The 69,513-nt window shown below is 48.6% G+C and overlaps 5 protein-coding genes across 5 annotated transcripts; 3 read left to right on the forward strand and 2 right to left on the reverse strand.

Annotated features, from left to right (window-relative positions):
- The first annotated feature begins 1,388 nt into the window (after positions 1–1,388).
- Positions 1,389–13,774, forward strand: Xylt2 (xylosyltransferase 2). Its single transcript, XM_038328490.2, has 11 exons — positions 1,389–1,591; positions 6,680–7,172; positions 7,405–7,580; positions 7,774–7,976; positions 8,390–8,470; positions 8,645–8,861; positions 8,949–9,125; positions 9,349–9,611; positions 9,886–10,081; positions 10,644–10,977; positions 12,663–13,774. Exons 1-11 carry the CDS (start codon positions 1,457–1,459, stop codon positions 12,983–12,985), a joined length of 2,598 nt encoding a protein of 865 aa, XP_038184418.1. The 5' UTR covers positions 1,389–1,456; the 3' UTR covers positions 12,986–13,774.
- A 3,491-nt stretch (positions 13,775–17,265) lies between these two features.
- On the reverse strand, positions 17,266–23,169 carry Mrpl27 (mitochondrial ribosomal protein L27). Its single transcript, XM_038327593.2, has 4 exons — positions 23,091–23,169; positions 20,041–20,166; positions 19,496–19,563; positions 17,266–17,622 (listed from the first exon to the last, which is right to left on the reverse strand). Exons 1-4 carry the CDS (start codon positions 23,128–23,130, stop codon positions 17,416–17,418), a joined length of 441 nt encoding a protein of 146 aa, XP_038183521.1. The 5' UTR covers positions 23,131–23,169; the 3' UTR covers positions 17,266–17,415.
- A 39-nt stretch (positions 23,170–23,208) lies between these two features.
- Eme1 (essential meiotic structure-specific endonuclease 1) lies at positions 23,209–31,882 on the forward strand. Its single transcript, XM_038328567.1, has 9 exons — positions 23,209–23,237; positions 25,597–26,392; positions 26,479–26,606; positions 28,806–28,892; positions 28,986–29,104; positions 29,285–29,405; positions 29,727–29,842; positions 31,324–31,513; positions 31,706–31,882. The coding sequence occupies exons 2-9, from the start codon at positions 25,621–25,623 to the stop codon at positions 31,880–31,882; spliced, it is 1,710 nt and encodes a 569-aa protein (XP_038184495.1). The 5' UTR covers positions 23,209–23,237; positions 25,597–25,620.
- Positions 31,883–32,086: 204 nt separating this feature from the next.
- On the reverse strand, positions 32,087–48,833 carry Lrrc59 (leucine rich repeat containing 59). Its single transcript, XM_038328334.1, has 7 exons — positions 48,490–48,833; positions 46,606–46,665; positions 43,819–43,977; positions 43,502–43,606; positions 38,896–38,968; positions 35,389–35,562; positions 32,087–33,996 (listed from the first exon to the last, which is right to left on the reverse strand). Exons 1-7 carry the CDS (start codon positions 48,592–48,594, stop codon positions 33,749–33,751), a joined length of 924 nt encoding a protein of 307 aa, XP_038184262.1. The 5' UTR covers positions 48,595–48,833; the 3' UTR covers positions 32,087–33,748.
- Positions 48,834–60,953: 12,120 nt separating this feature from the next.
- On the forward strand, positions 60,954–61,193 carry LOC119811115 (transmembrane protein 258-like). Its single transcript, XM_038324688.1, has one exon. The coding sequence runs from the start codon at positions 60,954–60,956 to the stop codon at positions 61,191–61,193; it is 240 nt and encodes a 79-aa protein (XP_038180616.1).
- Positions 61,194–69,513: the final 8,320 nt, after the last annotated feature.

Consider the following 69,513-nt stretch of genomic DNA (forward strand, 5'->3'; position numbering starts at 1 on the left):
TTGTTTACTTAGTGAAGCATTTCCTCCGTGGGTTTTGCTGCCCTAGTCACCTTGCTCAGGCGGGCAGTGCTTTACCTTCCACCTACCAACACGGTCTGCTGGGTTCTGGGTTCAGGTGAGGCTCTTGGTGTGATTAGTCCTTATAGGATGCTGCTCCACCCCACCCCTCCATACAGGGTTTCAGTGTAACAGCCCTAGTTGTCCTGGAACTCACTCTGTACACTCTGTAGACCAGGCTAGCCTCGAACTCACAGACCTCTGCCTGCCTCTGCTTTCCAAGTGCTGGGATTAAAAGTGTGAGTCACCACAGCAGGCCTCTGCCTCCCTCCCTCCCTCCCTCCCTCCCTCCCTCCCTCCCTCCCTCTCTCTGTCTCTCTCTCTCTCTCTCTCTCTCTCTCTCTCTCTCTCTCTCTCTCTCTCTCTCTCTTCTTTCCCTTCCCCTCCCTCCTCCCCTTTCTTTCTTTTTTTGTTAGATGCTGCTCTTGAATAAGCCAGAAAGGAGTATGGTCAAATGGGTGGGCTTTCTCAGCTCCCTCCTAACATTTCCTGAGCTTTGAAGCAGGGGAGAGGGGTCAGGCATGCACCCAATCTTCAAAGGCAGGATCACAGAGAAATCACCACCAGATGCTTAACAACTGGTGGAGGGGGAAAGCACTAAGGAAGAGGCCATTGGTGGGGTGGGGGCGGGGGGGGGAGGAGCAAAAGGCATGGCTGTCAAGGAGAGAGAACAACATATGCCAAGGTCTGGTGGGTCTCCAGGTGTGGTTCCAGGGGAGCAGCAGCAGCAGCAGCAGAAGAAGAAGAACTTGTTGAAGAATCTAATTCTCAGGTGTTCAAAACTCCAGGCGTGGGAACTACAGCTCTGTTTTTATCATCTTTCAGGAGATTCTGGCTAGAAGCTAGAAGTTGAGAATCACGCCTCCAGCAGAGGCCTGAGGATGCTTTGGACTAGAGGGGCACGGTGGCAAGTCAGCTTTGTGAAGAGCCTCGGAGCCAGTCAAGGGGGCTACACGCTTTGTCCCGAGGAGCGGCCTTCAGGTTTTAGGCAGGGTGGGTGGTACTCACACGCCTGAGAGTGCCAGCATTTCCCAGGGCTGCGGACCGCTGAGTCCCTCCCCCGCATCCCCACTCACACCATGCCCTGCGACATCAGCGCTGTCAGGCCGCCGACTCTCCGCACCCCAGGACAATGCTTTTGCTGCCAGGAGGTGGTGATCCCACACGCAGACACGCTTGGAGACGTGGAAGGGACCCAGAGCGCCTAGAACCCTCCTACGAGATAGGAGCGGAAGACCGGCTCACTGCCTCCTGCCCAGCCCGCGAGAGGGTGGAGCATAGGACTCCGCCCCCGCTCCGCCTATGTGGGCGGGGCGTGGGGCTCTCGTTCCCGCGCCCATGCGCACGCCCGCGGCCGGTTTGCAGGGCCGGACGCGCGCCCAGCGTCCCGGGCAGGAAGATGGTGGCGAGCGCGCGGGTGCAGAAGCTGGTGCGGCGCTACAAGCTGGCGATCGCCACGGCACTGGCCATCCTGCTGCTGCAGGGCCTGGTGGTGTGGAGCTTCAGCGGCCTGGAGGAGGACGAGCCGGGAGAGGTGCTCCGACGGCCGTGCGGGCGGGCAGGCCGGGCGCGGGGGCGCGCGGGGTCCTGGCGGGGCTGCGGGCGGCCCCGGCCAGGCAAGTGGGACACGGGCCGCGTGCGTACAGGGCGCAGGCAGCTTCCTGGAGCCCTACCTCCGTCCCCCAACACTCCCTTCCCAGGCCGGCCTGGCGGGCTGCGTGTGGGAGCGGTGTGTGACCCGGAGGCCGGGGCAGCTGGAGGAATGGGGGCCGCGGAGGGAAGAGCGGGTCATGGTGGGGTGGTCTCCGTCCCGGAGAGCGATGAAGGTCAGGCACGGGGATCGGGGCTAGGAGGAGCGACTGGGCCCTAACCTACTTGAAGGTGGGAAGCCTCAGGCCAAACTTTCTGAAGTTGGGAGGGGGCGGGGGGGTGAACGCGCCGTGGGCGGAGGAGTGGGGGCCGAGGGACCCCGAGCATCTGTGTTCAGCTGCGCCTGAGAAGCAGCGTTTGTCGGTGAAGTGGAACTTAGGGGGTGGATTTATGGCCTGTGACAAAGTGTATACCCCGGAATAGAGTGCAGGAGTGACCCCAAGGGAACAAAAAAACTGAAATGTCCTCAAGGCGTGGCTTTCTCAACCAGGGAAGAACCCGGGTGAATCTTAAGGAGGGGATGGGAATGGAAGGTGAGCCATTGAGTTAGCCTCAGGACTTCAAAGGAGGGAGCCTGCCATCTCTTGCTCTGGGGTAATAGGAATAGCAGCTGCAGATCAGAGCCCCAGCCCCTGATCCTAGCGTTGTTTTTACTTTTGACTGGTGTCTTTTTAGTTGCAGGCTCAGACACACCCTCCTGTAGTGTAGGTTAGGCGTCCGTTCTGGAAAAGTGGAGAGGGTTTGCCTAATCAAAACCCTAAGCTGTGGCCAGAGGTCAGGAGTTCTTGTTCCTGTGTCTCCAGGGTTCTGGGAGAGAGGCTCTGTTGTCATATCCTTTTGGGTTTTACCTGACAGGGTGAAGGCATAGAGCCTGAACACCTTCCCCTTCTGGTCAGTTCCAAAGACCTGGTGTGGAGACTGGGAGAAGAGCTGCCCTTCCAGTTTCAGGCTGGTGAGGGGACCAGGAACAGAGAGACTTGGGACCATGACCCCAATAGGAGCTGAGGACAGTCGTGGGGAAGCTGGCTTGTGTAGGGAGTGAGCTTGTTCTTTGAGCATAAAGACCAGTAGAAAGTTTCAATCAGATGATGAAGTTTCTTTGGGCAACTGGGACACCTCCGATGGAGTGGGCCACAGAGGTGGGGAGAGGTGAGGAGCCTGGTGTGTGAGCCAGGATGCTGGTGAGGACCGGGAGAAGAGCAGAAGTGCACATCAGGGCATCTGAGCCTTCTCAGAGTGGGTGGCTCAGCGGCTGGTTGTCGGAGTCAGTGCATGAGCTGAGGCCCTGCTGCTCGGCCCAGAGCTGGGGATGGGGAATTGAAGACAGGTGAGAGAATCGGGGTCTCTCCCACCAAACACACACACACACACACACACTCACACACTCACACCCCTGGCTAAAGCCAAGAAAGGAACCCTAGACTGGAATGGAGAAAGGTCCCCAGTGGCCCAAAAACTGGAGCCCTGGCAGCCACCTCACCAGACTGGGGTTGTGAAGGAGCATGGTGTAGCATTTGAGGTCAGCACGCAGAAGAGCCTGCTCTCTTCATGGCCTTGTCCTGGCTCCGCTGTCAGGCGGACCACCTCCATCCACTTCTCCTTCTTTTGGGGGTAACAGTGGCACCGATTTTGTTGGGTGATGAAAACCAGGAAGTCAAGCTGTCCCTGTGAATGCTTGGGGGAATTCTCAGCACCTGCCAGGCTGTCGGAACATAACACATGGTCTCAGCATTGCACCCTGGGACATACGTTCATTCATTCATTCAGCCTGTCAGCACATACTAAGTTCTCTCCTATCAGGCACTGTGCTCATATGGGGAATACAGAAATAAAGAATAGGTGAAGTCCTGGCCTGCAGGGCAGACGGTCTACAGGGAGAGGCAGACGGAGCAGGGAAGCTAGAATAATCAGGGGCTGGATCAGCTCGGGAGGCTGGGAACGGCTTCCTCCAGGAAGAGGTGGGCAGGAGAGTTTGAGCAGAGGGGTCTCAGGAGAGTGGGCTAAGCTGGGGATCCTTGGGGAATGAATGGGTAGAGGGTGGGGCACTTTCCCCAAAGATGGTTCCATCCTGTATGGCCGAAGAGACCACAGAAAGGGACTTGAGTGGGTTTTATTGTAAGTGCTGCGGAAAGCTCCACAGCAGGAGCCAATGAGCATTTAAGGAAAGCACTCTGCTGCCCGCGGAGGGGTGAGAGTGGTTACCTGGGATGATCACGAGCCCCCAAAGAGCCACGTGACGGCATTCAAAGCTTTCACTGACGTCCGTTCAGCACTTGTTTTAAATGCAGCCTGAGAAGTCCGGGGTGGGAGCATGTGGGGCGGGGGTGGGCATTTCTGTGTGAGCTTTCTTCGTGGCTTAGGGAGGATTCTAGGATTTTCAGAGTCAGGAAGTGGCAGAGGACTTTATATACCTCCTTGGCAGGGGGGCGTCTCTCAGGCCAGAATGCACCCAGCCAGGGGACCACCCTGATCTATATACCATCCTGCTATTGACCGCAGTCTGTTAAGAGACATAGCTTGAGGTGAGGCTGGGACCTACCAGAGAGAGTTCAGGAGTCGGGGCTGGCTATCCACCAGGGCCTTTCTGTTTGCTTATTGCTGCCTTCTGGTCCCTAGCCTCCTCTGGGATTGTCCTTCTCAGGGTCAGCCAGCTCCCTGCTGCAGTGCGGGGCACCAACCTGCCTATTTCCTCCCACATCCTGTCTCCCACCACAGCCAGCCTGGCTCTGTGCCCTTTTGCACTACCCTCTTCACCAGCCTCCTGATGCACTGATATAGGCTTTGACCCCTAGATCACTCCTCTTTGCCATCACTACCCACCTAATCTTGGGGATGTCTTCCTGTGCTTGCTGTGTGGCTGGGTCAGACGCCACTACTCTGTAGGTTGGCCAGCCCAGGGTGCCCTCCTCAACGTGAGCTTGGAACAGGGTCTCCTGACTGCTCTAATGTCTCAGACATTAAGACATAAGTACACTCAGAGGTAACTTATTGGGCACCTCTGAAGACATCGCTGATCCATCTAGGTGCTGAACAGGGGGCCTGGGTACTGTGGAGAACCTGAAGGCAGCTCCCAGGCTCCTCCTTGTTCCTATGAAAAAGAGCAGGGGAAGCTCACACTGTATGCCACCCTGAGTCCACCATGTGTGACAGCCTAAGCCTTGGCCTCACGTTGACTATTGCTGTCTCAGTGCCCAGTAATAATGAAAAGGACAGCAACCTTTGTGAACACAATACCCACACCAAGACCTTTACAGCCATTCATCTGAGCATGACTTAACTGTTTATGATTGTGACACACTCTTCTGGACTCTGAATATGCCACTGGAGAAACAAGCTGAACACCCCCTGGCAGCGTTTACAGCCATGTGAGTGACAGACAGAAGGGCACGAAATAAATAAGTTCATGTTAGGATGGTTGAAGAGGTCAGCGTGTTTCTTAGGAAAATGTATTACTGTTGCATATGTGTGTATATGTGGGTGGGTGGGTGGGTGAACTTGTGCCTTGGCACGCACGTGGAGCTCAAAGGGCAATCTGTGGGAGTCATTTCTCTCTTTCTGCCACGTGAGTCCCAGAGATCCAGCTCAGGTTGTCAGACTTGTTAGCAAGGGCCTTTATCTGCCAAGCCGTTTTGTTGGTCCACGATCATCAGATTTCTGTGGGAACAGTAAAATGGGATGAGGGAGGCTAGAGCTTTCGGTCCAGGGAGGCCTTGTTGAGAAACACAGTCTGAGCAGAGACTTGAGGAGGCAAGGGTTTGAGCAGTGGGGCATCCACGGAGGGCACCCAGACTGAAGGCACAGCCAATACAGAACTTGAGCCAGCAATGCCGGTTGGGGTGAAGGGACGCGACCTGGGCCCAGGAAGGAGGTGGGAATGAAGCAGAGAGTTCCATAGACATGTGGAGAGAAGAGGTGTCTCATTTGATCCCCACTTTCCCAGCTGAGGGACTGTGATCAGAGAAGCTCGGTGGCTGGTGGTGTGGTAACAGCAGGCCAGAGCACTCACGGGACTCCCCTTGCCCCTTCCCACTCACAGGCATTAGCCAAATGTCCTTCATGTGCCAGCTATTCTATCAGCCCCTGGGGAGATGGTCTGACATGGCTTCTCAGTTTACAGTCTGCTAGAGGAACATCTCGGGTCTTTGAGCTCAGTGTGCCCCCGCTCTGGGGCAGATGAGGTGCTGTCCACCTGAGAAATCCTGTCACAAATACAGAGGTTGGCTACCTCCAGCTGTGGGCCTTCAGCTGGCTGGACCTCAGGTTTCCAGCCAGGGACAGATTGCCTTGCTGGCCACAGGGCTGCCTTTGGTGGCTATGGAGCTTCCTGCCCCTCTTTGGGCTTGCCTGACAGACTTGCTTTGTGCCTGAAGCCTTCCTCTGCCTGCTCTACTTGGGTCCCCCTGTTATTCACAGGGTACCTTCAGCTTCCTGGGAGATCCATCCAATAGTAGAGTCTCAGGCTTCATGACTACTCCCTCCTCCCTCCTGAGCTACTCCCCTGTTGCAGCCTCAGTCTTCCCATGTGAAGAGCTTTAGTGCAACCAATGCTTTGGATGCAAGTGGCGGTTAAGGCTGTCTTCCCAGACAGCCCCCGGTAGGAGGCATGGATTTCAGCGGGGGCACTCCTGGGTCCCCTGCAGGGTTTCTTGGAGAAGGCATGAACATGTATTTTAAAATATACTGAAAGAGAAAGTGGCGTGAGCCCAGAGCAGGCGAAGGAAGTACCGTGCTATACAATATGTAATCTGGAGACCATGTGAGGGGCGATCGCTGAGGTAGGAGGAGTACGGAAGCCACCTGAGCCAGCTGCCCCTGGAGTGTCGCTGTCTGTACAGAGTTATTGAGTGAGCAGGACTCTTCTAGGTATATGATGGTGAAGAGCTTCTACAATTCAAAGTGACCTCGGCCAAGATGGAACTTGCGGCCGGGGGAAAAGGTGAATGACTAACTATGATCTGCATGTCTTTTACAGAAAGGAAGGCAGAGGAAGCCACGACCACTAGACCCTGGTGAGGGCTCTAAGGACACAGACAGCTCTGCAGGGCGCAGGAGCAGTGCTGGTAAAAGGCATGGGCGCTGGCGGGGCCGTGCTGAGGGCCCAGGCGTGCCTGTGGCCAAGGTGGTGCGGGCAGTAACCAGCCGCCAAAGAGCTAGCCGCCGGGTCCCGCCTGCCCCACCTCCAGAGGCACCAGGCCGCCAGAACCTGAGTGGAGCAGCAGCTGGAGAGGCACTGATGGGAGCTGCTGGCTTCCCACCACATGGAGACACAGGGAGCGTGGAGGGGGCCCCCCAGCCCACGGACAACAGCTTCACTCCTAAGTGCGAGATTGTGGGCAAGGATGCACTGTCAGCACTGGCCCGGGCCAGCACCAAGCAATGCCAACAGGAGATCGCCAACGTAGTGTGCCTGCACCAAGCTGGGAGCCTCATGCCCAAGGCTGTGCCCCGGCACTGCCAGCTGCCTGGTGAGGGACTAGGGTACTCTGGTCCTTCCCAGGAACTGACGGGAGGTGATGTGGCCCAGGTCTTCTTGCTCATATCCCAGATGGCCCTCCTTGTCTAAAGTCATGTTAAATGAACGTACCAGTTGGCAGAGAGGGAGCTGAGACCAGGTCTCCCAGTCTAGGCTTCTCCTATTGGGAGGCAGGCAGGTAGCCTTTCCCCCATCTCACCAGTGTCCCTGTCTACTCCACTCAGGCAAGATGAGCCCTGGCATCCAGTGGGAAGAGACTCGGGCCCAGCAGCCTGTTGGTGGCCCTCCAGTCCGCATCGCCTACATGCTGGTGGTTCATGGCCGTGCCATCCGCCAGCTCAAGCGTCTTCTCAAGGCTGTCTACCATGAGCAGCACTTCTTTTATATCCACGTGGATAAGGTACTGTGGGCCGGGGAGACCCAGAGGACCTGGGTGAGCAGAGCAGAGACTGGAGGTTGTAGACAGGTCGGCTCAGATAACTACAGTTGAGGTCCACACTGGTCGAGGATAAGATGGCGGATCCCAGATGGGTGGGGGCTCCAGCTCTGGTGCCCAGCTCCATCTCCTGACCATCCATCCCTTTCTTCCTCAGCGGTCCAACTACCTGTACCGGGAGGTGGTGGAGCTGGCCCAGCACTATGATAATGTGCGGGTGACTCCTTGGCGCATGGTCACCATCTGGGGCGGGGCCAGCCTTCTGAGGATGTACCTGCGGAGCATGAAGGACCTGCTGGAAATCCCTGGCTGGGCCTGGGACTTCTTCATCAACCTGAGTGCCACTGACTATCCAACCAGGTGTGAGGATGGGTGGGCGTGGAGCCCCATCGGTGGCATCAGGGTCGCAGGATCCATTTTGTTTGCTTGCCATTGCATTCTGAGGTCCCCACATCCCAGACCTGGTCCCTTGACCCTAGGCGAGAACTGGGGTGTGGGGCTAGTGAGAGGTGTCCTGACGATCGGGGATAATGAGAAATGAGGAGGAAGAGCCCGAGGCTTGGACCCGGAGCGCCGGGTCAGATAGCAAAGGTGGAGGAGGGATGGCGTATTCTCTGGGTTCCTCAGGTATCATCACCCCAGACAAGGGGCAGGCACATGATGTAGTAGCTCCTGTGGGAAAGGAAGGGAAGAGGTAAAGGTCATTCGGGCTAGAGGCGTCTGTTCTGGGACAGGGACTGAGCCCCAGCTACACAAATTCCTTCCCTCACCAGGACAAATGAGGAGCTGGTGGCATTCTTATCCAAGAACCGGGACAAGAATTTCCTCAAGTCACATGGGCGAGACAATTCCAGGTGAGATAGGTGGTGGGGAAGGAGGCCCTGATGTCTTGCACAGTGCCTCTCACCCAAGGGCACCCAATGGCCTCAGCCCTGGGTTGTAAAGCCCCTAACCCAGTCATAGGTGAAGGCATGCTGGTTGCCAGGTAGAAAGAAGGCTTAGGCTCCTTTCTGTGGGACCTCCCTCAGGTTCATCAAGAAGCAAGGCCTGGACCGGCTTTTCCATGAGTGTGATTCCCACATGTGGCGCCTGGGTGAACGGCAGATCCCAGCGGGCATCGTGGTGGATGGCGGCTCTGACTGGTTTGTGCTGACGCGTAGCTTTGTGGAATACGTGGTGTATACAGACGATCCCCTCGTGGCCCAGCTTCGCCAGTTCTATACCTACACATTGCTTCCCGCCGAGGTGGGTGACCAAGTAGGCGCCAAAGCCAGGGTGGGCACTGGTTGAATGGCCCTTGGTTCACCCGTCCCCCTCTCCTGCCACCTGCAGTCCTTCTTCCACACAGTGCTGGAGAATAGCCCGGCCTGTGAGAGCCTTGTGGACAACAACTTGCGTGTCACCAACTGGAACCGTAAGCTGGGCTGCAAATGCCAGTACAAGCACATCGTGGACTGGTGTGGCTGCTCTCCCAACGACTTCAAGCCGCAGGACTTCCTGCGGCTTCAGGTACACTCCCTCGGACCCAGAAGCCTGCGACCCAGCTTTTTCCCCCATAAGCATTCTGGGTCAGAAGGACAGGGTGGGCTTCCACCTGGAGCAGCTAGCTCCGTGGAGCTGGGCTGCAGCAGCAGGTGGAAAAGTCAAAGAGACCGAGCTGGAAAGAGCCCCTGCTCCCTGCTGTGTTCTGGGGCCCCAGAGCCCTTCATCTTCTTTGTCTCTTCCTCTCCAGCAAGTCTCCAGACCCACCTTCTTTGCCCGGAAGTTTGAGTCAACTGTGAATCAGGAAGTCCTGGAAATTTTGGACTTCCACCTGTATGGCAGCTACCCACCCAGCACCCCAGCCCTCAAGGCCTACTGGGAGAACACCTATGACATGGCTGATGGCCCTGGTGGACTCAGCGATGTCTTACTCACTGCTTACACAGCCTTTGCCCGTCTCAGCCTGCGTCATGCTGCCACTGCTGTACCCCCACAGGCCACTGCACTCTGCAGGTAAGACCCCCACTTCTGACATAGAGCAGGCCCTTAGAGTATGGTGCCTTAAGGGGGGACACAAATCAGAGACAGCTCCTGTCCATAGTAAGCCCCGGCAGGGAAAAAAAAAAAATTTAAGCTGGGTAAAAAAGAGCTAGGATCATATGGGGTGTGAGATTTGGAACCAAAGAAAGTCCTGGGGCCAGGGCTCCCCAGTGTCCCTCCCTGGGACTCAAGGTGGTGTCAGGTGTGCTGATGGCATCTCCCTTTCTCCCTGCTGAAACCTTCCTAGGTTTGAGCCCAGGGGGTTGCCGTCCAGCGTGCACCTGTATTTCTATGACGACCATTTCCAGGGCTACCTGGTGACGCAGGCGGTGCAGCCCTCAGCCCAGGGGCCAGCAGAGACGCTTGAGATGTGGCTGATGCCCCAGGGGTCGCTGAAACTGTTGGGGCGCAGTGACCAGGCCAGCCGGCTCCAGAGTCTGGAGGTGGGACAGGTCCTCCCCCTTGCTTTCTCCTGACCCCCAGCAAGACGCAGGGAGTGGGAAGAGAGGGACAGACACCAAGGGAGGGGTAAGGACTCCATCAGACCTTTATGGGCTGGGCTCTCTGGGCTCTGCTTTCCCGAACACGGCAACCTTGGGGATGCCGGCACAGATAGACCTATGCCACCCTCATAGGCGTACACTAAGGGGTCCTCTCAGATGACACAGGGCCTAGGGACGGAACTGTTGGTTCTAATGGCCTAAAGTGCTAGGATTCCTGGGCTTGGACAGTCCAGATGAGCTTGGGGTGTCCTTTCCTACAGGTTCTGGCTTTGTGGGGGGTGGTCTGCCTTTATGGGCCCCACCAAATAAGGGTTCAGGTGGCAGCCTGGAATAAACCTCAGAGCTGGGAGAGAGGCTTCAGTTGTAGACTCGCCCTTTCAGTTTGAAGATAGGGAACCTGAAAGCGGTAGTGGCTGACCAGGGGTTACACCAGAAGAGGCGGCATGAGAGCAGATAGAAGAACTTCTCCTAAGCTTCTGCCCAGCTGCCTCCCTCCCTGCAGGTTGGCACTGAATGGGACCCCAAAGAACGTCTCTTCCGGAATTTTGGGGGCCTTCTGGGACCCCTGGATGAGCCTGTAGCTATGCAGCGCTGGGCCCGGGGCCCCAACCTCACAGCCACTGTGGTCTGGATTGACCCCACCTATGTCGTGGCCACGTCATATGACATCACGGTAGATGCGGACACCGAGGTCACGCAGTACAAGCCCCCCCTGAGCCGGCCGCTGCGGCCAGGAGCCTGGACTGTTCGCTTGCTTCAGTTCTGGGAGCCCCTGGGTGAGACTCGCTTCCTTGTGCTGCCGTTGACCTTCAACCGCAAACTACCTCTCAGGAAAGGTGAGGATGATGCCCAGATGATGCCCAGATCCCAGGTAGAACAGGGTTTCCCAGGATGCTGGTCCCGTGGCTAAGTGGTAGAAGGGGAAGGCAGGGCTGTGGTCTTCCGTCCCTGTATTGTGGTAGTGGGGGAAGAGAAGCCAGAGTATCAGGCTGACTGCAGTTGGAAATGTGGCTCTGCCCTTACAGCTGGGCCCTGGGCTTCAGGAATGACTCACTCAGCCTTTTCATTATGGGGCACCCCTAGGTGACTGGGACAAAGTCACTCAAGCCAGAGTTAGTGCAAAAGGAAAGCCCTGAAAATGCTTCCGCTCTCACTGGGGACTAGGGGTGTTGTGTGCTAAGGCATCTTGTCCCACATCCTGTCCGGTCTCTGATGCTCCTCCGTACATAATACTCTCAGTGCAGCAGAGCCAGATTAAGGCCTTGACACGCTGGGTCCCACCGTAGCTTGGGATGGCCAGATTCACACGGCCCCCTGGTGATTTGGCTGGGGCTAAGGGGACAGGCCATGGGCAGCTGGAAGCTGAGCACCCTCCTGCAGGGCTTACCTCTGGAGGTGCTGGAATGAATGCTGGCTGAGAGTGGTGGTGGGTGGCATCCCATAGGCAGCTGCCCCCACTGCACACAATGCATAGAAGGCGAAGAAGAACAGGAGTAACCCAGAGCAGTAAGGACGAGGGCCTGGGACAGATACAGGGCAGGCAAGCCACTTCCCCATTGGATGAAGGAGACAGCAGGCTGAGCAGTTAGCTCTGCAGGTAGGCCTGGGACTAAACCTCAGAGGACATAGGTCGAGTGTGTTCTAAGCCGAGGTATGAACTTGGCTCGTGTCTGCACAGGAGGATAGAGTAGAGGTGAAGAAGGTGCAGAGGGGGGTGGGAAGGAAAGCCAAGTCAAGCCAGCCCCGTGTGAAGAACAGGCTACCAAGGGGTCTGGGAGCTACTACAGAGGGGGGTGGGAAGGAAAGCCAAGTCAAGCCAGCCCTGTGTAGAGAACAGGCTACCAAGGGGTCTGGGAGCTACTATGGCCAAGAAATGCCTTGTTCAATGTGAGTCTAAAGTTGGAGGGTTGGGGATTTAGCTCAGCAAGACCAGGGTTCTGACCTCAGCTTAAAAAAAAAAAAAAATCCTAAAGTTAGGAATTTAGGAATGCTTACTTTTTAATTTTGCTTATTTATTTACTGAGACACTGTCTTAAAATGGATCCCAGACTGCCTGGAACTCACTGAATAAGCCCATTCTGGCTTCAAACTCTTGCAATCCTCCTGCCTCGGTCTCATATTTGTTAGAGCTATAAGTGTGAGTGACCAGGCTCAGTACCACTTGGTTTTATACAACTGATGACTTGTTTGTTGGTTTTTTGAGGCAGGGTTTCACTCTGTAACAGCCCTGGCTGTCCTAGACCTCACTCTGTAGATGAGGCTGGCCTTGAACTTAGAGATCCACCTGCCTCTGCCTCCGGAGTGCTGAGGATAAAGGTGTGCGCCACCACCACCTGGCCACAACTAATGATTTTATAGGCATAGAAAGTTCTGTAGCTCGGCCCCCGTCCACTCTATAAGATGAGACCCCCCCCCACCATGGTAAGGTTAGGATGGGAACTTGTGTGTCCAGCCCTGACTCCCATGGATTGGCCTCCATTGGGCTGAAGGGCATGCCTAACTGCTTGTTCTGTACCCACAGATGATGCCAGCTGGTTGCACGCGGGACCACCCCACAATGAATACATGGAGCAGAGTTTCCAGGGCCTAAGTGGCATCCTGAACCTGCCTCAGCCAGAGACCATGGAGGAGGCTGCCAAGAGGCGCACAGAGCTTACGGGTCCTGCACTTGAGGCCTGGACAGATGGGGAGCTGAGTAGTTTCTGGTCTGTGGCAGGATTGTGTGCCACAGGCCCCTCTGCTTGTCCCTCCCTGGAGCTCTGCAGACTGACGAGCTGGAGCTCTCTGTCTCCTGACCCTAAATCAGAGCTGGGGCCTGTCAAAGCTGATGGGCGACTCAGGTAGCAGGGCCCCAGCCAGCACAACCCGGAGGAGCCGGGGAATTGCACCTTATCGACAACGGAGGGACATCTCTCCCACAGACAAGAACCAGAGGCCCAGGCAGTGTGCCCGTGTGAGCCAAAAGGAACCTGCACTGAAGGCAGGGCTGGTGGGTGTAGTGCTCACTACTGCTAATGGCCCTGCAAGAGGTCAGAGGTCTACCGAACCATGAGGGGGGCGCTTCCTCTGCCCCTCTCTAGTTTGTACTTTTTTAAAATTTAAAACGAGTGACAGAGGGAGGAAGATGTGCAATAGGGCTCAGAGCAGGCCCAGGAAGTGGGCTGTGGCCATGGGAAGCACACCGAGCCCATCTGCTCCTGCTCTGGAGAGGTTATGTCTGCCTCACCCTCCAGAGCCTCAATCCCCAGCCTGGGCTGACGGGTTCCCAGCTGAGGGTCTTGAGAGGTACAGGTGTCCCATCAGGCTCCGAGGCCAGGAGAACGGGTGATTTCGGGGGCTGCTGTGGAGCTGGGCTTTAGTGGGACAGCTGCTCGCTCGTCTGGTAGCCAGGAGACCCTAGGGTAGGGGTGCGGCTGGCTCTCAGGCTTTCCAGCACACCCTGCCCTATAAATACAGGGCGTCAGAGCCTGCTGAGATCTGTGCAGTTTCCCACGTGTGTCCTGGAAGAGGGAGCCCCACTGGCAGCGTGGGAAGACTGTCGGGGCGCTCAGAAGAACTGGGAGTCGCGTTGTGCCTGAAGCTCAGTGTGAAGTCTGAAATATGCAACAGAGGAAATATATCTCTATCTCTCCATGCTGAATGTCCTTGTTTGCTTTCTGCTATGCTAAAGACCATGGCTAAAAGCATGGGGAGGGCGGGGTTTATTTCATCTTAGAGCTTATAGTCCGTCACAAAGGGAAGCCAGAGCAGAAGCTTAGAGGCAGGCACTAAACACAGACCATGAATGCTGCTCATAGGCTCGGCCCGCAGTCTCTTGGTCAGCTGCCTTTCTTACACCTTCCGGGACAACTTGCCCAGGGCTGGTGCTACCCACAGTGGCGGGACTCCTGACACCCATTAACGGAGGCATTTTCTCAGTTGAGGTACCTTCTTCTCAGGTGCTCCTAGCATGTGTCAAGTTGACAAACTAGCCAGCACACTGGGGCTCCACATTTTTACCTGCATACGAGGGAGCTGTGGCTGATCCCTGGGCTTTCTAGAAGTCTTAGCTGGTTCTTTGGTAGCCTTGAAATAGTAAGAATCCCTATAGCAAGAACAGTTCAAAAATCCACCCAGCCCATGGATGACTCTCCAGTGCAGCCGTCTTTCTGCGGGAAAATGAGCTCTGGGAAGCTTAGATTCCTCAATGCTGCCCAGCAGGCCAGCATTAGTGGCATTCAGTTCTAAAATGCCCCCACCAGGCACTTTACCTACCACAGGCCAGACTGCAGTAAATGCTGGCTTAGGGGCTAAGGCCCAGCCCCCAAAGCTTCATCTTTCTTGCCACCTACTCAAGTCCCACCTTTGTAGCCCGCTCAGTAACAGGTGGTTGTGGTTATAGCCCACTGGTTAGTTCTGTAGCTTGTCCCCTTACGGCCAGTGGCAGGGACTGAACCGCCGCCCTAGGACCTGAGTGAATGCTGTCAAAGTTCTTCACTTGCCTTGCCTTTCTCAAGCTTTCTGCCTTCCCACCTGATTCTCCTCCTGTCGTCAGTAGAGCTCAGTATTGGCCCTTCGTGCCTTGCATAATGTGGGGGTCAGAATGGAGACGCTGGACCTCTAGAACTCACTTCTTTCGCTGGCACACTGGGCAAAGCTCGGCTTGGCTTAGCTTGGGGAGTAAGTGGCTGATTGCTGCCCAGGCTGCACCGTTTTTTCCTGTGCCAATAGAGGGTGCTCCTGGCCATCTAGAAGCAGTACCAGGGTGGGCTGTTTGCAGTTCTGGAGTCTGGCACTTCCCATCTTCAGGGAGTAAGTCAGGAAAGCAGAGCTGAGAAACGAGGAGCCCCAGGTTAAAGCTGGTGGTGCGGCACTCTTCAGGGAGGGCAGGGAGGCCCCCAGAACTACTGTCACTGCTCTCTGCTGCTCTCACAGGGTGTGGCTGGCCAGCCAGGAAGTGCTAAGGACACACAGAGAATGGCATTTTGGTCGAGAGAAGATGGTTGCTAACACTGACTTCCATTTAAATGAATCTTTGACACTATATTCTAGCTCTCCAGATGGTGAAGGTGTTGTTTTGTTTGCTTTGTTTATTATTTTGGTTTTTCAAGACAGTTTTTTCTGTGTAGCCCTGGCTGTCCTAGAACTCTGTAGACCAGGGCAGCCTCGATCTCAGATCTGCCTGCTTCTGCCTCCCGAGTGCTGGGATTAAAGGTGTGGACCACCACCACTGCCCGACATTTTGTTTTAATTTATCAGTAGCAATTCTTAGGACAGGAACAAAAAGAATTACCAGCTGGATTCAGCAGATGAGACACTGGCAGTAAATCAAGCTGTCAAGGTGGACTGCATACGAGAGCCCACAGCCAGGCCCGACTAACCAGCCTAGAGCACAACGGTCCTCAGCTCACAGCCAGGCCCAGCTAACCAACCTACAGCACAACGGTCCTCAGAGCATTGTCTTGTTTTTTAGTGTACAAATGTGTTAGGGGTGTGCACACATGCATAGGTGCAAGGACAATGTCAGGTATCCCACTCTACTAGTTTCTGCCTTATCCTTTTGAGACAAGCTCTCTTACTGAACCTGGGGCTTGGAGTTTTTTCAGCGGGCTAGCCTGCAAGCCTTGGGGATCCTTCTGTCTCTAGCTCCCAGCACTGGGGTTACAGGTGCACAAAGCTTTTGTGCATAGGTGCTGACCAGAGGACTGTCTTCCAGCCTACCAGGAGCAACTGTTCCTTAGGGAAGGAGCCTTTGCCATCCCCTGAGCCTGTATCCTCCAGCCCAGGTTCCCTCCAGCTCAGAGCAGCAGCAAGAAGTGTACAACATCCTGGTCAGGCCCCTCCCTCGCCATTGGTAAACAAACTGCAGACAACCCTCAGTGAAGACAAAGGTCTGTCTCTTCCTAGCTCCCTAAGGGCCCAGCTCTGAAAAGCTAGAGCAGGTTTCTGTAGGCAGGATGGGGCAACTCCAGCACTGCCAGGCCTCTCCCTCCCTAGGGACAGGGTACCATACAGCAGCTATGTAGGAAACAAAATAAATTTGAGCTGTGGCCCTAGGCTCTGAACTTCCAACTCTGGCACCAGACCCAGGATGGAGGGGTGAGAGCAGAAAACACTGTTCAGACTGACCTTCCAAAGGCCATCTGAGCTGACAGAGAGGGACAGAATGGGCTAGCTGGTGGCCAGAAAGGAGTGAACTCTCTCCCCGAGTGCTTCCTGGACACACTGGGGGCCTGGACTTAGCAGAAGCAACTGGAATGACCAGATGGATAACAGGATGGTGTCAGGAATCTGCTCTCTTGCAGGACAGCCTGGTGTCCCAGCTTGCCTTGCATCCTGAGGCTTAGCTGCTCCCGACCCCTGCACCTGGGCCACCTACAGAGGTTTCCCCAGGGAAACGCAGATGATTCTGGTACTGCCTCCTCTGAGTGGGGGAGGAAGTATGTGCTAGCATCCTGCAGCCAGGGAAGGGGTCTGATGTGGCTAGAATACAACGGAGGAAAAGATGTCAGAAGTTTGGAGAGGCGGGAACATGCCCTGGGCCTTGGGCTCATTGGTCAGACAGAGCAAGGGAAGCTGGGTAACTGGTGCATGATTCCCTTGCTCCCTGTGCTTTTCTTAGTCATAATGGTGTCCCAGAGAGATATTCTGTGTGAGGCTGCCCAGGGACCCAGCAGTGAATCCTGCGGCAGTCAACCGTGTGTTGACTGTTTGACAAAATGGCAGGGCAAATCTCACCAGCAGACTGCATGGTCCTTGGGGCCTGGACTGTTCAGCCCTCTAAGCTTTGGGTGCCTGAAGAACTCTTGGGTGCCTGAATTACTCTTACACAGTATCTACTCAGCCTGGACAGTGTCCTGGCCCATTGGGCAGGACAAGATAAAGGCTACCAAACCCCCAGGGTACTTGAAAGCCCCACTCTGCCTCTGTGGACAGACCCCAGGCCGGAAGGCATGAAAGGGACGGGCAATGTGTGACACTGAAACAGCCACGTAGAGGGTATGTACATGGGGGAAGATGGGGATGCTCCTTCCTCAGCTCCTTGCTGATAGGTCTTTCTTTTCCTTCAGTGGACACGAACAAAATGGCTAGGAACTAGAGCAGTAAGCAGCCCCATCTGGACTTGTCCCCAAATGGCACAGACGCAGGGCTCCAGCGAGCTTTATTGATGCTCACATCAGCACTACCAAAGGGTCTCCAGCAGTCACCATCCAAGGCCTCTTCTCTAGGGACCATGTCCTCAATATGGCCCTGTGACCTGGCTTCAGTCTCCACCCAGTGGTCTCAAAGGGACTTCAAAGCATGGCTACCAGTTTGAAGGTCCCCTCAGGTTTGGCAGGAACCACGTGGACAAAAGTCTTGTAGAGCACAGCCCCCTTGGGCAGACTGGTGACCAGATCCACAGCTTCTGAGTTGTTGGGACTGGGCACATAGACATCTTTGGTGTAGCGGACTATCCCCTCCTCCAGGGCATAGAGGCACTTGTTCCTTCCAAGTCCTACCTGCAACACACAGACCTGGTCAGCTGGAGGAAGACAGGCGGTCACCCCAAGGCTCGGGCCTTTAATTAATACAGAAATATGTGCACCTCTAGGCATTTTTTAAAGATTTATGTATTATGCATACAGTATTCCTCCTGCACGTTTGCCTGCAGGCCAGAAGAGGGCATCAGAGCTCATTATCAATGGTTGAGCCAACAAGTGCTTGCTGGGAATTGAACTCAAAACCTCTGGAAGAGCAGTCAGTGCTCTTAACCTCAGAGCTACCTCACCAGTACCTTAATACAGACTTTTAAAAACTGCCTATACTTTTTTCTTTTACAACTTGAAATTAGATGTACAGTAAAACCCGAGGGGCTGGAGAGATGACTCAATGGCTAGAAGCACTTGCTGTTCTTCCAGAGGACCTGAGTTGACTTCCCAGGGGATCCAACACTCTTTTCTGACCTCCTAGGATATCCACACATACAGACACAGCTATCTAGCTAGCTAGATGGATAGACAGACAGACAGACATTTTTTAAGAAAAGAGAGAGAAAGGCATGGTGGTGCATGCCTGCAATGTTTGCCAGGACTTAGGAAGGGATCACTGCAATCTTAAAACCACCTGGGGATCCATGGAAAGTTCCAGGCCTAGAGGTGCACAGCAAGGAGACCTTGTCTCAGAAACAAACAACAGAACACTGATGTGTGGCAAGTCTTACGCACCAGCCTAGTACTATTTGGTATCTCTCTCTGAGAACATGAGTCCACAAGCCACGAGAGGTGGCACACAGCTGTAACCCAAATATCCAGGTGGCTATGGCAGGAGAATGGAGAATTCGAGGCCAGCTTGGGCAATATAATGAAACCCTTCCTAACCAAACAAACAACAAAATAATAATAAAAACCACCACCACAATAATAATATGGTTCAAATCCTAGCTCTGCTAAATACCACGTGATCTTTGGCAAGTTACTTTAATGTGTCTGCAAACTGTGGATAAACCCCCTACTATGTTCATAAGGTCACCTTAAGGATGGAATGAATGGACATGAAAACCTGGAGCATATTAGCTCAAACGCATCCACCTCTACTGTTACTATTCACGTCCCTTTCTCTGGGAGGGGTTGAGAGTAGGGGTTGCTGATAGGGTCTCACTCCGTAGTTCTGGCTGGCTTCGAACTCAGAGATTGCCTGCTTTTGACTTGAGTCCTGGGTTGAAGGCATACACCAACATGCTGGACCTGATGTTTAAAATTTTTTATTTTATGTATGTGAGTGCTTTGCTTACATGTATATCTGTGTACCACTCGCATGCCTGCTACCACCGAGGACAGAGAGGGTGTCAGATCCTCTAGAACCGGAGTTACAGATGTTTGTGACTCAGCATGTGGGTGCTGGGGATTGAACCCAGGCGCTCTTAAAGCTGAGCCATCTCCCAGCCTCTTTGATGTTGCTTTTAACTGAGGGAAAGTATTTATTGAATCTAATTCTAGTAGAATAAAAATATTTCTTCCTTTTGAGTCATAAGGGGAAATGTTTTAAAATTATAAACTGATAAGAACACTGAAAAGCACGCGCATCAGTAAGAAGTCTGTCACTTTCAAAGATAACTGTATTTTAAGCATATTGTTTCTAGGTCCTCAGGCAGCTGCAAATGCCCCATGTATTATATTATATAACCCACTTCCATTTTCTATGGAAAAGAAAAATGAGTGCTATGATCTAATGTTAGGCAAATCTCAGCTTAAATAGGGTTCCACCACTCTCTGAGCCTCTGGCATTTCAACCATAAACTAGAGATGACATCCACCTCATTGGGATGGGCCAAGGACATATGAGCATGAAAATTAAAAATAAAAATGAAAAGGGGGAAGAGCGAGAGCAACTCACATGGGCGCCTGGGTGCCATCGAAAGTGACGCTGAGTGGCAAGGATGTTCCCAGCATGAACATAGTAACCTGAAAGAAAAGGCCACAGTTGAGCTGACTCAGCACCAGTGATCCCAGAAGCACAGCAAAAATGCTGGGAAATCATGACACTGCAAGGGTTGTCACTAACCGCCAAGCCTGCCCCTGGAAAACATCTCCAAGATGGGCCTACATAAATAGCTAGAAACACACACACACACACACACACACACACGCACGCACGCACGCACGCACGCACGCACGCACACCCATAAGCACACACGCATGCAGCATGCGTGCGCCACCCAGCAGCCTCTTTTTAGTTGCATGGCTAGGAAACCAGAACTCAATGGGCCTGTACCCCTCCCTAGATTTCATCTACCCCTTCAATGGGGAGCCCATGCAATGGTGAACTGTGAGGGTACACACGAGGCACTGCACGGCAGTGGCAGTTCCGCTCTTCTAAGAAAGCGCAAGGCAGCATCCATGGGATGCAGCTGGAAAACAGAAACGAAGGCACACCCTCACCTTCTATTTTCTTGATGCCATAGTGCTTGCCTCGTGATTTCCCGCCCAGGTTCTTGGAGCTGCCACCTGTCTTCTTGGACGCATATCTGACTGCAAGAGCTGCAGCTGTCTTGGGGCTGAAAAGGGCTGTAAATGCAGAGCAAACAGAAACACTGCTGAGGGGCTCCAAACAGGATGCGCCTTCTTTGCCTCTGTGGATCATGTGCTAAGCTGAGCAGCAGCAAGGGAGATGAGAGAGATGGAAGATGTACAAAGGGAACAGGAATGCTAAGGTCAGTGTATGGTGTTCAGAGAATGCGGGGCAGGGAGCAATTCATGCCTGGAATAGATAAGCTGAGAAGTGTGGCGTGGTGTGTGTGTGTGTGTGTGTGTGTGTGTGTGTGTGTAAGGGCAGGCAATGAGCATAAACGGAGGAAGAAATAAACATCGTGTGCTCCGGCTCCCAACACATTCAGCCCTGTTGGACAAAGAAACAGAAGTGGACACCAGAGAGCCACCTGCTTCAAAATTCAATCTCAGCCGGGTGGCGGCGGCACCTGACTTTAATCCCAGCACTTGGGAAGCAGAGGCAGGTGGATCTCTGTGAGCTTGAGGCCAGCCTGATCTACAGAGGGAGTTCCAGGACAGCCAGGACTGTTTCATAGAGAAACCCTGCCTTAGAAAAACAAAACAAAATTCAGTCTCATGCCATAGGGAAGGGCCAGGTCACCGGGCAGGCAAAGGGGCTTTTGCTTCGGCGCCACTGACCACTTTCTTAGCTAGCCACTCACTCACTGACCACCTGTCAACTGTACACCAGGACAGCAGCCTGCCAGGGTGCTTCTGACAGGGGGTGGGCCATTTCAGAAAGGTCACATGTTTAACCTAGATCAGCACTAATCTGACCTCTCCCCTAATCCTGACTTGCTTAACAACATTTATTTTAAAAGGCAAATGACGTGGGAGGAGTTGGAAGGGGTAGATATGGTCAAAATACATTATATATATGAATAAAATTCTCAAAGAATAAAAACACTTCTAAAAGAACATTATCTAAAATGTGTATTAATGGGGCTGGAGAGGTGGCTCAGAGGCTAACAGCACTGACTGCTCTTGTAGCGAACCTCAGTTCAATTTCTTTCCCTCATGCAGTGGCTCATGACCATCTGTAACTTCAGTTCCAGGGGATCCGATGGCTTTTTCTGACCTCTGTGGGTACCAGGCGCACAGCATGGTGCATATACATCACACAGGCAAAACACACAGATAAACTGCAAGCTATTATGGACAGTCTGTTTTTAGCTCTCTAGGGAAGATTACAGGATCATGTCAGTCAGTATCTGTAGAGAAGCTTTATGGGGGTTTGAAGCATAAACTCATAGGGCCAGTTACCTAGGTTTCTCAAATTCTCATGAAAACACAAGAAACTCGCTGGGATACAGGGCTAGAGATTATAAATTACAGAGCGGGCTAGACAGAATGGCATATGAACGCTTTGATCCCAGCACTAAGAAGGCAGAGGGAAGCTGATCTCTGTGAGTTCAAGGCAGTCTGGTCTATAGAGTGAGTTCCAGCAGGACAGTCCGGGCTACATAGTAAGACCCTGCCTCAAAAAATAAAACAAAACATTCAACGCCAAGCAGTGGTGGTGCACGCCTTTAATCCCAGCACTCGGGGGGCAGAGGCAGGCGGAGCTCTGTGAGTTCGAGGCCAAGCCTGGTCTACAAGAGCTAGTTCCAGGAAAGGTAGGGCTGTTACACAAAGAAACCCTGTCTCAAAAAACCAATTAAAAATATACAGAGAGAGAGAGGAGAGAGAGAGAGAGAGAGAGAGAGAGAGAGAGAGAGAGAGAACAAAGGAAAAAAGAACTTACAGAGACATGTTCTATGTTCACCATTGGAAGGTTTCTAATTTTAAACATCCATTTTTTTTCTCTCTGTAGCCCAGGCAGGCCTTGAACTTGCAATCCTCAGGCCTCAGCCTCACACCAAAACTGTAGTTACAGGCACGCACTACCTGGCTTTAGTCACTGACTTAATGGGTGACCGACGTTTTGCTCATCTACATTGCTTCATTCATTAATCTTTGCTCTTGTGAGAAACAAGGAGAACCTGCAGGTTACTCCTTTTCCCGCATTTCACAGGCCAGTAAGACTTGTGGAGCCCATCTTCAGAACAGATGCCATATTCATCCACGTTCCTCCAAGTTCACGACCATCACCTCTAATATCCTGGCCAAATTATCCTATAGCAAGGCTACTAGTCCAGTTTTCCATGGTTTGCCATGATGGTTATTTTATTTATTTATAGATTTTGAGACTGCGATCCGGGCTGGCCTTGGACCTGAGCCAATCCTCCTGCCTCAGGCTCCTAAGTGTAGGTATTACAAACAGCATCATTTCTGGTCCCACCTGATTTCCTTTTCATTCCTGTTTGTTTATTTGCATCTAGCCCACCTCCTCTTAACTTGCTACTCAAAATATAAAACTGGATAGAGTCACTTTCTTGCTTTCTTTCCGCAGATGGTTAGGTCTCTCTTTCAGGTCTTAATAATTATCCCTTCAGAAAAGTTCCTTGAAGACCTAATCTAGGACTCTCCACAGCGCTCATCACAACCACAGCTAAGTTATTTACGCGTTTATTGTCGTACCTACTGAAATCACAGGGGTTGTAATTATCTTTATGCTGATACGCTCCACAGGGTCTCACCAGACCTGAGCATGGGCCATGGTCATATACGCCTGAAAACTCAGCACTAAAACGCAAACTACATTACAAAAACAAAAGCTAAGTCCTGAATAATGACTCGATGAACTTTTTTGAACTGACTCTTCTTCATTTACGAAGGGATCCACTAAACCCGTGGGCAGGGAGAGGATGAAGTATCTAAAGAAACGCTCTCATTCTATTCCGGCAGCACCGCCCACCACGAGTCACGTGACCGGAGACACCCGCCCTCCAAAGGTCGTGAGTCCCTCTCTCCTTTGGCACCCAGGGTTAACCATGGGATCTAGTTTCCATTTCCCAGCCTCCCGGCTGGCTCGCCCCACAATAACCAGTGCGCTGAGATACCTTCTGCCCTCGTCCTCAGGGCAAGCACTGCCGACGCCATGCTTGCGGCTTCACATTCGCTTCCGGGTTGGGAAATCTGCTTCCGCTACTGGAAGCTCTACTTCCGGATCCTGTGTACAATTCAAAGAGTGGCGGGAGCAGTCGCAGGTGAGCGCAGATCTCCTGGGTTTTGAGGCCAGTACCTCTGGGGGCTTCTACGATGGACCGATGGACCGCTGGCCTCAGAGGCGGGGAGCATGTCAGGAACTGACATTCGTCCCACTGTGGGAGTCACCCGAAACCTAAGGAGGGACCAGGATGAGGCTCAACCAGATTCTGTACTAAGATGGTTGGTTATAGATGCACACTTTCATTTAATTCCTACAAACCTAAATTACTGTTATTGTGTTAAAGGAACCGAGATCCAGGAAGGGAATCTTTCAAGGATTGTCCTGGGCCACACCTACAGTCACTATTTGCTGATAGAACGACTTTTGCATGTAACCCAGCAGTTCAGGCAGGTTTTAGTATACACAGGAGAAGTGTGAAAACGTACTCATTTAAAATATTTGTACATGAGTGTTTGTGGCAACATTATTCATAGTAGCCAAGAAAGGGAAGCAAACTGTCCATCAAGCAATAAATGCTTAAGCAAAATGTGGTCTATGCACACAGTGGAATAGTATTCAGTTATAAAAAGGAAGGCAGTGCTGTCATAGAAGGACCTTGAAAGCATGACCGTGAAAGATACCAGCCACTAAAGGCACATACTGTGTGCTTATATGAAATATACAGAATGAAGAAGTCCGTAGAGACAATAGACTTTATTTTGGTTGTTAGGTGCTGGGATAGGGAAAGAATGGGCAATGGCTTTCTGATGGTTCTGGAATCTATCTTTTGAGATAGTCTCAAGCAAGTAGTCTGACCTTGAACTCAAAACATCCTCCTCCTCTTCCTCCCGAGAGGCAGGATTGCAGTTGTGCACCAGCATGCCCAGTTTATATACAATTTCTTTTCGTGATGATGAAGACATTCTGGAATTAGATGATGGTAATGGTTAAACAACACAAATGTATGAAACCCCATTAATCTGAACGAGGGATTTATGTGTTTCCCTGCTAAGTGTAACCATGGGGATTAAACCATTCATGGCCCTGTTCATACTAAGAAAGCCTCCCCCACTGAACTATTACTCAGACTCCTAAAGTATATTTTAAATAATATAAACTGTTTATGTGACTTACAAATATGAATTCTTATAAAAAGTATGTGAATTATTATTTTTTCAGTGTGTGTATGTCTGCGCACACAAGCACACTCAGGTATGTGCAGAGGCATGCCTGTGGAGGTCAAAGGACAGCCTTTAGGAGTCAATTCTCCCTCCACCATTGATGTTCTGGGGACTGAACTCAGGTTATCAGGCTAGGTGACACACATCATGCATCTTTGCTTGTTGCTTCATGCTTTTAGCGTATGTTTTTTTAAAATTCATTTGTTTTTATTTTATGTGTACGTGGCGGTCAGAAGAGGGCATTGAACCTCCTGGTGCTGAAATTACAGGTGGTTGTGAGAGCTGCCCAACGTGGGTGCTGCGACCTGGACTTGGTCCTCTGTAAGAGTTGTATAAACTCTTAACTGCTCTCCCTCCAGCACCAGTATGTTTTTTTATTTATTATTTTCTTTTGAAAGAGCTCCATGTTAGGGGCCAGTGAGAGGATTCAAAGGGTAAAGGTGCTTGCTGCCAAGGCTGATGACATGGGTTCCATCCCCAGGGCTCACATTGTAGAAGGACAAAACCAACTTCCTGAAAGTCCTCTGGTTGCTACTGCATGTGGGCTGGGGTATGAACATGCCCACACACATTCATAAATAGTTCTAGAAAGTTTTTTTCATGATCTCCATGTGGACTGAGGAATTATTGTGCATACTAGTAGTCCCAGCACTTGTGAATGAGAGGCAGATCAGTTCACAGTCTTTCTCAGCCACATGAATTCAAGGCCAGCCTGAGCTACATCAGACTCTCTCAAAAAGAAAACTTGCTGTCAGATGCAGAGATCAGCAAGGGGCTAGCATTGTGTTTTGTTAGTATTTCCATTAAAGTGGGGTCTTTTGGGGGGGTTGTTTTTTGTTTTTGTTTTTCAAGACAGGGTTTCTCTGTGGCTTTGGAACCTGTCCTGGAACTAGCTCTGTAGACCAGGCTGGTCTCGAACTCACAAAGATCTTCCTGCCTCTGCCTCCCAAGTGCTGGGTTTAAAAGTGTGCACCACTACCGCCCAGCTCCATTAAAGTTTTGTAATAGTAATTGTATTTTGATTATAACTCACCATGAATCTAGAAAGGTTTTAAAGCAGGGATACTGTTGGCATACCAGTGTGGTCATTTTGAGTTCCAGATTATTCAGTCTGTTGGAGTACGTCCTCTTTCTCTGATTCTCTTAACATATTTATTTTCATAAAGCTTGGCCACATGAGCACCGCTAGTGGACCAGCTTGAATGGTCTCATGCATGTTCTTATCTTTCCTTTTAGGCATTAACTTGACAGCATGTGTTGATGGCGCTAACAAAGCCATCCCTCTCGCTGCTCTCCTCCGAGAGTGAGTCTGAGGAATTGCCCACATTTGCCTTTCTGAAGAAGGAGCCATCTTCAGCTGACAGGATTCAACCTCAAAGGGAAAAGAATGTAGTGGTTGTCACCTCAGATTCTGAGGCCTCCTGTCCTCCCTCACCAGGCTTGGGAGATCCACCGTTTGTCCTAGATGCAGGTGAAGCTCCCACACAGGCAGGGCCCATCAGAGTGCTAAGCAGCGGAAGTGAGGATGAAGATGTACTTGTCCCCCTGGCTGAGAGGATCTCGTGTAAGTTTTTGACCCACAAGCAGCTGAACCCTGAGCGCTCTAGCTCCTCACTTAAAACAGTTTTGGATCATCAACGTGATACAAGTGGACTGGGTGACTGGAAAAAGCAGCCATTTCCAAAGATCCCTGATGGTCCTCTCCACGATGCCTTAGAGAAGAGCCCAACAAATGACGGGGACTCTGTCTTAGACAGTCCGGACCGTCAGCTTTCAGCGTACCAGTCGGCCTGCAGTGAGTTGGCAGTAACCAATCCAGTTCCTGACATCCCTCTACCTCAGAAGAGAACCAAGCACAGTCAGAAGGTCCAGAGAAGCGGCGCTCAGGGATGCTGGCAGCCACGACAAGCAAGCAGGAAGGAAAACAGCCCAAGGCAGCCTGAAAAGAAAAAGAGGACAGCGATGGTCAATAGGCTGAAAGCCCAGAGGCCAGAGGAATGCATGAAGCACATTGTGGTGGTGCTGGATCCAGGTTCTCGCAGATTCCAGCTTCCCCCCCGAGCCCAGCGGACTGTGTCCTGGCCTCCCCTATGACCAGCCCTTTCCAATCTATTGCAGTGCTTTTACAGATGGAAGGCGGGGGCCAGCTCCTGGGAGCACTGCAGTCCATGGAGTGCAGCTGTGTGATTGAAGCCCAGGCCGTGCCTCGAAGTATCACTTGGAGGAGGAGGACAGAGCTGGAAGAGGTATGAGCTTCTGGCTGAAGGTTCTCCTTCCCCTTGGCCCTCTAGCATTGCAGGATAAACTTCTGTACTGCCCCTGCTTGAGACTGAGTGGCAAAGCTGTCACTGTCCCCAAGTCTGAACGGATGAGGTGAGGCAGTGGTTAGCAGACCCCAGAAGGATGAGAGGGCTAACACTATTATAGGCAACCCTGGGAAATAAACAGGCAGAGTTCGTTCTCTTTCCCTCGAGTGTGCCACTCAGGTTCCTAACTGGGAATCCAAAGGCCTGGGGATCACGTGATGTCTAGACATAGCTTAAGCAGAGTGGGACGGGGAAGAGAATTGGTGTGCAATCCCTAGTTCTCTAGCTGTGCTTTGGGATCAGAGTAACTGCATTTAAATCCTCATGGCTCGACTGCTGGACTCTGCAGGTTATCACACGTCTTTGGGCTTCAGTTGCCTGTTGTAGAGTGGAGGAGTCGGGAACATCACTTGCCCCTGTTGGAGGGTCTCAGTGAGACGATCTGGCACGAGCATCCAGTAGGCTTGCAGCACACGGCCACCTCAATTCCGGGGTCTCTGTGTTACTTGCGTTCCCACTATTCCTCCTATCTGTGAATCCACTCTGCCCTTCAAGAGTTTAGAAATCACACCTTTAATCCCAGCACTCTGCCGGTGGATCTCTGAGTATGAAACTCAGCCTCGTTTATGTATAGTGATCAGGCCACTATGTATTGAGACCTTGTCTCAAAACAAAGAAAACCTCTTATACTGATAGAGCAGTTTATCTTGGAAGACACTCTGCAGTCTCTTATGTTCCTGTTACAGCTGTCCTGAAGGCCGAAATCTCCACATTTCACAGGGAGGGAAATGGGATAAAAAGAGTTGAACGCTCACGGAGGGAACTAGACCCGGAGCTCCTCCACCTGCACCCTGCCTGCTGTGTTAGGAGTCTTGTATTGGGTTCTAGGGACTGTGAGAAAACTGTACAAGTCTTGCTCCCATTCATTCCTCAGCACCCTGTTACTTACACTGTTAAGGCCCTGAAGCACCTTGGCTTTGACTGAGCCCTTGGTCCGTTGGAGGTTTTCTTTTTTATCTTTTTTCCCTGGTGGTGCTGGGGATGGAGCCCAGGGCAAACACTCTACTGTTGAGCTACCTACACACGCAGCACCAATGCCCCGACCCCCTTTTTCTGAGATAGGGTGTCTATGTAGCCCTGGCTGGCCTTAAACTCAGATCCACCTGCCTCTGCCTCCCAAGTGCTGAGATTAAAGGCATTTGCCACCATGCTTGGCAATCCTTTATTCTTTTTTTTTAAATATTTATTTATTTATTATGTATACAATGGTCTGTCTGTGTGTATGTCTGCAGGCCAGAAGAGGGCACCAAACTTCATTACAGATGGTTGTGAGCCACCATGTGGTTGCCGGGAATTGAACTCAGGACCTTTGGAAGAGCAGGCAATGCTCTTAACCGCTGAGCCATCTCTCCAGCCCCCCCCCCCTTTTTTTAATTGAATTTTGAGACAGGGTTCCCCTGTGTAGCCCTGACTGCCCTGAAACTCTCTATGTAGACCAGGCTGGCCTTGAAGTCACAGAGATCTGCCTACCTGTGCCTCCTGAGAGCTGGGATTAAAGGTGTGTGCCACACTCCCAGCTTTTTTTTTTTTTTCAAATGTGCTTTGGTGTGAAGGTGTCAGATCCCCTGGAACTAGAGTTACAGATATTTGTGAGCTGCCATGTGGATGCTGGGAATTGAACTGAACCTGGCTCCTCTGGAAGAGCAGTCAGTGCTCTTAACCTCTGAGCCATCTCTCCAGCCCCCCACCATTCGCAACTTTAAAAATGCGTTATTGTTGTGTACATGTATGTGTGCCATGGTGCCTGTGCGGAGGCCAGAGGACAGCTTTGTGCATCACACTTCTCTCCTTCCACCTTTCCATGGCTTCCAGGCATCGAACTCCAGCCCTCAGCCTTGTGGCAAGTACTTTTCGCCCCCAGTCATCTCGCCTTGTTCATACTCTGTCTCTGAGATGCAGGGAATAGCGCTGGGCAGTCGAGGGAGGGAGGGACCGGACCACAGGTGGGGTTTCTTGCCACCACGACATCATTCAAGAAGGAAAGACTATTACACAGGGCCATTCCCCCAGAAGGTCCAGCTCGCCCACAGGAACCACAGCCGCTGACCTTCCCCGTGCTGTGTTCTTGGTCTTTGGCAGGACAGAGGAGACTGGGTGGAAGAGCCGACCATCCTGGTGTTGCTCCTGGCAGAGGCCTTCATGTCCATGGTCTACAACGTAAAGCAGGTGTGCGGGGCCGGGGGTAGAACTGAGGCATGGAATGGTGCCAGCCTCTTCCCAAGGAACCAGTGTTAACGCCCTTTCTGCCACTTTATGCAGGGAAGTACTAGCATTGCCGAGAAAGGGAAGGAGACACTTCGGGGCTTTGTAACTGATGTCACAGCGAAGACAGGGAAAGCACTGTCACTGGTGATTGTGGACCAGGAGAAATGCTTCAGGTATGGGTATGCCCTATAGATACAGGCCTTAAAGGGGCAGGTCGTGGGTTATCAAGGGGGAGCTTGTTCACCCTGGCTGCAAGGCATTCTGCAAGATGGTGTCCCTGACAAGCCATGGGCTATGCTGGTCAATAGTCTGGCAACACTTCTGCCAGGCTCAGTTTCGGGCTGCTGTTCCAGGGCTCAGAATCCACCAAGGAAAAGGAAATCAGGAATGGCAAATAAACAGGCTAAAGAGAAGCAGCAGAAGAGACAAGAGTCTAGCACAAGGCTCATGATGTCCAGGTTAGACATGGAAGAGGTAAGAAATCCTTTTGCCTGGGAGCATGGGGGATCACGGGAGAGGGTAGAAGGGGACAGAGGAAGAAGGGAGGGGAGCAGAGAAAGATAGCTCAATAAAAACAAAAAAAACAAAAAAAAAAGAAAGAAATTCTGTTGCCCGGGTCAGGTGAGTGCTCACTGGCTATCTAACTAGGTTTCCAACTGAGACCAATAAAAGGCTCACTGGCACTTCTGTCTGCCTTGGATTGAGTAGGAAAGAGGGGTAAATGGAGCCAAGAGGTTCAGAGTAGCTTCAGGGAGCACTGAGAAGATTTCCAACCAGTCTCTCCACTCTTCCTAGGCATTGGTGGATCTGCAGCTACACACAGAAGCCCAGGCTCAGATGGTGCAGAGCTGGAAAGAGCTGGCTGACTTTACCTGTGCATTCACAAAGGCTGTGGCTGAAGCTCCCTTCAAGTGAGTGGCTGGGAGGACGCTCTCCACTCTAGGTCTTGCTTTTCCCTTGGTTCTTAGAGCCAGAGAAAATGTGCCTTTCTCCTAAACTGCCACCAGCCCAGTGCCTGTTTTTAGGCAGAACCCTATCTTATGCTGGAGATCCTTGGCAAAAGCCTCATATCTAGGGGGCTGGAGAGATGGCTCAGTGTTAAGAACACTTGCTGCTCTTGCACAGGACCCAGGCTGTTCCCAGCACCCACATGGCAGCTCACAGCAGTCTGTAAGACCCTCTTCTGGCCTTTGAGGGCGGGCACCAGGCAAATAAGTAATACACATACATATGTGGAGGCAAACACTCATACACATTAAATTCCAGCCCTCTTAAAAAATATTCTAACTTAGAGGCAAGTCTATTGTATAAGTTGATGCTGGATTACTAGGATTACTGATTCAGGTCAGATCTTGAATGATCCTAGTCAGAACTGTAAACTCATGGACCTCAGAGACAACCCTGTTCAGGTGCTTTATTATATTAAAGGAATGGAGAACTGAGATTGAGCTGTCGAAGCCCCCAGGAAGTGAGAACCAGAAATAGTATCCAAATCGCCCATTACTCAGTCCCCTTTGCCTACAACGCTATCTTAACATCAGGGGGAAAAAAAACTGTTACCTTCTCTAGTGAAAAGGACTAGAAGCAGGGTATTTATTTATTTATTTGTTTGTTTGTTTAGATTTTTCGAGACAGGGTTTCTCTGTAGCTTTGGAGCCTGTCCTGGAACTCCTCTGTAGACCAGCCTGGCCTCAAATTTACAGAGATCCACCTGCCTCTGCCTCCCAAGTGCTGGGATTAAAGACGTGTGCCACCACTGTCCGGCACAGGCAGGGGTGGTTTTTTAATCTTTTTGCATGTGTGTATATGTGTGCATGCACGTGTATGAGATTGTGGGCAATAACCTCAGGTTCAGGTCTTACTGAAAATGCAGGAACTCCTTTGCCACTGCATATGTAGGGCTAGCTCGCCTGTGATTCCAGGGATCCTGTCTCATATCCCATAACCCCCCTATAGCTCTGGGGTTACAGATGCGGCACTTTACCCACTCAGTTACTCCCTTGGGCCCCAGATGCAATTTTTCCTTTTTATGTGTATGGGTGTTTGCCTGCATGTGTGTGCAATGCCCAAGGAGGGCAAAGGGGGGCATCAGAGTCCTTGGAATTGGTAATTGTGAGCTGCCATGTGAGTGCTGGGAATCAAGTCTACTATGGCAGAACAGTCAGGGCTCTTAACTGCTGAATCACCATCTCTCCAGCCCCATCCCACCCCCAACTAAATGCAATTTTTATGGGAACCTGCAACCAGCACTATGCTTGAGAACGAAGAGACACAAACTGGCCTGCTGTAACACTAAGTCTACCTCCAGGTCACTGGAGAACTTCTCAGTCCACACTTGAGGGGACAAATAAGTAGGAGAGAGGAACTCAGGTCCCCAGTGGTGCTCTTGCAGGAAGCTCCGGGATCAAACCAGCTTTTCCTTCTACCTGGAGAAAGACTGGGCTGGAGGGATGAAAGTGGACCCAGCTGGAAGGGGACTTGCAGTGATCTGGAGGAGGCAGATCCAGCAGCTGAACCGAGTCAGTCTGGAAATGGCCAGCGCTATTGTGGATGCCTATCCCTCCCCACGGCTCCTGGTGCAGGTATACTGCTATGGGGGCCTCACTCTCCAGAATTCCCAAGGGAGCTTCTGTTGAGGGGCTAGGAATGTAGGTCAGCAGTGTGGGTTATGTGGTCTGAGAAAGGAAATTTTCTTCTGCCTCAAATTGACCTATCAAGGGATGGCCACAGGTGGGTGGGTAGTGTGGGGTTAAAAGGTCATTTGCCACTTCCAGGCTTATCAGCGGTGTTTTTCTGAGCAAGAACGCCAGAATTTGCTGGCTGACATACAGGTTCGCCGTGGAGAAGGTGTGACATCTACCTCCCGCCGTGTTGGGCCAGAACTATCCAGGCGGATCTACCTTCATATGACTACACTACAACCAGATCTCATCCTAGACAGTGTTGACTGACGTCCGCAGCAACAGGGTGAACTCCCCATCCTTGACCTGACAGCAGAGAGGGCCAAAGTACCTCCTAGGTAGTTAGGGGTGGAGCGGAGACAGCTGATACACTGCAATCTACCTCCACCGGCACTTACTGCAAACCAGATGCCACAGACAACCAACCATCCCACGTTGCCCCAGTCAACCCTCACAACACAAAGGAAAAAGGCAGACCACTCAGATACGGATTTAATAATTGTAGAAATCCAAAGAATAAGCATCAAATCTCAAAGTCGGAGTGAACTCTTGCCTGCAGGTTGGCTTGACTAGGCTCAGCCATGGAGCTGCCTCAACCAGCCAGGGAACTCTGACCAGGCTGACTCCTGTTTTCATGATGTCATGTATGTAGTATATACGTTTTCTCAATAAAGCGTTTGTACCAATGGCTCTGGAGCTTGGAGGAAGACTAAAGGAATGTGTGGTGACTCTGAGTAAGGTGTGGACCTACACGGCAGAGCTGTCTGGAGGAGGAGGAGACAAAGGCCTTTCTTCCAGCGTCAGGCCTGTCCAGATGGGCCACTAGGGCTACACTCTGAACTGTGACGGGTACTTGGTCCCTAGGGGAGAGTCGAGAAACCTGCAATCGGAGTTTTTAGTAAATAAGCACCAAGACACAGTTGTCTCTGATCCCTTCATCCAGCTGCTGAGAAGACAAGGAGAAGGGGGCAAGATGCTTTCTGTAGCAGCAGGAAGGTGGGTGGTGCTGCCCTGGTTTGTGCTAATGCTTAGATATGTGTATGTACCACTCTGCAGCACCACCATGTGACTGTTTCCCTTTGGCTCCCACTTTTCTACTCCTTCCCGTCTGTTACAGGCCCAGAATCAACTCTAAACCTGCTTCTTTGAAATCAAGTTTCTAGGCTGCCTCTGAGGTATTTCATCACACCAAGTACTGGTGGTGGAGCTGTCCCGGTGCAGCTTTTGTAGAGATCTGCCTCTGTGCTTCCAGGCCATTGGGGAGTTAATGCTCTAAATTGAGGCAAGGAGACTGGCCTGCTGGCATTTTGTGGAAGGCATTTAAGCTGAGGCAAAATTCCACAGGAGCTTCCCAGGACCCTGATAGCAGGAGATCTATTTGCGGGTGGCATGACTTGTCTATTATCAAAGACTCACTTGGGCTGAGACGGTTCTGGTGAGTCCATTCTCTTGGGTATTATATAAAGAAGGCCAAATGACATCAAGGGAAAGGAAGAAAACTGGAGTGAGAGTAGGGTTCTTCTTTAGACTAGCTAGAATACTGTGGGCAAGACATGGACGGCCTCTCCTGCTCTGCCTCAAGTGCTACACTGGACCAATGGCAAAGAAGTCATCTCCACAGCCAAGCATTTTACATGTTACTAAAATGCTCACGTCTGAGATCTTTAAGGAAACATTTTACTCCACCCTTCCATCTTAGGTTAGATTTACCCAAGTATTCCTAGTCCCTAGTAACACACTGTCCTCCAGTCTGTCCTGGTTACCCAGGGAGGAATGAAAGGGTTTGTGACATACAAAAGTATAAATGTAGTGACAGCTGGCCATTTAGTAGAAAGGAACCTTGCCTTACACAGCCTTGTGTAATTAGAAAAGCCTATGTCTTCTTCCTCCCTGCCCCAAGCCTACTCCTTTAGGCATGCAGGTAACTCGTCCTCCCCTCTCCATTTCTCCTCATTCCACCAGGGAACCCTGACAAGGAACAAAGACGTCCTATAAAGGGGAGATCACAAGTACCAATCAGCAGCCATCTGATTATGGCAGGTAGGTCTGACGCTAAAAAGAGGTTGTGTCCAGCAGAACCCAATTCCATAGGAATCCAAGCTCCAAGGCTGGGAGGCAGGGGTGCTGAGGACAAGCTCACTGCTGGGAGTCGGTCTGGAGGACCCACTGGAGGATCTCATGATGACGCAGGCCCTGGACGGCATTGTCGTAGATGGTGTTCACGCTGTTGCAGAGGGGTTGCTGCTGCAGCCCTGTCAACCGGCATGCAACCAGCCCTCCTGTCACACACAGCAACAGCAGCAGCAGCAACACCTTCAACACAACCCAGGAGCGAGTGTGTTTTCGGGGTGGTGGCTTGCGAGGGCGAGAGCCAGACTTAGATTCTGGAGGGACAAAATAAGCCAGTTTGTAGAGAGCAATTCTAGAATCCATGCAGATCCACTCCCTTCTTAAGTCCTGAGCAGATGTTTTAGAAATGAGAGCTAAATCCCCTGCTATTCAGAGATGCAAATACAGTCTTCCCCAAGGTCTCTAAGCACTATGTATGATGGGATTCATTCTGTTGCCTTCTGCAGCTCAGTTCCCAGGGTCTTCCATTCTCTTTGGAACAGGGAGATGATCTGGGGTCCTCGGGAGTACAGGAAGCTCATCAGGGGTGTTCAAAAGGGGTAGACTGCCACCCACTTAGGGGGGTGGGTCCAAATTACTAATATCAAAACTGTCACTTTTATATAAGAAGTATAAACTAGTATGGTGGCACAGGTCCCAGCACTCAGGAGCCTGAAGCATTATGACAAGTTTGAGGACACTGGGCTATAGTGCCGCTGTCTCCAAAGGAAAAACTGCACAAGATCTGACAAAATAATGCCAGTCTCCATAAAAAGAAAAATACATCAGCCTGGATGGTAGCTCATGCCTGGAATGTTAACATTCTGGGAGCCCAGACAGGAGGATCACAAACTCAAAGCTAGCCTAAGCTACACTTCAAGACCTTTTTCTAAAAGACAAGTTCAGGAGCCGGGCCAAGGAGCTACCTGGCTTTAATCCCAGCACTTGGAAGAGGCAGGTGGATCTCCAGGTTCAAGGTCAACCTGATCTACGAAATGAGTTCCAGGGCAGTCAGGGCTACACAAAGAAACCCTATCTCAAACCTCACCCACCCTCTAAAAAGAGACAAGCTCAGAAGGTAAACACATACCACATTATAAATGTGACCACTCCCAGGATGATCATGTGTGGCGGCTGTTTTCTAAGATCACCCCCCATACACAGCCTAGGCTCAAACTTAACAACCCTCCTGCCTCGATTTGCCTGGTGTTAAGGTAGAAACGTGTCAACATGCCCAGCTTCACACATCAATTTCTAATGAGAAACATCTTGAGACTTTTAAGCAAAAAAAAAAGGGGGGGGAAGGGGGAGGGCAGGGGTTAACATCTTGAGAGCAAAAAAAAAAAAAGGGGGGGACGGGAGTTCTGCTTGTTTAGAAACAGGGTCTCACTCCATCACTCCAGCTGTCCTGGAACTTGACTGTACAGACCAAGCTGGCCTTGAGTGTAGTGACCCTCCAACCTCCACCTCCCAAGTACCACTACACCCAATTTAGAATTTAGGCAGGAACTTACTCTTCACCTGCTGGCAAACAGGCAGAGCCCCTATCTTTAGCAAACAAGTAGTAGTGACATTAGGTGTCTTGCTCAAGGCAAGGACGAACAAGAACAGGGACACAAACCACCACTCTGCCCCTGCTGCATGCTGCTAACAGAAAGCAAACCTACTTGGCGCCTGATTTGTTTCCTTCTTGGGCTTCTTCTCCTGCTCCTTCTTGGAAGCTTTCTGGGCATCGTACTCCTTCCGCCGGCGCTCCTTCTCCTCTGCCTTCTCCCGCTTTCGCAACTCGCGCTCCTTTGCTTCCTTAGCTTGCTGCTTGGCCTCCCGCTTCTTCTCTGCCTCTGCAACAGTTTGCATTCAAAACGTGACTCCTCTCACACCCCAGCAGCTTGTCTACACGAGCAATTAAAGTGTGGATTCATCTGCCTTTTCTTTTATGCCATGGGTCACACAGAAACTGTAAGAGAATCCAGGTACGGTAGCACAGGTCTGTAATCCCAGCACTTAGGGTAGGAGAGATGCTGAGGGGTGTGTAAGATTATGAGTTTCAGGCTAGATTGGGCTATCAAGGGAGAATCTATGAAAAATGTACTCCCAGCACTCAGGAAGCTGAGGCAGAGGATCACCTGGTCCAGGCTACTCTCGCCTAATGAGTTGAAAACCAGCCTGGGTCAAGGAAGTTACCCTTAAAAATGAAGTTTCACCAGGTGGTGGTGGTGCATGCCTTTAATCCCAGCACTCGGAAGGCAGAAGCAGGCAGAGCTCTGTGAATTCAGGGCCAGCTTGGTCTACAGTGTGAATTCTAGGACAGCCAAGACTACACAGAGAAACTATCTCTAAAAAAACAAACAAACAAAAAAGCCTGGTGGTGGTGGTGTGTGCCTTTAATCCCAGCACCCAGGAGGCAGAGGCAGGTGGATCTCTCTGAGTTCAGGGTCAGCCTGCTCTATAAGAGCTAGTTCCAGGACAGGCTCCAAAGCTACAAAAAAATCACATCTCAAAAAACCAAAGTTTCTCTCAGGGTTTACTGAGTCTTATTACTGATTCCTGGTTACAAGCAATAGAAAAATTAGGGAGTATTACAAGGGGAATCTAAGAAAGGTATGGGTGGACAGGCAGGATGGTTCAGTAGGGACCTGCCATGAAGCCTGATGATCTGAGGGTTTTTTTTTTAAAAATATTCATTTATTTATTATGTATACAGTGTTCTGCCTGCATGCCAGAAGAGGGCATCAGATCCTACTATAGATGGCTGTGAGCTACCATATAGTTGCTGGGAACTGAACTCAGGACCTCTGGAAGAGCAGCCAATGCTAACTGCTGAGCCATCTCTCCAGCCCCTGATAACCTAGTTTTATCCCTAGGTCCCACATAGGAGGCAACATACTCCCACAATTGTTCTCTTACCACCCCATGTGTACTGTGGGCACACACAGTAAATAACTAAGTTGTCAGAAAGCTGAGGGCAGGCGACTGTAAGCCTGGGAGTTTTAAAACCAGCCTGGAGAACACCTTCCCTCCCCAAAAAGAACAAAAAGCACAGAGGGCAGAACCTCCTGGTTATAAAGAGAAGATACAATGGAGATATTGGTTCTGTGGGAATGAACGTGAACAGGGAGGAAGACGGTGAGGGGAGCTCGTGTCAGGGTTATAGTGCAATCCTTTTCTAAATGAAAAGTTACACCAGCTTAATTCAGAAAGAATCGACTCAACACAAGATTTGCTCAGGTTGACTTTACAGTTCATGTGTGCTTACATGAGGTATCCCACTTCCAAATTATTGGTTCTAAAAATGCATTTTCAAATTAGTCATTTAGAAGCCTAAAATACATGTTTCTAAAGTCAGAATACCACAAAATGGTGACTAAATGCCCTTTTAAGGCTTGAAAGCCTAGGGGATCCATAATGGAGCTGAACAGCAGTACCATCGGGACAGTAGCTTCCCACTGCTCCTCTTCATGTCCAGCTGGGCACAGAGAATGCCAAGAGCAGACCACACCCAGCCTCTAGGGACCTGGTGCTGGCAAGGAGCGGATAAGCAGGAATGAGCCGTTCTACCACGGCGGCTATGCATATAGCAAGCAGAGTTGTAGCTCCCATATGGTGAGCTCAGGGACTGCCAGTAGTCAATACTGTGCATGTCCTTTCTCCCACGGCAGCTTACAGAGTGCTGAGAGGCAGAGGGGAGAAGACAGGCAAGTTCTAATGGTTGCGTTGTTTTCTTTCTTTAAGGATTAGTTTTAGTCTCATGTGCATGTGTACCATGTGCATACAATGCTTGTGGAAGCCAGAGAAGGTGTCAAGTCCCCTGGAACCACATAACAGATGGCTCTGAGCCACCCCAGGGAGCTGGGAATGAAACTCAGTTCCCTGAATAGGGCAGCTAGTGCTTGCAAGCACGGAGCCATTTCTCCAGCCTGCTTGCTGTCTTTGAAAAATAGTATTTTTAGGACAGGTGTGGTGGCACCTGACTTTAACCCTAGCATTCCAGAGACAGAAGCAGGCAAATCTTTGTGAGTCTGAGGCCAGCCTGGTCTACACAGTGAGTTCCAAGCAGGGCTAAATAATGAGACCCCATAATAAATAAATCCATGATTTTTTTATTAATTCCTTGATAATTTCATATAAAGTATTTAGATCACATTCACCCTACTCCTAACTCCTCACAGACCTGCCTCTACCTGCCTTATCTCCACCCAAACTTCAGTGCCTTTTTTTGTTTTTGCTGCTGGAGTTGATTTGGTTTTTGTTTGTTTGTTTGTTTAGTTTGGTTTCATACAGGGTATCTCTATATAACCCTGAACATCCTGGAACTATAGTTAGTGTGTCCAGGAAAAGCAATGGCTAAGTTGTAGTCTATGTGCTGCCAGAGAAAGTGCGCGCAGGCTAATTTAATGGCATGCTTGCCTGTGTGGAGGATGAGGCTGGCCACCCCACTACCTTGGGATGCCATTCTAGAGTCAGTGGAAAGCCAAGAAAGAGTTTTAAGCACACCGTAGCAGTATCTGATCTATGTTTCAAAAAGATCCTGAGCTGAGGTAGAGGACAGATATGTGGGGATGGCAGTCATTAAGACAAAGCAGAAGGCACTGTGGTCCCACAGGATGGTGAAGTCACACAGAAGACTCGCTAACAGACCGAAAACAGAATCACAGACATCTGTCCTACCTCAGGCTTGAAAACTCCATGGAGTCTCCTCCTATAGGAAAGATTTCATAGTGGGGCTTTGAAAAGAGAGGTGAATCTGCTCTAGTGATTTGTTTTGTTTGTGGAAGTTTATTTTGGTATTTACTTCACTGGTTCTTTATTTTGGGTTTTGCTTTCTGAGATGAGGGTCTTGTTTTGTAGCCCAGGCCTCCCAAATAGTGAAATTATAGGTATGCGCCCATGTGCCTGGCTCCAGCTATGCTGAAGGTACCTTTTTACCATCAGAGGATGGCCAACTCAAAGCAGAGACATTAGTAGTTGCTTATTGGCGGTGGAGCCCTGCAGAGAGGTCTGGATGGAGAAAGGCATCAGATAACATGATGCCACTATACTGTCCCGTCCTGTGTGCCCCCTGCCCAGGCCCCCACATACACACACTCTTCAGCACCCTCCTATAGATCCTGTCCTGGAAACCTAAAACTACTGGCTGATTAAGGAAGAAGAGAACTAAAAGAATGGCCACCCACCTCGCTCCACTTCCAGCCGGCGCTGCCGCTCCCGTTCCTGATCCGCCTGCACAGCTTTCATGTGTTGTAAGACCTGCAGGAGAGAAGAGGTTCTGAGCTACTCAGGTAACAGTCCTCACAGCTCATGTTCTCTTGCTGTTCAAGTCTCAGGAAAGAGACTGTTCATGTCAGGATCCTAGACTATCAGGGGCCCTGAAGGTGGGACAGGACCAGTGGAGATAATTCTATCTTTTTACCTTAAATACTTCATCGCAGAAGAGTCACGTGACTCCAGTTCATTAAGACTGCCAGAAAAAAACTTTCCAGGAAAAAGTAACACCAACTAGAATCTATGAAAAGTTCTATCATTCCCATCACACTCACAGGGACAAACTCCCATCATCCACCCAGTGGCTCCCGGTTATCCCCAGGGAGACAGCATTCCTCTGAATATGCTCCCCTGACCCTTCTCCTTCTGCTCCTGTTCATATGCTGTAATTCCCTCTGGCTTTGGTTTCAGTTTCTTGAAATAAAGTAGTGATCAGTATCCCAGGCTAGCCCTGCATGTGTGGCAGTCCTGACAGGCATGAGCCAGCACACCAGCTAAGTCACTGGCAGGAACTGTTTTGTTCATAAGCAAGTGACTAGGTATGACAGATTGGAGGCAATGGACACCCATGACTGACTGACTGAATTTCTATTACAAAAGGACGAAAATCAAGACAAACTGATGTGCCCGGGGCGCACTGCAGAAAGTAAGAAACTGAGACCTGAGTACTGACCCACTAAGGAGAAGACAGCTTTAAGAGAAAGGCCCAAATGCCACCCACTTGTAATCAGTATCCAGGGCCCCAAATTCTCAGGATCAACTCATGAATGACCACTACCCAAAAGAGTCACAAATGTTCTCACTGTGGACACAGAGGAGGAGGAGGAGCCAAATTCCTTTCATCTTTTCTGTTTGTTTTTATAGGGCTTCTACATGTTAAACACATGCTCTATTACTGAGCTACTGCTCCCTCTCAGTCCTGTGATTTTTTTTTTTCAAGGCAAGATTTCTCTACACAACCTTGGCTGTCCCTGTCCTGGAACTCACTCTGTAGCTAAGGCTGGCCTCAAACTCACAGAGATCCACCTGTCCCTGCCTCTGAGTGCTGGGATTAAAGGCCTGCACAATCACCACCCAGCTTTTTGTTTCATGTTTTGTAAGTCCTATAATTTTTAGAAGCTGGTGTTCCGTTGAGTGTAACTCAGAGCCTCTGGCAATCCAAATTCTATCACTCTGTGTGATCTCAGCAAGCAATTCGGCTCTTTTAAGCCAATTTTCTGATCTGGAAGCCAGAGATAACATAAGTTTCTCTGACCTACTATGGTAACCTGCTCTGGCCACTCGGCATCATCTGCAGCATGATGGAGTCAATAAACACTGCGACTGAATCACACCATCTTTACTGTGGACATAAGGAGCAACAGGAAAACTGATCTATTCTAAAGGAAGACAGCAGAAGGACCCTCAGGACAGATCTGAGCATTCAAGCCTCACCCGGTTCTTGGCAACCTCAAGCGCACACACACTCACCACAAGAGGGGTTCCACAGCCTGGTTTGAAGCCACAAACTGCTAACCCAGGACTTGGACCTATCAGCACCTCTCAAGGGAATCCAATTTACAAAAATCACAGCCCAACAAAGAACTGCAGGCACTGGAAGATGGGTGAACATGATGATGAGTAGAGTCCAAAAGAGTCCAAAGCTCCTGTCTCACTCCAAACTGGATGCTAAGTAAGAAGTATACAGTTGGCTTCAGCAGGTGTGTGGTTGGCTATGACATGTCCATTCATACCCTGGCTCCAAGGTCCCATCAGAAATTATCTGATAACACAGGCAGCTCAGAAATGAGAGAGAATGCCCTAAGGTAACTTCCTAGGGGCAGATGCTGTTCTAGAAACTTCTGACCTTATTCTGACTTGCCAAACTACTCCTCTACAATGCATGAAGGTGCTGCAGCTAGGGGCAGTTGTGCCTGTGCTACCAAGAACTGTGGCTTTAGTGACCACATCTATAATACACTGTACTACCTGGAGCATGTCCGGAAGTAATATATGACCAGAAGGGGCCTCTGCACTAAATACAAGCTACTTCTGTGGTTATAAGCTATGAATTATCAATGAGTGTCATTCAGGCTGGCTTCAAACACACTACATAGCCAAGAATGACATGGAATTTCTCCTCCTGCCTCATCATAAGTGCTGGGATTATGGCCTTACACCACCATGCTCGGTTTTATGCTGTCCCAGAGAGCTCACTAACACACTAGGCGAGCACCCTACCACAGTCCCCTCAAAATAGATTGGTTCCATACAGTCTAACAGTACCTGCTGAATGGAGATGACTGGTGCGTGTACCCTGAGATATCACAGGTCAGACAAAAGGGAAACACCTACTTCCCAGGGTCCCACCAAGTTTTCACAACAGGATTTCACAGAATGTAGGAGCCACGGCTTCCTATGCTGCCTTGCCTGGTTGGTTTTTACTTTCGAGCTTGGTTTCTTGTAACAATCATGGTGAGATTATATAAACCTTGAGTAGTTAAGGGGGGAAAGGCTATCGCTTTTGAGGCTCACAGGAACCCCTCACACACATTTAGCTTACATTAACTGAGGTAAGGCTAAGTCTGTCTTGCTCCCACAGCATCCAGACATAGCAAACCATTTGGTGCCCAGCTGTGGAAGCAGCAATCTGTTCCCCTAGCAGAGTGGGCATGACTGAGGGTACAGCACTGCTCCTAATGAGCAAGGTAAGGCATCATCAAGGAACCTGGTCACCAGAAAAGGTAGTCTTGTACAAATGCCCCTTCTTCCTCATTCTCTTGTCAGGACATGTCTATCTATAGCTACAAACTTCTAAACCTGAACCCACTTTTCAAAAGATTCAAAGCCGGGCAGTGGTGGTACACATCTTTAATCCCAGCACTTGGGAAGCAGAGGCAGGCAGATCTCTAGGAGTTCGAGACCATCCTGCTCTACATAGTGAATTCCAGGACAGCCAAGGCTACATAGAGAAACCACCTTGGGGAAAAATAAGTGTGTATGTGTGCGCGCATGCATATGAGAGAGAGAGAGAGAGAGAGAGAGAGGGAGGGAGGGAGGGAGGGAGGGAGGGAGGGGGGGAGGGGAGGGAGGGAGAGTAGGTGCCTAAGGAAACCAGAGGTATCAGATACCCCTTGAGTAGCCTTGAATGTTCTGAAAGACCAGCATGTGCTCTTAACTGCTCAGTCGTCTCAGTCTCTCTCCAGCCTCTTAACCCCTTTTAAAAAGGTTTATTTATTTTGTGAGGGGAAGAGAGGGGACATGCATGTGCCAAGGGGGTGGTGTATATGTGGAGGTCAGAGGACCACCCACACCCAGGGGAGTCAGTTCTTTCCCTCCATCATGTGGGTCCTGGAGATGGGACTCAGGTCATCAGGCTTGATGGTAAGTGCCTTTACCCGTTGACTCACATTGCTGGCCTTCAATCTTGACTTTTTTACTGGCTACATTGCTGCCTCAGAAAGGTCATGGCTTTAACCCTAGTAAAGCTATGTTTTAATAACTAGGACAAAACAACTCTTCAAGTTGAGAGATGGTTTAGTTAGAAAAAAAAACAAAAAAAAAAAAAACCAACCCTTGCCTTGCCTATAAGCATATGGCCCTCAGTTTGATCCCCAGCACTCATGTGAAAACACATAGTAGCACACACTTGTAATCCCAGTGCTACTGAAGTGGGAACAAGAGGATCTCTGGGTCTCACTGGCCAGATAATCTTGCCTAATTGGTCACTGATAGATCCCTTCTCAAAAGATGTGAACAGCATTCCTAAGGATGTAACCAGTATTATCCTCTGGCCACCATACACAAATGCATGGATTTAAGAGGCTGGCAAAATGGCTCAATAGTTAAGAGCGCTTGTTACTCTTGCAGAGGAGCTGGGTTCAGTTCCCAGCATCTAATTCAGGCATCTTACAACTGGCTTCAAGTTCAATGCCGGGGAACCCAATACCTCTGCAGGCTCTTCAGGTACCAGGTCTCCATGTGGTACGCATATATGCATGTACATGTACACATAAAACAAAAATAAATTCTTTAAAAAGATAACATTTAAAAAATAAACAAATATATAAAACAACTGTCAACATAATGTCAGACTGGAGCATGAGCGGTTTCTGAAGAAGGACCGTATGCAGTAGAAAAGATGGCCCTACTACTTGTAAAAATAAATGCACCGGGCCTGGCTGAGTGGTTAGGAGCACTTGCTGCTCTTGCAGGAGCTGGCTTCAGTTCCCAGCATCTATATCAGGCAGCTCATAACTGCTTGTAACTCTAGGTCCAATACCCTCTATGGCCTATGTGAGCACCTGCAAGTATATGGTACACATACTCATGCAGGCACACATACATAAATCTTTTTAAATAATAATAAATACTAGGTAACTACAGCAACACAGACCTCTCCATGCCAGGCTCATCTCACTTAGACATGGGTGCTTTAGTAATACGGCACTATTGGTACCCTGGGAGGGTAAACAAGAAGAGAGAGAGTCAAGTCCCAGGCGAGAATGTGAGCAAGACCCCTGGGAGCTTCATGCTTACCTTGTTTGCGCACTGCTTACATTGTTTCTCATCCAAGCAATCTCCTGCCACCTTGGCTAGGACAGGATCCAGGGGATTGTCTTTCAGATCCAGCCACTTCAGATTCTACAGAGACGGGAAAAGGGGCTGGCTAAGCCTGAGTTTACACACAGTACCTCAAAATGGAATAAAAGGAGCTAGAATAAAACTCTATGTTCCACCTCAGAGAATAGTCAGTTGAGCAGGGCATTTCTGGTCCCCTCCCCTGCTCAGGGCTATGCTCCCCTAGTCCCTGAGCCCTTAGTCACACTTGGCTGGGCAACCTCAGTGCATATTACCTTGAGCTGAGCAAAGCTGACAGGCAGGGTGACCAGCCTGTTGTTGAGGAGATCCAAATGCTGAAGGTTGACCAGGCGGCCAAAGTCTGCGGGCAGCTGCTGCAGCTTGTTCTTGCTGAGGTCCAACTTCACCAGGTGTGTGAGGCCACAGAAATCCGACTAGGACCCGAAGAAAAAAAGACTTAGGCCCAGGGCTCACACACTTTGATATGAAGGTGTAGAAACCCCCAAGTCAAGAGTATCCTGTGTAAATCCCAACCTTTGCCAACTACTTCTCTCCAAATGACAAGGAACGGAAAGAACACTGCTATTATGGTAGTTACCTAGACAAGCTTATAAGACAGCATTAGCACAAAACCAGCATTAGAAACACATATAACCCACTTGGGAAGCAGAGGCAAGAGGATCTCTGTGAGTCTGAGACCAGTCTGGTCTACAGAGTGAGTTCCAGGACAGCCAAGGCTGTTACACAGAAAACTGTCTCAAAACACCAAAAAATAAAATGCTGTTTTTCCCCATCTTGTTGATTAGCTCCTATTCCACACTGCTGCTAGGTAATACAGGGCTTTTCCTGTCCTCCCATGATGCCCTGTCTTCATCTTTCTTAAGATTTCTCATTGGAGCCGGGCGGTGGTGGCGCACGCCTTTAATCCCAGCACTCGGGAGGCAGAGGCAGGCGGATCTCTGAGTTCGAGGCCAGCCTGGTCTACAAGAGCTAGCTCCAGGACAGGCTCTAGAAACTACAGGGAAACCCTGTCTCGAAAAACAAAAAACAAAAACAAAAGAAAGATTTCTCATTGGACATTGTAGTACAAACTTGTACTCCTAGCTACTTGGGAGGCTGGTACAGTTGGAAGCTAGCCTGGGCAGAATAACAAAACCTCATCTCAAACAACAAATTGGACTACAGGGATAGCTCAGTGGTTGAGCGCTTGCCCAGCATAGCAACGCCTGAAGTCTACCTCCCAGCACTATATACAAAAAAGCTGTGCATAGCTTATCCACGTGGCCCTGGGTTCAATTCCCATCCTCAAGATCCTTCTACAAGAAAAGAAACATACATATACACCTGTTTTTTATAAACATGGCCAATACTTGAGTACTAAGTTTAAGCCCCTGTTTCTTGTGACACTGAGCACAGTAACTTTGCACAGGTCTCAATGTGTGTTAGGGTAAGTAACTCAATGCCTAGGACCTGTCCTACTCAAACCAGGCTCATTCTTAGCACAGAAAAAAAAAAAGTCCCTGACACTAACCTTTGCTAAACATCCATCTGACAGTGGCACTACAACTCGGCTAACAAGGCACTGTTTGTGCTCTGTGAGGACTCACAAACACCAAGGGGTCCATGTTGTACAGTCAAAGCAAAGTTCTTAGGACAGACAACGGGACAGACTCAGATTCAAGAGTGCACTCAGGGGTGCTGAGTGACTGCCGGGCACAGTGGGTAGGTGTGACGCTGCGAGGAACTGCTACCCTTCTTTAATTAGATATACAATACCCCCTGGAACAGAAGCCATTTTTAATGAGCTGTGGGAAGAAGATGCTGTTGACAATAAGAGAAGCCCAAGAGAACACTAAGAGGGACTGACTAATGATCCGATGAAGAGACAGCTAACTTCTGACTGAGCTAACAAGAGGCTACCCTAGAATCCAGCAAGGTATGACTGGCCACAGTACAGGATGCAAGAGGCATCCGACAGCAAGGAACGGCCTGACGACAAAGGAGCACTGTGACAGAGGAGGAGGCCATTGCTCAGGAGAGAAGAGGCTGAAGGAATTAATGCCTACACAGGTGAAGTAACAGCAGGGTGCTGTTATATCAATAATCCCAGCACTCAGGAGCCTGAGGCTAGCCTGGGGTACACAGAGAAACCCTGTCTCCAGAAAAATGAGAACTGGAAGAAGCTGTGCAAGAAAAATCAAAGCAAGAGAAATGATGGAAGAAGAGTGGGAAGCGGGCATCTGAGCGGGATACAACTATATATGTACAAAGTGTTATGATGACATGTTGTTTTCTATGCAAAAAAAAAGAGGAAAAAAAGACTCCCAAAACACCAAAAGGACTTGATATACATTGGACATGTTCCAAGTAATTCAAGACCAGGTTTGGAGGATAAAGGCAGAAGAGTCTCATCAAACCTCAGTCTTTCTTGTTCCTCATCAAAAGATGTGTAGACCCAGCACAGTGATCGGGCCTGAAATCCCAGCTCTTGGGAAGCTAACATGAGAGGACTGCCACTGATTTGAAGCCAGGCTGCACCACACAGTTTATATAATCTCGAAACAAAAACAAACCGCAAAACAAGTCAGGCATGATGGTACTGACCAACAGTCCCAACACTCAAGAGGTGGAAGCAGCAAAGTCAGGAGTTTCAAGGCCAGCCTGGGCTACCTAGGACCTTGTCACAAAACAAATCAAGATGCAAATTCACTTTTTTTCCATAGAATACAGAGCAAACTGACACAGTGGTCTCTATCTCCTTTATGCAAGAGTGGTAAACTACTTTTGTCAAGACTAAAATAAAGCAGAAAAAAGATGAGCCCTGTAAGTGATTCAGCAGCATCCTGCTGACTTGACTTCCTATAGCCTGCCTCTCCTGCTGTTCGAAAGAATGTACTTCTGAGGCAAACCACCCTCCTCCACGGGTCCCCACCAATACCCTCAGATTTAGCTGGACCCTGTCTGTAGAACTTTCCTGAAATTACACTTTATGCCACCCCTCACCCCCAGCAACATGAGGAACATTTGGGGCTCCAAGATTCACTGGTGTTTGCCAGTCTTACCGGAAGAGTGCTCAGTTTATTGCATGACAGATCCAATACAGTGGCCTTCGGGAGAGCAGCCTAGAAAGAGGAGAAAAACAAGTCACACCAACAACTGGAATGATTCAGTGACATCTGCTAATGAAGCATTTTCCAGAGAATGTTCCCACAATTAGCAAGGGCCATAGACAGACAGACAGACAGACAGATAGATAGACAGACAGACAGACAGACAGGTAGGTAGGTAGGGGTGGGCAGGATGGCACATGCCTGTAATCCCAGGATTCAGAAGGCAAGAGAATGTCAAATAGAAGACTAGCCCGGGGTCAAATGAGACCCTGAGGAGGGAAAGATGTGGAAGTATAATGTTCTTGGGGGTAAAGAAGGAAAATGCAAGTCACCTAGGATCTAGGGAAGACTGCAAAGGTGGGGTTTATCCATAGAATGTCCCAGGGAAAACTGATCCTTCAAAAACCCCCAAGGCACTTGAGAATTTTCCTCTAGTGCCCGCTATTAGGTTTCAGGGCAGGAACGGGATCTAATAAAGCTCCACAATTTTATTTTCTCATTCAGTCATCTATCCACGAACAGTATCAGTCCTGAGTGCCTACTCTGGGGAGGGCTCTGGCTAAGGAGCACCAGAGTGAGGGCAAGACCCTCACAGCCAGTCTCTACTTTCCAAATGTGTCCAGGACTAGAGCGGCTCTGCAAAACTGACCCTCTCTTCCCCCTAAGGAGAATGCTGTAATGACCACATGCCTGGAGGAAATGGTTTCAGAGGGATGTCCTAGGGCCTGGCTCCCACAAGTCTGACCCTCTTCCGAGAGTGGGAAAGGAACCAAATATTCAGTTAAGGATCCTAGGTCAACCTGAATGTCCAAATGACCACCTAAAAAGAACTTCTGGATACCATAGATTGGAAACCACCAACTACATCTATTAGTATTTGCTACCTCCCAAGTATTTGACATTGATTTTAATACTCATAAACGTAGGAGATAGGAACCGTTAGCACCATTTTATAAACGAAGAAATCTAGACATAAAGTTTGGTTAGTTAACTTGCCGAGGACATTCAGTTATTGAGCAATGGAGCTGTGATATGAACCGGGCAGGCCATTCAAACCACCATACTACACAGCCACAGTGGAAGGACGACTAGGCCAAATGACAGGGGCAAAGGTAGCCCCTTAACGGCAATAAGGAAGGTGTGGTCATCCAAAGTGAAGCCAACATGAGATTTTAGGGCTAGGGAGCACAGAGTAGGAAACCCACGGATGGAGGATATAGCTCCGTATTGGCAACCAACTGGGTGTGTGATGTCCCCAGGGCCTCAGACTCCGGAATAGGGGTTGGGGTGGAGGAGGATGGAGGGTGAAGTGCGATTCACGACCGTTTCAGCGCAGCTGGGATGAGACCTTGTCAGTCCTTCGGAGAGATTGCACTTTCTTCAGGGAGGGCAGCTTCCGGGCTACGACAGCCAGCTGGGATTGCAGGCTTCTTAGAGAAACTGGGTTCGGCGCCACACCCAGGTCTATCTGAAGGCCTACTTCCCGGGACCGGGTCATTCATTCATCCTCGAACACATCCAGCAACTGCTCTCGCAGGTTCTCATTTTAAGACCCAGCAGGATGCTGGACGTTGTGAGAGCTTCCGAAACGAGGGTAAATTCACTCCTGGCCCCTAAGAAGCCCAGGGTCGGGTAGGTAGAGGGTCCCTATCTTCTGGAACTGTGCCAAAGTGACACGTGTACACCGCAATAAGAACACTGGGGCCGACCGCAGTCTCCCCGGAGACCTAGTTTTTTTAAGGATCGGGAAACTGAGGCTTGAGAGAGGGGCCTGCCCGCGTAGGGCAGGCGTCAGGAGTATAGGTGGGCTCCCGGGGCTCGTGGGGTCGTACTGACCAGCTCCTTGACGGGGACCTCATTCAGGTCGCTGAGGCTCAGGTCCAGCTCATTGCCGTCCAGCTTGTCGCGGAGGTTCCCGCCCTTGCTGCCGGCCTTGGTCATGATGATGCCGGCTAAGCGGGTCCCCTTTTCCCGGGTTCCGACGGGCAGGGGAGAGGGCTGAGAAGCCGCTCGTGGACTCAGCGGATTTGCACCCAACGGACCACGCCTGCGCCTTAAGCCGCCGCCGCCGCCTCTGCGAGGCCTCCGCCGCCTGTCCGCTCGCTCGCCGCACTCCCAGCCCCGGGCCCTGATCCCACCGGTGCCGCCGCGACGACGACCACTTCCGTGTCCACGTCACCTTCCGCGGCCACTGAGAAGGGCTGGGCCAGAGCGGCCCTAGCGTGTGTCGGCGCGCCCTCTGCCGCCCAGGCTGCTGTACTGCAGCAGCAGGGCCCCGCCTCCGCCCGAAGTTTTAAGCGACTAGACGTGGCAGTCCAGAGATGTCTGAAACTGAAAGAACAGAGATGGAGGTTACAAGGCCTGGGTTTGCATCCAAAGTTAGCCTCATGAGAGCATCCCTATCCTCTGCATTAGGAGCCAAATTATGTGTGTCCTCCAAGATTTCTCCTAGTGTTCTACTAAATCTGATTACTATAAACTTCCTCTTCTCTCCTCACTGCCGCAGCCTTTAGCCCAATTTCAGATTTCAGTTCAGTCCCTTGGACCCATATAGGAGAAGGAGAAAGCCGACTTTCTCAAGCTGTCTCCGACCTCCATTCGTGTGCTATGGCATGCACGTGTATGTACACACACACACACACACAAATAAGAAATAAAACTTCCTTCGGGTGATCTAAAGAACAATAGAAGTCTGTGCAATTTCATACTCATTTAACAACACCTTGGTGTTGCACGCTCCTCCCACTCCGACCGAGACGGTGTGCCAGGCAGGCACCTGGCAGAAAAGAGCAGCGAGGTAAATATCCATTAACTTCATTACCTTCAAGATGGACCTGAGAAGTTAAGCACGCTCATGGAGATCCTGTGTCTAGCTCCTCAGCCACACAGATGGACGCTTTTGATTTAAAGTCCTGCATTCTTTTTTTCTCAGCCTATTTTTCTCCTACCCTAAAGGATCTTACAGTCCACACAAACAATTATCAAATACAGAAACTCTCTCTCCACACTCCTGTTAAGAGCACTGACTGCTCATCCAGAGGATCTGGGTTCAATTCCCAGCAACCACAGGGCAGCTCACAACTGTCTGTAACTCCAATTCCAGGGGATCTGACACCTTTGCACAAAACATATACAGGCAAAATACCATGTATATTAAACAAACAAGTAAACACAGAGATAAATATGGTGTGCCGTTTTCTAAGGCTGTCTGGGTCAAATTTTTGTTATTGATTAAACGTACACTTGAGAGGGGAGTCCAGGAGAACGGAAGGGGAGTTCTCCATAATGACCTGTAATGGAAAGGAAAGGATAAAACGGAAAACTATTGGACCGACCTTGCACCAAAAGAGAATCCTCAAAGAGTAGGATGAAGCTGAAGACTCCAAGGAAAACCCCCTTAGAAAGCCTCCAGCTTTAGCCTTAGACATTGTGACGTCTCTTTTTGGTCCCACTTTGTCTTTGAACAGAGTCCCTCCATAATCTGTGTCCTCTTTCCAGGTGGAGTATCCTTGGGTGTAGACGGTGGCTTTTAGACACTCTCTAATTAGAGAACCTGGCCTCCTTCCAATGAGCGCCTTGTGAAAGGCTTTGGCGCATGAACTGTTTACCTGCTTGACTGAGAATTGAGGGAGAGATGGTAGCCATGGCTACATTATGAGAGATGACTCATAAGCGTGAAGCCCTGGCAGGCCACATGCCCAGTCAAGTAAGTCGAGGAAGCGGCATGGTGGTGACACAGAGCCTCCTTCTGTGGAGTCTGGAGTCTGGGTAGGAAATGGGAAAAGCACAATCCATAACAGTTCAGATGCTCAATCCAATATAGAGGAGAGTCTCTGTATTGTATCAGTTTATGTTAGAGAGAGAGAGAGAGAGAGAGAGAGAGAGAGAGAGAGAGAGAGAGAGAGAGATTATGTCCTTGAATGTAGGAAATGTTCTAGTCTGGTGAAGCCATGTCGTTGGAATATAGCAATGAAATGTCTGAAGAAGTTGTGAGAAGCCAATTCATCAAAAGAAGGGTAGGAATCACTTGTGATGGCCGTACAGTGACTTAGCAGATGGGTGGATTTATCTGCTGATCTCTTCCTTCCTTCCCTTCCCTTCCCTTCCCTTCCCTTCCCTTCCCTTCCCTTCCCTTCCCTTCCCTTTCCTTTCCTTTTTTCTTGTTTCATTTGGTTTTGTTTTTGGTTTTAGGACAGGTTTCTCTGCGTAGCCCTGGCTGTCCTGGAACTCACTCTCTAGACCAGGCTAGCCTCAAACTCAGAGATCTGCCTGCCTCTGCCTCCTGAGTGCTGGGACTAAAGCAGTGTGCCACCACTGCCTGGTTCTTTATCTTTTCAGTTGCTTACTTACTGGTGCATACAAGCACGGTAATTACTCAGTGAAATCTAAAAGCCATTCTTTAGCTCCTGTAGCGCAGGTTGATCTTGAGAATGACCTTGAACTTCTGATTCTCTAGCCTCCACCTCCCGAGTGCTAGGATTACAGGTGTTCCATCCCAGCTGGTTTGGCTGAACTCAGGGCTCCCTGCATGCTAGGCAAGCACTCTACCCACAGACCCTATCTCTGGCCTAATTGCAGTTTTTAAATTTCAAGAATAAGAGGACGTAGCAGGACCATCTCTCCAGATGAAAGAGTCCTCAGGGCTTTGTTTGGTCAGCTCCTATAAGACTATGATAATCTGTAACCCAGACCAAAGAAAAAATGAGAAGAGAGGGGCAGGGGTGGGGGAAGAGGGAGGAAAAAATACCTTAAAATTCCAAATGGCAACTAAGTCTTGTTCTTTCTTAGAAAGTAGAAACAACACAGGTCCAGGATCTACTTTGTTACATTTCACTTAGAGCATTGAATGTGTTTGGTTAGTTGTTTGTCCCAAGTCCAGCAAGGAAGACACCTTGTAACCTTCTTCCTAACCTTCACTGTCTTCTCCATCCTGGCAGAACGGCCACTTCTGTTCTCTTGGAACTGGACCCTGACATGTCTTGTCCCATTTGCCTTTGCCTCTGTATTACCTAACATCATGGGCCAGGAAAAAAGACAAGAGAGTGAAATTTGCATCTGTGAAGCAGAAGGAAATTTATTCTGTTGCCTCTGGATGGCTTATCAAGTGTTACTGGTGGCCTCTAGTGTAATAGACTAATTAAAATGCTGCGGATCCCCAAGTAGCTGCAGTGACAGAAATGCTGCAGGTCCCCAAGCAGTAACAGGCAGCAGGCCATGTGGTGGCAGGCATGGGGCAGTGGGTCCTGAGAGCAGCCAGTCCCAGGCAGGGACAGCACACGTGACCATGCCACAGATCTCTGAAGCAAAGGCAGCTGGTCTCGGGCACGGAGACACATGGCAGACATGGATAGGCACACCATGCAGAGTAAGGTTGGATATTTATTTAGTGGATTATGGAGTGGAAAAGAAGAAGGGGAGAAGAGCAGAGAAAGAGAGAGACACAGAGAGAGACACAGAGAGAGAGAGAGAGAGAGAGAGAGAGAGAGAGAGAGAGAGAGAGAGAGAGAGAGAGAGAGAGAGAGAGAGAGAGGGTGCCTCTCCACGAGGGAGACGGAAGAGGAAGAGAGACCAGCAGCAAGCAGGAAGGAAGATCTTCCTGCCTCAGCAGATGGGGGAGAATGGGCATGGCTTGTCTCTTAAAGAGACAGAACAGATCATTACATCTAGGCTTTGGGCTTCTGGGTACTTGGTATATTGTTCAAAGACCTGAAGTAGCACACAAAAAATGGCAAAGTGGCAAGGATCTTTTATTTTGAGACAGGTTTCTCAATGTAACAACTTTGGTTGTCCTGGAGCTAGCTCTCTAGACCAGGCTGGGCTCAGACTCACAGAGATCCACCTGCCTTTGCCTCCCAAGTACTGGAATCGAAGACATGTGCCAGCCAGGCAGTGGTGATGCACACCTTTAAGCCCAGCACTTGGGAGGCAGAGGCAACCAGATCTCTGTGAGTTCGAGGCCAGTTGATCTACAAGAGCTAGTTTCAGGACAGGCTCCAAAGCCACAGAGGAAACCCTGTCTCAAAAAAAAAAAAGAAAGAAAAGAAAAGAAAAAGTGTGTGCCACCACACCCAGCTGATATTTTTTTTTTTCAGAAGCAAAGCTCTCTTCAAGACAGCAATGGGTTTTGTGTGAGAGGACTGCTCAAGGCTTGCTTTTGTGGATCAATGAACAGAGCAGGTTGGTTTGTGAGAGAAAGAATGCAGGCAGTTTTTCATTTTGATGGATAGGTTTAAATTATATGACTTTATTCAGTCCTGTCTCATGATGCATCTGATTTGAATCATATACATGCCTAATTATGTACAGGGTTAAGATGGTAGATAGGAGATCAGCCCCAAATTTGAGGAGACAGTTTGCCTTATTGTGAATGCATTCAAAACCAGTTTAGGTTGAATTGGTCTGTTTCCCTTCTAATGTGTTTGGAAACACATACACACACAACAAAGTAGTAAGGGTTACTAGGGAGCTGTAAATTGGAGTAACCCAATCGCTTTGTTTGGAGAGGAATGTTCATTCAGGTAGAGGCAGGTGGGCTCCCAGATTGCTAAATATATTCTTGGGAAAGAGATGTGTGTGTGTGTGTGTGTGTGTGTGTGTGTGTGTGTGTGTGTATGCAGACTCTCTTAGTCACCATTTTATTGCTGTGAAGAGACACCATGATCAAGGCAACTCCTATAAAAGGACACATTTGATTGGGGTTTTCTTATAGTTTCAGAGGTTTAGTTCATTGTCATCACGGCCAGGAGCAAGCCAATATGTAAACAAATACTGGAGCCATAGCTGAGAGCTACATCTTGATCCAGAGGCAGTGAGGCAGAGAGGGGGGCGGGTCAGGTCCCTACTGGCTTATTCATTCATGTTTTGAGGGAAGCATGAGGATTAAGGAAGAAATAGCCAAGAGACAACTGATAGAGTTAGGAGGGCATCCAGGAAATAATGAGATTCCCCTCACATCTATTTCTCATAGGCTTTATAAACCCCAATCCAAAAGGGGGAAAGAAGGCAAAAGACTTCTTTACCATGATACAAGTAACAAACAAAGTAATTATCTTCGTAATACCCAAAACACAAAGTAACCACACCCTAGGTCAAGACATCTTGTTAGTAGCCACACCTTGGGTCAAACCTCCTGTCATAGAAATTGAAGGAGCAAGAATAGGCCTGAACTCTCTTACCTCTAGTCAAGGTGGAATGAAAACACATCTACGAGCTCCCACAGATTCAACCCTTTTTCATTTATTCATCAAAGCCTCAGCTTCTGCTACAGGACAGACAACCGTGCCTGTCTTAGGTTGTCTTCTCCCACCTTCCAGATTCACCTGTCATCCATCCATACATTCCATCATGCACACTCTGTCTTAGATTGCTTGGAGGGAAAAAGATCTTACCTGCCATTGACTATCAATCTCTGTTCATAAAGGGTTAAGGGAGAGTGCAAAACTAGAGGCCATGCACCTCTGATCCAACTTTCCATTGAGAGAGTTCACAAGTAATTAGATAATTGTAGGCAAGCAGGTGATGCTTTGTGATACACATGCACCTATGGCCAAAATATCTCCTAATAAAAGAATAAAGGATGACCAAGATAGAATGGCCTTTTTAAGTTGGTCTAGTATGTCTTTAATAGTTTTAGCTGCATCAAAATCCAAATTTGTCTAATCAAATATATCAAATCTAAGGACTCATTGGCATCATGTCAAATTTTCTCAGATAAACTCTAACCTTTTTATAATCAGTAACATTTTTATAGTGAACCGAAGTAGTTGCAAACATTAACAGGTCAATACCATAATTCTGGTATAAAAATTATCAATAAACACACAATTTGTCAAGTTACAATTCTCATAACTTCGTTGTAATCAAAAAACAAGAAAAAGTTTCTGGGATAGGTAAGCTATGAGTCTTTTTCCTCTCCTATAGTTCAATTGCATTACTGCTACCAAACTTCCAAAAATATATTTGGACTGTTCCAGTCCCTGAGTAGCAGCAAAAACATTTACACTACTCCTCCTCAAATACTAAAGGGGCTTTAGGCACACATTGCCTTCATAACAGTGTTCTATTGCTTTAACAAGTCCTTTTCCCCAAGAGGAGAAATTTCTGAGGTCTCAGTTCTCCACATTCTCTATTTCAACAGCAGATTGAACACCATACTGTCAAAGTTAATGTCTGCATCCTGCGATATTTTGTAGATACACGGCCAGACATTCAGTCAGCATTTCTGGGCCAGCTCCAAAGCAAATAGGATTCACAGAGGTCTAGAATTCTGTGCAACAGGTCTATCAGGAAGTTGGGTATCACCAACCATTCCCATAACCTCCTTTCCTTTTCAGACTGCAGAATGATGGCATTGGAGGGTCAGGAACACAGGTTCAGCAGTTTCATTGCAACTCTCCTAGGAGGTGGACCTTGGCACCCATGACATCATCAGGGCTGGCACTCTTCTGTTTCACACACTGCACCAAACTTTCAGGAAACCACCGAGCTTCATTCTCTTCCTGTGAAAAACACAGACATGCCCTCGACCCCATATTAAAACAAGGTCAGGTCCTTTCCATAATCCAGTGCAGGGTCTTTCCATTTTGCTTTAGCAAAGGTCGTCCTGGTGCCATCATGCCAGAATCTATCCACGGCAGATTGCTCATGGGTATCCATATTCAAGAAATTTAGAATAAAGAAGGCATGATTTAAAGCATTATGTGACTACTGAGGGCATACTCCCCCCCTTTTTTCTTTTGAAGTTGTGTTTTCAAGGAGCCACGGGCATACTGTACAGTTCCTTGTCCTTGAGGATTATAAGGAATTCCTGTTTTATGTTCAATATTCCATTAGAAACAAAATTGCTCTACTATATATCCCCTGATCCATTACCCATTTTTATAATTTCAGGAATTCCCATATATGAAAAATACTTTAAGCACTGAGTTATCATATGCTTAGTAGCTTCTCCAGTTGGTGCAGTGACCATTAAGAAACCTGAATATGTATTGATTGCCACATGCATATCAATTAATTTGTCAAATTCTGCAATATGAGTAACATCCACTTGCCATAAATGATTAGAAAACAGACCTTGAGGATCTACTCCAAGATGAGGCGCAGGTAAATATTATGGGCATATAGCACAGTACTTAATAATCTGATGAGCAATTTCTCTTATTAAACCAAATTGTTTTCTTAAACTTTTCCTATTTTGATTATGTAAAGCATGTGATCACTGAGCAAGCTCAAGTTAAGATAAGGAAATCAATTGAGTTAAGTTTATCAGCTAAAGCATTGCCTTCAGCCAAAGGACCAGGGAGATTTGAATATGCACTAATATGACCCACAAAGCTTGGTAATTTTCTCTGAGAAATGGCACCTTGAATTTGCTGGAGCATTATTTTAACTTCACAATTACTAGTTCCAATACAGTGGACAGTCATTATATTTTTAGAGTTATTCAAGTCATCAAGCTGGAATACCATAACAACAACTCACAGTTCAACTATTTGAGCTGAGTCTGGGTCTGTTTGCACTACATATTCTTTGTCATCAATAATATATGCTGCTCTTCCATTTGAAGAACCATCTGTAAAGGTTAACATAGCATTTAAATTTTAAAAATTTATTTATGTATTATGTATGCAATGTTCTGCCTGCCTGTATGCCTACAGGCAGAAGAGGGCACCAGATCTTATTACAAGAGCCACCATGTGGTTGCTGGAGATTGAACTCAGGGCCTCTGGAAGAGCAGCCAGTGCTCTTAACCTCTGAGCCATCTCTCCAGTCCAACATAGCATCTTTTAAGGGATCTTTCATCACAATTTTAGGAAAAATAAAGATATGTACTGATGCAAATTCCAGCAATTGATCAGCTGGAAAATGATTATCAATTTGGCTAAAAAAATTGAGCAAATGCAATTGCCCAAGAATCATTATTTAAAATAATCACTCAGCCTGTTGCTTAGTATAAGGAACATTGATCATTGATCACATTAGCTTTTCTACCAAAATATCGCCTAGATTTCATCCGGTATTTCTGTACTAAGTACTGCTTCAAAACAAGTGTTTAATACCTTAATTGTCAAAACGGGAAGATGTAGACATAATGGAGGACTGTTTTGCTATAATACTGCTATAGGGGTAAGTTCTGTAGGCAAAACATATGCTTCTGAAGGTTGATTATAATTAATATAATGTTCCTGCTGATTCTGTATTGTATATTCCACTGATCCAGTACCTGTCTAGCAGCATCTGTAAGATGTCTAGGGGAACTCGGATCACTATTCCCTTTAAGAATCTCACTGAGGGGCTCAAGATCTCCTATAAGCCATTTTATTTTTTTTTTATTTTATTTTTTTTTAAAAAAATATTTATTTATTTATTATGTATACAATATTCTGTGTGTATGCCTGCACGCCAGAAGAGGGCATCAGACCCCATTAGAGATGGTTGTGAGCCACCATGTGGTTGCTGGGAATCGAACTCAGGACCTTTGGAAGAGCAGGCAATGCTCTTAACCTCTGAGCCATCTCTCCAGCCCCCTATAAGCCATTTTAAATAGGTCTCAACCATTGAATATCTCCCAATAATTTCTGAAAATCATTCAAAGTTTGCAAGTCTTCTTTTCTAATCTAAGCTGCAAAGCTCCCATTAGCTGACAGGCAGCATTGGCATTTTCAGACTTCTGGCTGGGTGGGGGCAGCTCGCTGAGGCTGTGCCCTGCTGTTGTCTGGCTAGGGCAGAGCTAGAGCTGCCCTGCCCGTGCCAGGGACTGGGAGGCCCCGGTTGTGGGGGCAGTTCCTGGAGGCTTCTGCCTGCAGCCCTTGCCAGGTCACACACCCTGCTCTCCGCTGGCTTTCTTGCTCACTCCCTTTGCTTGCTCAGTAGTGGCAATGCTGGGACTACAGCACCCACAGCTCAAGCGGATCAAGAGCATGCGCAGACGGCATCTTCACTTCTCTGCGTCCTAGAGCAGTTTCAATACAGGGGCAGCTGCCCCACCAGTGTGGGGAGGAAACAGAAAGTTTAAATATCTACAAACTCAGAAAATTTCTGCACTTGTTGCTGCTCTACCCCAGTTCTCCTGCTTTCAAAATATACCCAAAGCCGGGCGGTGGTGGCGCAAGCCTTTAATCCCAGCACTCGGGAGGCAGAGGCAGGCGGATCTCTGTGAGTTTGAGGCCAGCCTGGTCTACAAGAGCTAGTTCCAGGACAGGCTCCAAAGCCACAGAGAAACCCTGTCTCGAAAAACAAAAAAAAAAAAAAAACAAAAAAAAAATATACCCAAGTAAATTTACAGACAGCTGAATACTATTTCCTTTCTCCATATCTACAAATTTTATTTACAATTTTTTTTACTCCCAATAAACACTCCCCACACTTCCACATTTGTTATCTATCCAAGCGCTCATCTTTACTTCAACACCGGTGTCTTATTCATCTGAGGTGTCCATCACATTACCTCCCATATCCAAGCTCCACATATGAGGCGCCCTTTGTCGGGCCTCACGTTGGGTGCCATTTTTGGGTACTGCCCAGTTTATTTGTCTGCATTAGGAGGGAAGCGTGAGGATTAAGGAAGAAATAGCCAAGAGACAACTGATAGAGTTGGGAGAGCATCCAGGAAATAATGAGATTCCCCTCACATCTATTTCTCATAGGCTTTATAAACCCCAATCCAAAAGGGGAGAAGAAGGCAAAACACTTCTTTTGTCTTCTTAATACCCAAAATGCCAAGTAACCACACCCTAGGTCAAGACATCCTGTTAGTAGCAACACCTTGGGTGAAACCTCTTGTCATAGAACCTTGAAGGAGCAAGAATAGGCCTGAACTCTCTGACCTTTAGTCAAGGTGGAATTAATCCACATCTGTGGCCTCTCTCAGAGAGAGAGAGAGACAGAGAGACAGAGAGAGAGAGAGAGAGAGAGAGAGAGAGAGAGAGAGAGACAGAGAGAGCTTAAACCTGGCATGGGCTTTTGAAAACTAAAAGTCTACTCCCCAACCTGTGACACCCTTCCTTCAACAAGGCCACACCTACTCCAGTAAGGCCACTCCCCCTAAATCTTCTAATCCTTTCAAATAGTGCCACTCCCTGGTGACTAAGCATGAATATATGACTCTATGGGGGGCCATTCATACGTAAACTAGCACATGGTTCATGACAATTAGGGTACCAAGTCACTCAGCACCAAGGATGGTGGTGCCTGACCCTAATCCTAACACTCAGGAGATATAGGTAGGAGGATAAGTAATTCAAACTAATTTTTGACTGCATAGTAAACTTTGAAACCAGTCTCTGTGAATGAATGTGTTGTGTGTGCATGTGTGTGTGTGTGTGTGTGTGTGTGTGTGTGTATTGGCATGTGACTGTGTTATACTCAGAGCTGGTGAAATTCAGCAGGTAAAGGTACTTACTACACGAGCCTGACAGCCAAGTTTGATCCCAGGAATATGTGTAAAGGTGGAATAAGATAAATGACTCCACAAAGATGTCCTCTGGGGCTGGAGAGATGGCTCAGAGGTTAAGAGCACTGACTGCTCTTCCAGAGGTCCTGAGTTCAATTCCCAGCAACCATATGGTGGCTCACAACCATCTATAATGAGATTTGGTGCCCTCTTCTGGCATACAAACATACATGGAAGGAATGTTGTATACATAAAAAATAAATAAATAAATAAATAAAGATGTCCTCTGGTCTCCACAACTGCACCTCGGCCTGCCTTCACCTCTCTCTCTCTCTCTCTCTCTCTCTCTCTCTCTCTCTCTCTCTCTCTCTCTCACACACACACACACACACACACACACACACACACAAGCACACACTCACCCATGTTCACACACACATGCTTACACACACATACCCATGCACTCACACACGCACACACGCACAGTAAGCACTACACCACTGAGCTACACCCCCGGTCTTCTATTGTTTCTTTTTTACTTTATCTTCCCAATGTTATCTGTGTGTTACAGGAGAGGGGACTGAGACTCCGAGGTCTCAGTCATTTCAATCCAGTCAGAGGAAGGAAGTGAAAGCATTGTGAGACAAAGGACTCACACGAGCTTGGAGAGCATAAAGAACCTGGGGGATGAAATCAGGAGAGACTCCTGGAGGGATGTGGCAGGGTGGTGTAGGAATTGGGTTTTGAGAACTGTGTATAATTGAAACCCTCAGAGACTCAATCCAGGGAATCAGGTAGCAAAGGAGGATGGATAACAGGTGTTCACTTTAAGGAGGTTGTTTTTAATCCCTTAAGACTGGAAACAGGCAGTGTGGGAGACAGTAAGCCTATCTTGTCTTGCCAGCATTTCCCTTGGGAACAAAAGACTGGCCCTGTGCTGTACTTCCTGCCCCAACCAAATGTCATCTTGTACACTCCTGTATGTTCTAGGTTGTTTGGGAAACTGCCAGGAAAACACGAGTCCCAGCAGCTTTTGAGAAAGCTGTTACATAGCAATTTCCAGATTAAAACCTTCCATTTCATAGGAAATTAATTGTGTTGAGACAGAACGTTCTAAGGCGAGATGGAACATCTCATCAGGGAAGCCCCTTATGTTCAAAAAGTAAACAACTCCATAGGTTTAGGATGTCTCTGAAACTGACCAGATTCAGTAGGTCCCTCCCACCCCAAGAGAACATCAGCAGTAATGGTGGCTGGGAGATGCTCTCAGATAAGCAGAGCTGCCTAGAAGAAGTAAAGACCAACTGAGCAACTTGGAAGAAATAGAGACCAGCCCAGAAGCTGGACAGTAGCTAAGACCAATTGAGCTACCTGGAACAAACTCTCCTGCCTATTGAGCTAGGCTGCAGGCTGTGCAGTGTGCTCCTGGTTTTCAGCCTTTTTTTAAAAGATTTATTTATTTATTATGTACACAGTGTTCAGCCTCCATGTATGCCTGCAGGCCAGAAGAGGGCACCAGATCTCATTACAGATGGTTGTGAGCCACCTTGTGGTTGCTGGGAATTGAACTCAGGACCTCCGGAAGAGCAGTCAGTGCTCTTAACCTCTGAGCCATCTCTCCAGCCCGGTTTTCTGCTTTTGTGAGCTGTCACCCATAATGGGGCAGGCTCTTGGGATGCAGCTGTCCTTTGACTCATTTCTGCCTCTATAGCCAACCCTTCACCCGTGATTCTATAAGTAACCCCACTAGAACTCATGGTTCACCAAGTTGGACTTGGTGGTATGCATATTTTGGTCTATCTTTGGTTGCCTATCTGGAGCAAAGAGATGTTTGTTCGTGCTCCCCAGGAATACTGTGACACATTAGAAGTCAAAGATCAGGGTGGGAGTTTATCGTGTGTGGGGCAAAATGGAGCTCGAGGCCATGAGTAGGTACACAAGCCCGGTCAACCCGGCTGTCTTCCCACACCTGACTGTGGTACTTCTGGCCATTGGCATCTTCTTCACCGGCTGGTTCTTCATTTACAAGGTCACCTCCACCAAGTACACATGTGACATTTACAAAGAGCTCCTCATCTCCTTGTTGGCGTCACTCTTTATGGGCTTTGGCATCCTCTTCCTCCTGCTCTGGGTTGGCATCTGTGTATGAGTCCCCAAGGGTACCCACCAGGCAGCTTTACCAAGCCCCTGATTTTGTAAATTAATTTTTTTTACCATTGCTACAAGTGTCCGAACTGCTGTTTACAATAAAGGCAGATGTGTATGTGGTGGTGGGGGAGGGGAGATCAAGTTAGGACAGAACACAGATGTGTCCCCTAAGCCCTAGGACTTCAAGCCTAGGACTACACTAAGCTCTAAGGTCATCTTGATATGTTGCTGTGCTTCTCCAAGTTTCTGTTTCTTCTGTAAATTGGCTGCAATAAGAATTTGAATTGTTTAACAGTCATTCATCAGCACGTATCAAATCTGAATGGCTTTAGATTATATTACTAGACTTATATTTTAAACTACTGTGTGAGTTGCTGGTTTGAGTTTCATAAAGACTAACTATCTAGAGATGCTGGTGAACTGGGTGGTGGTGGCACACGCCTTTAATCTCAATACTAGGGAGGCAGAGGCAGGTGGATCTCTGTGAGTTTGAGACCAGCCTGACTTACAAAGTGAGTGAGTTCCAAGACAGCCAGGGCTACACAGGGAATCCTGTCACAAAAAGAAAAAAAAGGAGCTGGAGAGATGGTTCAGTGATTAAGATCATTGATTCCTTTTCAGAGGACCCGGGTTCAGTTCCCAGCACACACATGGCAGCTCAGAATTGTCTGTAACTCCAGTTCCTGAGATCCAACACTGTCACAGAGATACACATGCCGGCAAAACACCAATACACATAAAAATTAATTAATTAAAAAAGCATGTAAAGAAAGCTGGGCATGGGGACACTTGGCAGGCAGATAAATAGTGAGCTCAAAATCAATCTGGGCTACATGAGACCCTGTCTCAAAATTTAAAAAAGCACATAGCTAGACCCTGTTTCAAAAAACCAAAATTATAGCAATAGACTTAATTAACGAACTTAAGATGCAGAAAGTATCTTTAATTACATGGAGGACCCCTGCACATAACCCTAAGGGTCTTTCTAAGAGAGGTCAAGGGAAACTGGATGTGGAAAATTGAAATAGAAAAGGCAGCTGTGAGAGTGCAGTGACCACAAACCAAAGAGCACCTGGGACCTCACACACTTAAGACTCACGAACTGGGGCATTGTGTCATAATACACGAATCCCGGACCTCATTCTTTGCTATCTTGGATGCATATGGCTCATGGGCCAAATGTTGGACACATTTCTAAGAAAACAGTGCATTACAAACACCTTGACTTTAGTCCCATTAAACTTACTTTAGATTCTGATCTTCAGAAAACATACTCTCCACTGTAGCTAGAACATCCAGTCCCACTGGGCCTATTTCTATTCTACCCACTGGTCCCCACAGCTGCTTGTGAAATAATCATTTGGAGGCTTATTATTAACATTGAATATATATTCAATGAAAGGTACGATAGAGACAAAAATAGGTATGAAGAAAAGTAAAATTTTTTCTAAATTCTTTCTTCTTTCTGTCCCATACTAGATGGCCCCTGACATGAAACAGAAACTCTGAATTTTTCTTCTAACGACATTTTTGGATTCTTAGAATATATATTATATTCTAGTTAATATTCAGACATTCTTTTTTTTTTTTTTTTTTTTTTTGGTTTTTCGAGACAGGGTTTCCCTGTAGTTTCTAGAGCCTGTCCTGGAACTAGCTCTTGTAGACCAGGCTGGCCTCGAACTCACAGAGATCCGCCTGCCTCTGCCTCCCGAATGCTGGGATTAAAGGCATGCGCCACCACCGCCCGGCTATTCAGAGATTCTTACCCTCAGATAACATGTCCCTCATAAGTGTCCTCTGCTTGATGATCCTATCTGAATAATTACCTTTTCCTCTTTAGGCATCCAGATGTCCAGGGTCTCTTGACTTGCAGATGAGTATTTTCCTGCAAAGACAAGAACAGAACCCTGCCCCAATCCTGAGGTTTCCTTACCACCTGATTGGTTGTCACCTCTGTGGATGAGCCATTATTTCTCTTCAAGAGATTTCTCTTTTCAAACCGAATCTTATTAATTTTGATGGAATCCTGTTGGGGGCTGTGGATCCTCAGACCCTGAATTTCCTGTCAGCAACTTGTTATGCTTGCAGCTGCTCTGAGCAAAACAACTTGTTTTTCTGTGTTTGCATCTGCTCTGAGCATGAGACCCTCAGGAGTTCCTGATGGCAGGGGAGTGGTTTCTGGTGGGTTTGGCTGGGGCATGGCTGTCAGTTAAGGATCCCTATATAAGCTGCCCTGGAACACAATAAAGGGGACATTCTGGCTTTCAAAGAGATCCCTGAGCCTACATAACTTCCCCCCAAACCTCAACCTTATACCAGTTATAATCAACCCCTAAATGATGTTCCTAACCCTGAGGACAAACTTTGCTGGGAAAGGGAACATCGTCTTCTAAATTATCTATACCATTTCTCTTTTCTCTCCCAAGCCTTTGTACAGTTTTAAAAACACCGTGACCCATCTAGAGTTTTTTTTTTTCCCCCGTCTGGATCTGTCTTTCCTGTGTACCTGTAAACTTTTCTGTCTGTATGAGCAACACTTAAACCTGCCATGTGGCTTAGTTCATGGTGTGCTGGTGGGGCTCACTCTGGCAGCACTGGTGGTAACAGATCAAGCTCACAAGTAGCAGCTGGGCGTGAGAGACATGAGGCAAGGAAGCTGCATTTGGTTCTGTTTTTGTGTGTTTTGAACCTTTGTTAACTTTTTCAGTTCTTATGTGGATATAGGCGCCAGATGTTTGAGCACCATTTGTACGGGCTCTTCTGTTCCACCAGACGCTCCCCAAATAAGCGTACAGAGACTGAATATTAATTATAAATGCTTGGCCCATGGCTTAGGCTTGTCTCCAGCCAGCTCTTATAACTTAAATTAACCCATTTCTATTAATCTATGTGCTGTCCCAAGGCTCATTTAACTCATCTATGAACTTCCCGTGTTGCTTCTTCCGCATCTGACTCTAGACTCCTCAGACTCTATCTTTCTTCCCCTTCTTCCCAGCATTCTCTCTGTTCCCAAATCCTGCCTAGCTTTTGGCCAATCTGTTTTTTTTTTTTTGTTTTTGTTTTTTGTTTTGGTTTTGTTTTTATTAACAGTGAGAGCAACACGTCTTCACAGTGTGCAGAAGGATTATTCCACAGCAGGGTCTTGTTATTAGCCCAGGGTCCTCTAGCTTGCTATGTAGTTTATCTGGTCTCAGACCTCAAACTCACAATCCTCCTGCCTCAGACAGCCCAATTATGTAATTACAGGTGTATGCATCACCCCCCAGTTTAAGTCATTAGCAACAGGAAATAAACATAGTGCTTATTCCTCAGAATTCAGCTCAGACTTCCAAGAACCTTCTGTAATCTCCCAGGTAGGTTATTGACCCCTGTTCCCTTTCTTTTCTTTTCTTTGCCTTTTTTTTTTTTGGTTTTTTGACACAGGGTTTCTCTATGTAACAACCCTGGCTGTATTAGTACTAGCTTTTGTAGACCAGGCTGGCCTCAAAGTCACAAAGATCTGCCTGTCTTTACTTCCCAAGTGCTGGGATTAAAGGTGTGCACTCGGCTAGCTCTGTTTGCTTTCACTCAGCCCTTGCCACAACATAGCACACAGTCCTAGGGTTTGAGCCTCCTGCTAACATCAACATCAAGCTCCTTGAAAGTAAACACCCTGGGCTGGAGAGATGGCTCAGAGTTTAAGAGCACTGGCTGCTCTTTCAGGGGTCCTGAATTCAATTCCCAGCAACCACCTGATGGCTCATAACCATCTGTAATGAAATCTGGTGTTCTCTTCTGGCAAGCAGGCAGAACAGTGTATATATAATAAATAAATCTTTTTTTTTAAAAAGTAAGTAAACATCTTATCTCTTCTTAACTTCACATCCAGGACCAAGAAACTTGCATAGTGTCTGCCAAATGTCTGAAGAGTCAATAAATGCACAATGGAAGATGGATTCACTTTTGACAGTCTTTACTCAAGATCTCACAGTTGACCTTAGCTCTTGACTTTGACCCAAGGAAAGATAAAATTTACATCACTCAAACAAAGAGGTTTGTTTTTTCTCTTTACAAAATCAAGCCTTTCACAATATTTGGCCCATGTAGGAGTTTACTTAGTTTTTCAGTTTGGGACCAAAAAAAAAGAGATCTCCTCCAAGCCTAGCAGCCCGGGTGTACAGTCTCCCCTGAGTTGTGATTATATTAATCTCACTCCAGGCAACAACACAAACCAGGCTTCTTGTTTTCACTTCCACTTTGAGAACCAGAAACATCTATTTTTAGAATGCTTGCTTACCTAGCTTTTAGTTGTGAGTGGCTTATGGGACTTTTTGGTCTCCACTGACTGTGGGGATCTATTTGGCCTGATTAACAGAATAAAATCATTATGTTATTTTTTTAAATATTTATTTATTTATTATGTATACAATATTCTGTCTGTGTATATATCTGCAGGCCAGAAAAGGGCACCAGACCTCATTACAGATGGTTGTCAGCCACCATGTGGTTGCTGGGAATTGAACTCAGGACCTTTGGAAGAGCAGGCAGTGCTCTTAACCTCTGAGCCATCTCTCCAGCCCAAATCATTATGTTCTTAATCTTCTAAATCTCTTTGGAGGTTAAAACACTCCCTCCTGTGTCTTCCTCTCACCTCTTTCCCTCTGCTGGGGATAGAAGTTTTACACATGCCAGGCCAGTGCACACATACCAAGTCAGTACACATATGCCAGGTCAGTGTGCACATGCCAAGACGGTACACATATTCCAGGTCAGTGTACACATACCAGGCCAGTGCACACATGCTAGGTCAATGCACACATGCTAGATCAGTGCACACATACCAAGCCGGCACACATATGCCAGTTCAGTGTACACATGCTAGGTCAGTGCACACATGCTAGGCCAGTGCACACATACTAGGCCGGTGTACACATGCCAGACCGGTACACATATGCCAGGTTGGTGTACACATACCAGGCCGGTGTACACATACCAGGCCGGTGTACACATACCAGGCCAGTGCATACATGCTAAGCTGGTACACATATGCCAGGTCAGTGTACACATACCAGGCCAGTGCACACATGCTAAGCTGGTACACATATGCCAGGTCAGTGTACACATACCAGGCCAGTGCACACATGCTAAGTCAGTGCACAGAGGCTAGACTGGTGCACACATACTAGGCAGGTGGGACACAATGACCAACCACACTCTTGTTCTCAGGGTGTTTGTTTTGTTTTACATGATCCTGGTTTGTAGACCAGGCTAGCCTCAAATTCTTTATTGTCTGCCTCAGGCCCCTCAATCCTGGGATTATAGGTCTGAATCAACAGGATGACGCTCTGTGTTTTACTGTGGCCACCTTATCAGTCCTGTTACAGATTGCTGGCATTAAGGGGAAAGCCTCCCTCAAGCCTGTTAATAAAAACTTTTTTTAGTCTACAATTAACCTGGAGATTTGTAGCACAGTAGTAGGGCGCTTGCCAAGTGAGTATGCAGCCCTGAATTCTATTTGCAGCAAACACACACACACACACACACACCACACACACACACACACACCTTTGTTTACTGTTAGAAAACTAAACACTAAAAATGTTATTACATTGTACGTGTACTCAAGCAACACAGCATTTGTGGAGGTGAGAGGACAACTTAGAAGAGCTGATTCTCTCCTCCTACTATGAGGATTTCAAGGATCTAACTCAGATCACCAGACTTGGTGACAGTTGCCTCTATCCACTGAGCTCTCTCACTGTCCCTGTCCCATCTCTGTGCCCCTTTTGTGTGTGGGGGGGGGTGGATCGAGACAAGGTTTCTCTGTGTAACACTGACTGCCCTGGAACTTGCTCTGTAGACCAGGCTGGCCTCAGACTCAAAGATTCACTTGCCTCTGCCTCCCCAGTGGTGGGATTAAAGATGTGGACCACCACCCTGCCCCACTCCCCCTCCTATTTTTAGTGTGCTAGGGACTAAACCAAGGGCATCCAGCATACTAGGCCAATGCTCTACCCCTGAGCTAAAGCCTCTAACCTCATTTTTAAGCAATAGTCTGTTGCCCTAATCAACAAGGTTCAGGATAGCCCGGAGAAAGGATAACTAGTATTTATTTGGGGAAAAACTCACAAAATAAGGGTTGAGAGTTTCAGTTCTCTGTGAGCACTGGAAGCTGTGAACAGACCTCCGACCCCCACCCAAGAGAGCAAAAATCACTTTTTGTCTGTGCTTATCAGTCCATGGTAGTACCTCAGACCACGCCCTAATGGGCCACACTCAACGGGCTATTGGCTGTGTGAATTCCCACAACAGTGGTCTCCCTCCTATCCTGGTTGTCCTTGAGCTAGTTCTGTAGCCCAGGTAGGCCTTGAACTCACAACCCTCCCTGTCCTTGCAAAAAGATTAAGGGTTCAAGGTTATCAGTTATACTACAGTTTAAGGTCAGCCTGGGCTACTTGAGACTCTTGTCTCATGGAAAAGTAAACTTAAAAAGCTGATCTGTGTTATATTGTGGCAATTGAAGGAGCCAGCCATGATGAACTAAATGAAGAATAGATCACTCAAAGGAAGGTCTTTACTTCCAACCATTATCACCTGCCAGTGTAGGACTCAGCCACCGATACATTTAATAAAGGCCCCAGTCTCAGTAGTTTACCCGAAGCAATACCTGGTTGCAGAAAAACCACAAGCTGAGACTACCCGACCACCACCCAAGAACAGAAACACTTAACATTCCAACTGCTGTAGATAGGACCACCTGAAAGTACACACTCACCAAGACACCCCTAGGCAAATGTCAGCCAATCAGGGGTCCTAGACCTCAGAAACCCCTCACCCCCACCTTTACTACTATAAAAACCCAACTCTAGCCGGGCGATGGTGGTGCACGCCTTTAATCCCAGCACTCGGGAGGCAGAGGCAGGCGGATCTCTGTGAGTTCGAGACCAGCCTGGTCTACAGAGCTAGTTTCAGGACAGGCTCCAAAGCCACAGAGAAACCCTGTCTCGAAAAACCAAAAAAAAAAAAAAAAAAAAAAAAAAAAAAAAAAAAAAAAAAAAAAAACAAACCTCTAACTGAGCTCGGGGCTCTCCATATGCCAAAACGTTGAACATGCAGAGAGACTGAGTTTGTAAACTTGTATAAAATAAAGGTTATTTGCTTTTTTGCTTTTACATACAGGACTTGGTCTCCTTGTTGGCTTTTGGGGGACTTTGCAAATTTGGGTATAACATTTGGGGGCTTGTCCCAGATCCACCAAGCCCACTGGGACTACCACCCGTAGAACCTTCAATTGGCCTGTAAGTTTTCTGTGTTTTGTTTCATGTCTCATGTCTTTCTATGAGCAGGCCTAGGAACCATAAGTGCCTGTAGATGATCTGTGTAAGATCACAGGTAGGGTGCCTGGAGGAGACATCCCCAGAGCCCTTCTGCAGAGAGTGGTTCCCTCTGGTAAGATACGCGGGTAGCATTCTCAGTTCTGTGGTGAGACACATGGTTAGTGTTCTCAGTTCTGTGGTGAGACACAAAAGAAGGGTGTGTCATACCCGCAAAACAGCTTGAAGCTGTCCTGTCGTCTTTGGTTTGGTTTGGCGCCATTGTCCTGTGTGTCTGTGTGTTTTTGTCCTGATTTAGACTGATGCTGATAATATAGGATGGACTCAAATCACGACTTATTTGACTTTGATATTGTGATCACTTACAGGACTTTAGAGACAGGGCCATAAGCATAGGGGTATATTTTCCTAAAAGGGATAAGACAAATAACCTCTACCCGCCGCCTTAAACATTTCATGAAAAGGAGTCAGCCTTGGCCCCAAGCACGAGGCTGTGAGGCAGCATGCTTATGCAGATGGATGGATGGGTTATGCAGCTTTGTTGATGCAATGTAGCAAAGCTGCCAGCCACAGTTGTAGGGGGCGGATGTACCCCAATAGGATTTCAAACACTGAACAGAGAATCTAGGGTTAATTGCTATGGCTGGAGAGGTTAACAATCTTTCCCCCCCATGCTGCATACCACCCTGCCCCCTCCCATGCTGGTGGGTGAGTTCCTCCGCCTACCCTGGGGGCTGTATGCCTCAACTTCTGGTCAAACCTGACCAAGGTTTGGCTCTGCAGGTCAAGGACTCAGTCAGCTATTGGTGTTGTGACACTACAGCCAGACTTCCCTCCATCAGAGCTGCTTTGATCATTCAGATCCAATGTGTTATAAATATCTCTCAAAATTTATAGGGGCTGGTTACAAATTATTATTGGTTAATGTATATTAAAAAAAACCAACTGTTGGTCTCAAATGTTTCATGCTGGTACAGGATTTTATGTGATGTAAATTTAAAGGTTTTT

The sequence above is a fragment of the Arvicola amphibius genome, chromosome 4 (genome assembly GCF_903992535.2).
Source record: "Arvicola amphibius chromosome 4, mArvAmp1.2, whole genome shotgun sequence".
NCBI lineage: Eukaryota > Metazoa > Chordata > Mammalia > Rodentia > Cricetidae > Arvicola > Arvicola amphibius.

Bases quoted from the DNA above. Each gene is read 5' to 3' on its own strand.
- Xylt2 (XM_038328490.2), top strand. From the start codon at position 1,457: ATGGTGGCGAGCGCGCGGGTGCAGAAGCTGGTGCGGCGCTACAAGCTG. The intron at 7,581-7,773 runs GTACTGTGGGCC...TTTCTTCCTCAG, and splicing joins TTTATATCCACGTGGATAAG to CGGTCCAACTACCTGTACCG. The intron at 10,082-10,643 runs GTGGGACAGGTC...CCCTCCCTGCAG, and splicing joins GCCGGCTCCAGAGTCTGGAG to GTTGGCACTGAATGGGACCC.
- Mrpl27 (XM_038327593.2), bottom strand. From the start codon at position 23,130: ATGGCGTCGGCAGTGCTTGCCCTGAGGACGAGGGCAGAAG. The intron at 19,564-20,040 runs GTGAGGGTGTGC...CTTTTCTTTCAG, and splicing joins TGGCATCAAGAAAATAGAAG to GTTACTATGTTCATGCTGGG. The intron at 17,623-19,495 runs GTGAGTTGCTCT...TGTGTGTTGCAG, and splicing joins GATGGCACCCAGGCGCCCAT to GTAGGACTTGGAAGGAACAA.
- Eme1 (XM_038328567.1), top strand. From the start codon at position 25,621: ATGGCGCTAACAAAGCCATCCCTCTCGCTGCTCTCCTCCGAGAGTGAG. The intron at 28,893-28,985 runs GTGTGCGGGGCC...CACTTTATGCAG, and splicing joins TGGTCTACAACGTAAAGCAG to GGAAGTACTAGCATTGCCGA. The intron at 29,843-31,323 runs GTGAGTGGCTGG...GTGCTCTTGCAG, and splicing joins GTGGCTGAAGCTCCCTTCAA to GAAGCTCCGGGATCAAACCA.
- Lrrc59 (XM_038328334.1), bottom strand. From the start codon at position 48,594: ATGACCAAGGCCGGCAGCAAGGGCGGGAACCTCCGCGACAAGCTGGAC. The intron at 46,666-48,489 runs GTCAGTACGACC...TCCTCTTTCTAG, and splicing joins AGGTCCCCGTCAAGGAGCTG to GCTGCTCTCCCGAAGGCCAC. The intron at 43,978-46,605 runs GTAAGACTGGCA...TTCGGGTCCTAG, and splicing joins ATAAACTGAGCACTCTTCCG to TCGGATTTCTGTGGCCTCAC.
- LOC119811115 (XM_038324688.1), top strand. From the start codon at position 60,954: ATGGAGCTCGAGGCCATGAGTAGGTACACAAGCCCGGTCAACCCGGCT.